Genomic DNA, 63,656 nt, shown 5'->3' with positions numbered 1-63,656 from the left:
AGGGACCCACGGTGTGGTGTGGGGACTCACGGAGTGCTGTGGGGACACTCAGAGGGGTGTGGGGACACTCAGAAGGGTGTGGGGACACTCAGTGGGGTGTGCGGACACACAGTGCCATAGGGACCCATGGAGGGCTGTGGGGACACATGGGGTGGTGTGGGGATGCTCAGAGGGGTATGGGAACGCATAGACCGTCCACAAAGACCCACAGAGCACTGTGGGGTCACATGGAGCAGTGTGGGGACACATGGGGCAGTGTGTGGACACACACAGGACCATATGGACACACAGAAGGGTGTGAGGACCCACAGAGCGTTATGAGGACACACAGCAGTGTAGGGAGACACAGAGCACCATAAGGACCCACAGACCATCCATAGGGACCTACAGAGCACCATAGGGACCCACAGACTGTCCACAGGGAAACACGGTCCATAGGAACCCACAGACCATCCACAGGGATTACAGAGTGCTGTACCCACAGAACCATCCACAGGGAAACACTATCCACAGGGACCCCCAGATCATCCATAGGGACCCACAGAGCCCTGTAAGAACCCACAGACCATCCATAAGGAACCACTGTCCATAGGGACACACAGAGTGCCATAGGGACCACACACCACCCATAGGGACCCTCAGGGCACTATAGGGATTCAGACCATTCACAGGAACCCACAGATCATCCACAGAGGAGCCAAGTTGGCTATAGGGACCCATAGGCCATCCACAGGGACTGACAGACACTCCATAGGGGCACACAGGCCACTACAGGAACCCACAGACCATCCACAGGGTAGCAGTATCAACTATAGTGACCCATGGACACTGCAAAGGGACCCACAAACTGTCCACAGGAACCCAGAGAGCATCCATAAGTGAGTAGAGTCTGCTACAGGGACCCACAGACCATTCACAGTAGTCTGAGGGGAGCTGGAGTCCCCTAAATGGACTCCCAGGTCCTCAGTAGGGGCTGGGTGGAGCCCAGGATCACTTTTATGGACTCCCAGGTTCTCCACAGGCCTGGGAGGAGCCCAGGCTGCTGCTCAAGGCAATGTGGAATGAGAAGCCAAGCCCCCACTTGGGGGTGTGTGTGAAATCTACCTGCCCCAGCTCCTGAGGCATCTCCAGCATAGTGGAAATGCTGGAAATGCCTCAGGTCAGGACTGCTTCCCCTCAGATTCCTGTCCTGGCACCCAGCCTACCCCAGGGAGCCACAGCTGGAGCAGAGCCTAGGCTCCACAGGGAGGAGGAATGACTTCTTCCAGTCCCCAGATGGATGAGCCCTCCCAGAATTCAGTGGCACCTTGCAGAAGACATCACAATCAAGTTAGTGGCCTGCAACAGGCAGTGGGATCTTGTACTTAGGGCTTGTACTTATGTTATTTAGTGTAACCTGGAATTTGTAATACCTGTGGGAAAGGTAAACTACATGTGGGTAAAGGGGGGAATGCATTGATGCTGACCATCTGCCTGGCCCTGCATGTAGGTGGAAGTGCAGCAAGAAGTCCTCACGTGAACTTTCTTTACAAACAGAGCTGTTTCCTTGTGATAATTTCTGTATTAGCTCACAGGACTAGAAAGGGAGAGAGGTCTGTCAATTTTGTCCTCAGCCAGAGTGCTTGGAACCTGGAGGATGTAACATTTATTTGCTATCTGTATTAATCATGGAGTCACAGAATGTTTTGGGTTGGATATTAAAGATGATCTCATTTCACCCTCTGCCATAGAAAGGGACACCTTCCACTATCACAGGTTGCTCCAAGCCTGTCCAACCTGACCTGGAGCCCTTCCAGGGATGAGACAGCCACAGCTTCTCTGGGCAACCTGGGCCAGGGACTCACCACCCTCACAGTAAAGAATTCCTTCCCAATATCCCATCTAACCCTGCCCTCTGGCAGTGAGAAGCCTTTCCCCCTGTTCTCTTCCCCTACTTATTCTGTCTTATAAAAGCTGTTGTCTTACAAAGGCATTTGTTGCATTCCTGTCCCTGAGCAGAGAAGGCAGGAGCTGCATAGCCAGTTATCAGGGTCTGTAGGGAGGCCACAAACTTCCACAGGGTCTGAGAGGACACCAGATCCTCCTACAGATGTCTGTGAGGAAGCCCACCTTCACCATAGGGGCTCAGGCACAGGTTGAGCTCCTCCACGGGGACCAGGGAGGAGGAAAAAGTCCTCTGGACCACTTGGAAAGCAATGGAGCAAGGGAAGATGCTGGGGATAAAAAGCTATTTTGGTGCCCGTGGACACAGACTTGCTTCCCAGGAACTCCATGTCTGGACACTTCCCTTCAGGGCTAGATTTATTTTGATCTAGGTCTATGCAAACAGTTCATATTTTCATAGGAACCTAGTCATTTAGGTTAGAAAAGATCTCAAAGACCATCAAGTCCAACCATTTCCCAGCACTGCCAAGCCCACCACTAATGTCCCCAAGTTCCACATCCACACAGCTTTTAAATCCCTCCAGGAATGGGGACTCCACCACTGCCCTGGGCAGCCTGTGCCAGGGCTGGACAATCAAGGGTTGTGAAGAAATTTTTCTGAATATCCACCTAAACCTCTCCTGTCGCAACTTGAGGCCATTCACTCTCATCCTGTCCCTTCTTTCCTGAGAGCAGAGCCCGACACAGCCCAGCTCCCCCCTCCTCAGGGAGTTGCAGAGCAAGAAGGTACCCCTGAGCTTCCTTTTCTCCAGGCTGAGCCCCCCCAGCTCCCTCAGCTGCCTCTCATCAGACTTGTGCTCCTGAGTCTCAGCACCCCAGTCTTGGGATTATTTCTTTGCCTTTAATGAATGTGCAAGCCAAGTTTAAGCCTCACTGGGGACACCTGAATGTAGAAAGCCTTACAGCAACTATTGTGCTCAGTCAGTGGAAGTACCCAAATACAGAAACGGTGAAATATATTGTAGAGCAGACATTCTTCCAGGGGAAACAGCCTTACATGGTCTGCTGTTCATGCCTAATCTCAAGTACTTGTCACACCAGTCTTTTTTGGGGTGTTTTCTCCCACAACTGTATTGGCAGGAAGGATTGAAATAAAGAGTGAGTAAGGATAAACTTTGAAGGTGTCTCACCCCAGCCCCAAAAGAAGTGAACAAGACAACCTTTAAAAACAACCCACATATCCAGCATACAAGACTCAGAATTTATTTTTTAAAATATGTATTTAAAGAATTAAGACTACAGCAGGCTCCTTCAGAATAATACTTGTATCCTTTGTCTTTCAGAAATAAAATAGGATAACTGGTTCTTTGGCATGTGCACGTTGCAGGAGGACAGGTATCAGAGCTCACTGTATTTTTCCCCACAAAAGAAAAAACAGTAAAAGTCCCAAGGACTGGTGGGCCGGAGCACACACTGAAGCCATGCAGATGCAACTGGAAAAACATCATACAAACAGCAAATCTGTTGCTCCAGGTTAGTCACTTGACACTAGGTTTAGACAGGTAAATTTTGTGTTTATCCCCATGTCCTGTGTCCCTGTGTCCAGTGCCATAGGGCACTGAGGAACAGTCAAGCAGCACTGCACTCAGGGACATCAGAGAGATCAGCAGCCCCAAAGCCTGTGAGCTTCTGAATCAAAGCCATAATCATAGACAGATAGATAGCTATACGGTAACAAAAAGGGCAGGAAGTTTGAGGAGATCTGGTCAGGAAAGATGTTTCATGACTCTAGCAGTAGCTAAACTTGTTTCAAGAAGTATACAGTCAGAATGAGTCCAAAGTTTAGAGATTGTCAGAAGTTAATTAAATCATAGAATGGTTTGGTTTGGGAGGGACCTTAAAGACCATCTTGTTCCAACACCCTGCCATGGGCAGGGACACCTTCTTCTAGACCACGTTGCTCCAGGCCCTGTCCAACCTCATCTCCAGAGCCTACCAGGGACAAACTGTACCATGAACCTAAAAACACACAAGCCCCTCATCAGAGAGGTGGTTGGGACAGAAGAACAACTTCCTTCAGATCCTCACCAACAGCATGGGATGTGGGACCTTGCAGCAGGTTTGTGGTGACACAGCCCCTCACTGGGCAGCTGCACTGTGAACTGCTGCACCAGGCAAGATGTAAAACAGCTTCCAGTGCTGGCAGTTAAGCCAGGAGCACACCTCCAGCTAAGTTACATGGTGTAACTCTGGGTGCTCCTCTAAGTAAGATCCCCAAGAGATGTGAGTAAAATTAAACCTAAATGAAAAGTTTAATCCCCACTAATGAAAGACTTCAGAAACAGGCAAAAGTGTAACCTGAGATCTGAGGCAGATGCACATGCCCTGAACACAAGCCAGCATGCCCAAAGCATCATGCAGCGCTCCCCTCGGCCTATATGACTTCTTAGTTGTCTGGACAGTGGCAGGCTCCAGCCTCTCCCAGATGGATGAGCTTTAGAAGAACTTCAAATCAAAAACTTCTTCCGAGAGAAATCACCCCTGTGTCTGGTCCTTTCCTTCCTTTGAGTCTGAAGATAAGATATCCATCCAAGGAGTTTGCTGATCAAAGGCACAGATTTTTAGTAGGCACTTTCTGAATGTACAAATAATTTTCAGTCCTCAAATATTTTCTTGAAAAGCAGAAGCACTTCAGCTCTGTGTGTCTCAGAATAACTGGAACCACCAATTCTACCATCTGGTCAGACCAACAGTGTCTTCTGCCTGGAAAACTTACAGAACAGGATCAACAGTGTTTAAACCACAGCTCCAGCTCAGACAAGCAATGGGAGGGCAGGAGCATCACTTCCAGTTGGTCACCTCAAAATGTCACCCTTTAACCAGTGGCCTTTCTTTCTCCACTGTCCCTCCTCTGGGTAGCTCCATCTCATATTAAATCCGTTTTTACAGAATCCCAGAAAGGATTGGGTTGAAAGGAACCTTAAAGCCCATCTCATTCCAACCCACAGCCATGAGCAGGGATACCTTCCACTGTCTCAGGTTGCTCCAAGCACCATTCAGCCTGGCCTTGGACACTTCCAGGGATGGGGCAGCCACAGTTTCTCTGGGCAGCCTGTGCCAGGGTCTCACCACTGACATAAGAATTTCTTCCTTATAGCTAATCTATCTTTTTTTAGTCTAAAATCATTCCCCCTTGTTGTATTACAATCTGCCTGGGTTAAAAATCCCCCTCTCTCCCATAAGCCCCCTTTCTTCATCAGAAGTGAGTACTTACTGTGACTGCTAGAAATGTACCAAGCTGTAGCCATCGACTGTGGCATAATCAGGCTCCCCTGGAACACAGCACACACAAAAAAACAGGTTTCCTTATGAGAAGTGCTCATTATGACACTTTAAACAGGACAGAAACACCACACACTGGCCATCCATGTTAAAGGGATGGAGAGCAAAGCTGAATGAGGCTCAGAGAGGAGTCCTGTGAAGACAGGCTGAGAAAGCTGAGGGTGTTCCCTTGGAGAAAAGAAGACTCCAGGGGAGACCTTAGAGCTCTTTCCAGTGCCTAAAGAGGCTCCAAGAGAGCTTGAGAGGGGCTTTGGACAAGCGCCTGGAGTGATAGTTCCTCTGTGGAGCCAGAAAACCCATAAAGCAATAACTCACCTGGTGCGCTGGTCGGGGTAGGCAGGGGTCCCCTCCTGCACAGAAGGAAACACAGAGGTGAGGATCTGCATGGATACAGGACTCCCTCTGCTCTGTTTCCGCACTCCCCACCTTCCCTCCCAGAGCCAGTGGGAGGGTGAAAGGTTTGGCAGCCTGGGCTTTATGGAGATCTGGTGCACTGGTCACCCACAGCCTGATTGGCAAACACAGGAATTGAGGCTGATACAGTGCAGGAGAGGAAAAAAACCAAAAAGCTCTATGCTGGGGAAAAATTCACAAGTGAGCCTCAGGATATGCCTTTGTATAGGCCTTTGCACAGAGTGAGACATCAGGAAATCATAATTGGATATGACTCTTCCCCCAGTGTGGCAGCCAAAGTGGCACACATCCTTAGCATGAGTTTTGGCCCTCATTGTCATCTTGCCCCTGACAGAAACATCCGTTAGCCTGTCCTCCTTGCCCAGCTTCTGTCCCAGAGAAGGGAATTTGGCTCTGAGGTTCCTCCCTCTACCCAACACGTGCTTTTAACACTCCTCAGATGGACAGTTCACAACAAGAACCATGCAAGGAAATATTTTCCTCTAATACTCCCAAGTCAATCTTTCAATAGACTAAAAGATAAAAAAATTTGCTTTTCTTGAGGGGAAGGCATCATTTGGAATAGCAATTGCAACTGCACATGTTATGTCCCTTACCTTGATATAGGTACAGGAACTGGACTTCTTGCAGGAGCAGGAGTCACATTTCTCTGTGTGTTGTAGTAGTTTTCATAAACAATAGGAGCTAGGAAAAGTCAACAGTAATAAAGCACAGGCCTTTTATAGACATAAAATACTTGTTATACCAACATTCAGCTGCTAAGTCTTTCCCCTCTCTGGGAAAATGCCTGATCAGAAAAATAAAAAGGGAATATTATCATCAGAGATTGTTGAAATTGGCAGAGACTAATGCCGCATGGCAGTGAACTCAATAAGTGTTGTAGTTTGGGATTGTTATGTAAATTCTCTCCCCTGCCACTAACTGCCCATGCCAGCAGTTAACAAAAGTAGTTAACTGCTGATCACTTGGATGGGGGCAGGTTTGTCTCTTTTTTTGGGGGGGGGACATCTTTTTTTTCTTAGCTCGGCAGAACGGGGGGGGGGAGCAGTGGTGGCCGAGGAGGGAAGCCGCTCTGATGGCTACTGCTGGGGCTTCTGGCTGAGACGCTGGTTTTTACTCCTCGCCGCTGCTGTCTCCCCTGGTTCCTGCATCTGGGATCCGGGCCTCTGTTCCAGTCTGACCACCGCCTGCACTGACCACCGCCTGCACCGTCACAGCCTGCCCGCCCCGGCCAGGGCAGTGACCCGGGAGAGAGAGGTGTGCAGCTGTTTTTGCAGGACACATGGTGGTTCCCCATTTTCAGCTTTCTTTTTTCCTTCATCTGGGACAAGAGACACAGAGTTCATCTGAGAGCTCACCACTCGTCTGTCTCGCTGGAGAGGGACTGGGAAATACTGGGAACTCACTCCGCAGCCAGCCGGACAGTGACATTTGACACTGCTTAAGTATAATTTTCCTCCTGGAGGAAAACCTGCTGGGTTTTGTTGTTGTTTGGTTTTTTTTCTTTCTCTTGTGGTGTTGGGGAAGTGGGTTGCACTAGTCTGTTTACATATATATATATATATATAGCAGTTATCCTTCTTGTATTAAAATTCCTTTTCTTAAATTTTGATAAAGAGTGGTGTGATTATCGTGGAGGAGGCCCCTCCCCTGCTTGTGGGTAAACATTTTGGGGTTTTTCCCCTCAAACCTAGACAACAAGGGATGTTGCAAAACCAATGTTTCTTGCACTCCAACTGATGCTGACCAGAGCAGCAGCAACATGAGGAGTACAGGGCACTCAGCACTACTTTGTGAGACTGTACTAAGCTCTTACCTGGAGCCAAACTTCCAGTTTTGCGCAAATTTACAAAAAAATCCACATCCTTCTCAATGCTGCACATTTCTAAACTCTTGCGGATTTCCTCATATTTCTGCAAAAGGGAAAGAAAATGCATTTCTATTACATTGAGTCAAAAAACAAGAGGGTTTTTTCCAATCGTTTATTACTCATGGGGAGAAATCCCAGTATTCACCCAGGACACAAGATTCTGTGACAGGGGAATCACAGTGATTTGGGTGGGAAGGGACCTTAAAGCACATTTCATTCCAATCCCCTGCCATGGGCAAGGACATCTTGCACTATCCCAGGTTGCTCCAAACCCCATCCAACCTCGCCTTGGACACTTCCAGGGATGGGGCAGGCACGGCTTCTCTGGGCAACCTGTTCCAATGTCTCAGCACTGGGATTCACTCATTTTTTGACAGTGCTCATCTGCTAGAATTTTGGCCAAACCTTCTGCCTGACCACTCACAATGGTGTCTGGTGGACGATAAAGGGCCACAGTCCAGCTCGGATGTAATACAGCTTAGAGCACAGGCAAACAAATTGGGCTCTCATTTCCACACAGAATAATGAAGATTTTCATTTGAGGTACCTCATCATTTTGGACGCAGCCCAGGGAGAGCTGGTTGACATGGAGCCAGAGGGCATTACGGAAATAGTTGATCCGATCACACTCTTGAGTCTCAAAGAACTGAAACAACATAGGCACAAACGACCATAACATCTTTAAAACAAGGGCAAATCTCCTTAATCCTTATTGCTTCTCATCCCCAAGTGCCACGAAAAGACAACTGCAGGGAGAAGCTGGTGTTGGTCTTCTGCAGGAAACAAGGAAACCATGATTCCTCCAGATGGCCCAGAAGATAAATGATCCCTCTGTGCAGCCAGGTGAGTGTTAAGATGAGTGTTAAGATGAATTAAGCTCAGCAGGTCTGCAGGACTGATGTGAAGAAGATCACCCAGCACATTGCCACTTTAGGGGAGACTAAGCCAGATTCCTAAAGGCAGTACATGTTTCCTGGGTACCCCTTGCTCTTGTGGTCCCAGCTCACTTCCCTTCCACGGATCTCATAGTATCACAGAATCATTTAGGTTGGAAAAGCCCCCTAAGATCATCAAGTCCAACCATTCCCCCCAGCACTGCCAAGAACACCACTGACCCATGGCTCCAAGTGCCACATCACATCTACATGCTCTTTTAACATTTCCAGGTATGGAGCAACAAATAAACACTGGGGATGTATGAAACCAGAGGTACACTGACTGGATGGTCTTCTCCCTCTTTCCTGACCAGCCCTTTTCTAAGCAGGTTTCAACACAAGTCTTTTGAAATCTGGTATACCAGAAATCTGAATCTGGTATACCTTCTGAAATCTGGGATACCAAATTTCCGGTATACCAGAAGTCTGCGTTCTGGTTTACCTCAACTTCACAAGCCTTTACACATTTCCATGAAAGATGACCTTTCAACCCAAGTGTGCATATGCAGTTGTCACTAGTAATGACCTTTGTAACACATGGAGAAGAAAACCTTCATGTGATCCATCTGCAAAAGTGAAATTACTGCTTTTTACATCCACCAAAAATTTGCTTAGGTTGTAAAAACCCTTTAAGATCATCAAGTCCAACCATTAATCCAGCACTGCTAAGCCACCACTAACCCATGTCCCAATCACAGGGGCTTCCAGAGACCCCAGACACCAAAAGCATACCATCACTGAGACACTCACACACTTCACACACCACAGACAGCAAAATCCAGTTCAAAGTTTACTGGAAAAGTAAAACTGCAGCCTGATGGGAAAAAACTTGAGAAGGGATCAGCACAGCTGTGAATGGGAAGGCTGTTTGCAAGGCTGCAGCAGACCTCCGACAGAGACCACAGGCCAGCAGTAGGGCAGCTGCCCTGCTCTCTCACCTCCAGCTCTGGAATTCTCCAGCATATCCCTGCTACACCGCTTCTCTATGAGACAGTTTGCTTTAGGCTGATACACCCACTCAGTGGGGTTCCCATGCTACCACATGGTTTATGAGACACACAGTGAAGGGCTCCTGCAGTGTGTTCATGTGGAGATGGCTTCACCTGCAGCCCCAGCAGCCACCACCCTCTGATGCAAAGTCATATAAAGTCTTTCAGTTTCAGAGTCTTTCAGGTCTTGTTGAGGCTCTAGGAAGTACTGGCCTTGAGTCACTCAGTACCCAGAGGTGACCACAGCTGTTCAAGGTGACAGCCACACCAAACGTGCAAGCAGGTAATGGGCATAATGTCACTGCCTTGGCTGTCAATTTTAAAAGGCGGTGGAAAAATAAAAATAATTCAAAAATAGTGGAAGCCTTGAAGCAGCGGAGCCTTGAATCAAGAAGCCAAGCTTTAGGCACACACAGGATTAGAGGCAACAAATTCTACTGCTTCACTGTGAGGGGAATAGACAAAATGCAAATCGGGGCCATCCTGGGCCCTGCAGCCAGGGGTGAACAGCCAGAGGACAGTGCTGCCATGCAAAGGTGTTTGGGGGCATTTACCTCACAAGCTTTGATATGCTCCTTCTGCCACTCTTCCCGGACCTTCTCCAGCGTAGACACACTCTGCTGGTAACTCCTGTCTGCAAGAGAAATCACATCACCAACTGATGGTGTTCTTGTTCATGGCAGGGGATGTGGAACAATATGATCTTTACGGTCCCTTCCAACCAATTTATTCTAAGAATAAATAATCCCATGATTAAAATTAATTAAAAAAACCCCTTTGCTTGAAGGTAATGTATGAAACCTGGGATGCCTGGGACATGAGGGATAAAGCAGAAGGGCATGGCTTTGGTGGGCAGGGGCCCACTGTTGTTATCTTGAGTGCATTTTTCCGAGGAACTGTGCCTAACCCAAGAGCTGGAGCTTGGCCAAGAGCCTTGCCATGACTTCACAACCCCTGCCCCTGGAAACACTTCCCCTTCCCTCCCAATGTGGCAGTTCCACACTCACCAGAGTCCTCCAGAGCTGATTTCGTCTGAGCCAGCTTCAGGAATAGCTGCCAAAAATGGGAGAGAGAAGGAAGGTGGAGAAGTGCCTGGGTGCATCACCAATGGCACTCCAGCACAACTGGTGAACACCACTAGCCTTGCCACCTCACTCCAAACCCCAGAGCTGGGAGAAGAGCCATGGGGCAGGAAAGCTGCAAGAAGAGACATCCCTTTCTCCCCCCTGCCCCACAGCCACCCATCTCCCCGTACCTTCTCCTGCTGCTTCTGTGTCACCAAGTTTGCGCTGCGGTGCACAGCCTGCTCCGCCTCATCCTTATCCCGGCACCGCTGCTCGTACAGGCGCTTGGCCTAGGAGAGACACCAGGACACAGTTCAGCTGGGAGGCTGTGGGGGAAAGAACAGCCCACGAGGGAAGAGGTGGACATAGGCTGTCAGAGGAGCAGGGGCCCTGCAGTTTTGGAAAAGCTTCATGAGACAAGCTGCCCTTCATTGAGGATGAAAGACTCATGGCAATTAAGTCCCCAAGAGTGTCCAGGGAAGGGGCTGGAGCACAAGTCTGACTAGGAGTGGCTGAGGGAGCTGAAGGATCTCAGCTTGAAGAAAAGGAGGCTAATGGGGGATCTTCTCACTCACTACAACTCCCTGACACAGTAGTGGGGAGCCATGTGGGGGTTGGGCTATGCTCCCTGGGAACAGGGTGGCAGGATGAGAAGAAAAAAAGTTGCACCAGAAGAGGTTTAGATTTTTTATAGAAAGGGTTGCCAAGCCCTGGAACAGGCTGCCCAGGGCAGTGCTGCAGTCACCATCCATCAAAGTGTTCAAAAAAGGCACTTGGGAACATGGGCTAGTGGTGGGTTTGGCAGTGCTGGTTAATGATTGGAATCAAGGATCTTAGAGGGCTTTTACAACCTAAACAATTCTATGATCCTAAATCACATGTATCCAAGCCTTCAAGGCTACCCCCGGTCATGTCTTCTCTGTAGTGACCAGTGACAGGACCTAAGGGAATGTCCTGAACTTACATCAGAAAAGGTTTAGATTGAATATTAGAAACAGGTTGTTCCCCTAGAGGATGGTTGGGCACTGAAAAGGCTCCCCATGTCACAGCACCAAGCCTGACAGAGCTCAAGTAGTGTATGGACGATCCTCTGAGGCACAGGCTGTGACTCCTGGGGATAGGCCTGTGCAGGTCTATGGGTTGGGCTTGATGATCCCTGTGGGTCCCTTCCAACTCAGCATATTCTGTGATTCCATGATTCTGTGTTGTTGGTGTGCCCACAGCCTGCACATCATTCACACAGACACAGCCCCCAGTGTCACAGCAGAGGAGGAAAACCCTCTCATTTAAGCCTCCCTCAGGTCTGTGTGTGTGTGTGTGCGCAGCTTTAACCCACATGGCAAGAAACAGCAGCATGTTTGCTTTACCTCCATGGTCTTCTTGTACTGCACATTCCTGTTTTTGTGAATGGCCTCCATTATCAGCTCTATCTGTGAAGACAACAGACCTGGGAGTCAGCACATCACTGACCATCAAAGCTCCACTGTGTGGCTTAGGAAAGGAAGAGTCAGAGACCAGACTGAAATGGGCTTAAGGACCTTCATCCATCCAAAGCATCTTCACAAAACTCATCTTTTATGCTTCTGACTAAGCCTCGACTTGTATATGCCAAGGAGCTCTACACACTAAATCCTGGCAATATATAGTGCTGTGTCTCCTCCACAGGCTCTGGCAAAACTGGCAAGCCCACTTGCCTCTGCTAGGTCCAAATTAGCCCCTTGTTCTAGTGTTTTTCCCTCATTTTCCAGACAAAGGAACCTCAAGAAAAAGTTAAAAGGCTTGGTCATTTTGTCAGAACCCTATGGAGGTCATACAGGACTGTACATAAAGGCCTTAAAAACATTCCCATTTGAAGATCTTATCCTGGGGCTGAGCCCCTGCTGTGGCTGGCCCCAAAAACCACCCAGAGGAGAGGATGTGGTAGTGAGAAGAAGGAAGTCAGAGGTTGCTGCACAGTTCACCAACATGGTTGCAACATGTAGGAAGAAACTCAGGACTTCCCAGAAGCAGCAGTAGCAGGCATTGAAGTGCACAGGAGGGCACAGAGGCTGGGAACAGAGGGAGGCACCACTGGGATCAGCCCATTGCCAGAGAAGCATCAACAGCCTGTATGAAGGCATGTCTTCCCACAGTGCCTGACCTTTTTCCGATGCAGTTTTTGCTTTTCCCTGAAGTCCTCCATCTTCTTTGCTTCCTCCCGAAGGGTTTGTGCCAGTTGGATGTGACCTTGTCCCACATTGTCTATCTCTGCAAAGGAAAAATAAATTAAACATATCTATATCTAAATATAGATATATAGGTGTATTCCTGAAGAGACTGTGTTTCTCAAGTCAACTGACATCAAACTGACCCCACATCACACACTCCCTTTCAGAAACATTAAAAAACCCAGCAGGTTCTTTAAAGCAGCCTCAGAGCAGTGCTAACCTATGCAAGGATCAGTCCTGCTGGGACCTGCTGCCCAGTCTGAGGAAACTCCAGTCAAGAGAAGATACTCAGACAAGCACAGTCACATCTCCCCCTGACATGGGTGAATTCAGGGGCGTTTCAACACATCGCATCCCGACGCAGCTGTGTGAAGGATGCACTACCCCGGGCCAGCAGGCACCAACTTGAGGCACAGAAAGACTAAGGCTAAAAAAGTCTCAGGCCGCTCTTGCTGAAGGTGACAGCCACAACAAAGAATGCCACCCCAGCCAGGTCACCAAGGAAGCAGAGCCCAATGGCAGCTCATGAGTCAACACCAAAAGCTGCTCCAAACCCACAGCTATGAATAGCCAGCAATTATGGGAACTGCCTATGTGTTAGGGAGGTCCAGAGAGGCAGCAGGCAAACCTGGCAGACAGCATAGCAGAGTGCTCACCTTTAAGGTACAGGTGCTGTCTGCCAGTACCCTGGCAGGCTGTGACACAGGGCAAATGAAGGGATGGTGTATAGTGGCCAAAGCATCATCTTTCAGATGTTTCAATTAGAATCACAGAATCACTTAGCTTGGAAAATCCCTCTAATATCCTTAAGTTCAACTATTCCCTCAGCCCTGTCAAGCCCATCACTAACCCATGTCCTCAAGTGCCACATCCACACAGCTTTTAACTCCCTCCAGGGATGGGGACTCTACCACTGCCCTGTGCCAGGGCTTGACAACTCTTTCCATGAAGAATTTTTCCCTAATATCCAATCTAAACCTTCCCTGGCACGGCTTGAGGCTGATTCTTTTTCTCCAGGCTGAGCCTCCCCAGCTTCCTCAGCTGCTACTGGTGCTCCAGTCCCTTCCCCAGCTTCATTCCCTTCTCTGGATAAACTCCAGCCCTTCAGTGTCTTTCTTGTGAGAGGCCCAGAACTGCCCCCAGGATTTGAAGTGTGAATTATTAAGTGTCTCTCTGTGTGTGCATCTGTGTGTGAGAGGACAAGCCTATCCAATAAACTCCAAATGAGCTTCCAATGCACAGCTCCCCATGTACAACACAACCACAACCTCTTAGCTGCAGCCAGACCTGAAAGCCCAAGGAATCCCCAAAAGAACCTCCTGTGTGTCTCCTCTTCCACCCCTGCCCAGGAGCACTTTGTCCCAAACCCCACACACTGGGATGAGCCAGGCCAGGAGTACAGCCTATGCCTGACCCCATCACCACACCTTTAGAGGCTTCTCTACTATTTTCTTCCTAAGCAGTTGCCTCCAGACTTTGGGGTAGTCAAGTGTCCCAACACCAGGAAGAATTACTTACGTTGCTTGAAAACATCCAGAGATCTCTTCAGCGTGCTAGAAAACACAAGGAGGAGCATTAAAAGGAGTGAGAAAGGATGGCCGGGCACAGGTATCAGCAGAGCACCTCTCCCAAAACAGTCCCTCACGCAATACCACTGAAAGAAACTCAAGACAGGTTTATTTACCCTCCTTACAACCTTGTTTTTTTTCCTCTCAGCAGGTATTACACAGTTCCCTTGGTTTGAGCTCTACTTTACACCTATCTGAACATTAGATGCTACAAAAAATTCTAAGTTTCATAATGGATCTATCAGGTACTCTTCTAAAAGCATCATTTTGGACACATGAACACCTTCTGTGTGGTGCATTGGCCAGTGGTTGAAAATGTAGAGAACTTTTGTCCCTGTTAATTTCAGAAACATTTTATGTGACATCTCAATATAAAACTGTAAATAAATAATCAGAGAATGTCAGACTGGGCCTGTATAAAGTATAGAAACAAAGGAGGAGGCAGAATGTGCCAAGGATCACTGGGGAAATGGAGACCCACTCATGGAGCCAACTGCAATGGCCACAGCATGCTGGGCTGTGAAGATTTGCAGGTACTTCCCTCTGGCTACACAACCAGTCAGGAGTGAACCCAAGGTTCATGAGCATCAACTTACTGCTGAACCACCAGCCCACACCTCACCCGAGCATTTACAGTGCTCTGTTTAGTCTGTGGCTTTTGGGAACTTGGTGAAGTCCAACTCAAAGCTAATCAGAACCCAACTGGACACTGTTCATTCAAGAGAATGATTTCAGCTCGTCTTCTGGACATCCCAAACACATTTTAAAACACTGTTTTCTCTCTCACAAACTCCTTCCTTCTCTTTCTCCTTTGTTGCTCCATGGACATTCACAAAAACAGGACATATACGGGACTGTGAACTTACTTCAGCTCTGTCTGCCCACAAGGCTTCTTCTTCGACAAGTTAATGAGCTCTTTCCCATATTTTTCTTCTATAATTGCCCTGTTCAGAAAAGAGAGAAATGAGAGGAAGTTCTCAATTCAGAAACTAAGACTTGTTAGCAGTGGAGACCAAGACCTATTCTGAACACCTCCCTGTCTCCTGACCTGTGCCAACCAGGTTTTCTAATGAAAACACTTGGCTTTGCTGTGTCTGTGGTCCTGGGAAGTGACTCTCCCCATCTCCCGTGGGCTGATGGGTTCAAGGATCACCTCCAAAGGGTATGGAGGACTAAGCTGCCAGTGCCTGACTGCAAGATGCACCCAGGTGACTCCTCTGGGTAGGTTTTTTCTGTTTCCTATGGAACAACCCTTGCAAGAAGCCTCAGTCCATCCACACTAAGTACTTTTGATTCTGATTTGGCTGATTTATAACAAATGTGACAAAAAGGGAATAGGACCCTCAAAGACCACTTAGCCACCAGACATGCACCCCAAAGCTCAGCTTGGATGTTTCAGCACTTCAGGGCTTTTTAGAATGAGGCAACAAGTACTCTCTGGACCTGCCTCTGATCCTTTAGTAGAACACCTGAAGAAGGTGTTACCTTGTGACATGACAGAAATAACACCTTTGAGAGATTGTTTTGTCTCCCTTCCTGAAGGAAAGAGAAGGGGGAAAGAGAGTCCATGTGTTGCAGTGCAAGAACAACCAGCTTCCCGCAGCTGCTTTGAAATAAGCACAGACAGCTAGGGCTGGACTTACTTGGTCAATGTAGGCATCTCCATCTAGGCAACCCTAACTGTCTGGAAAGGAAGAAGTCCTGCTAAAGGCTGCATTAGAAGGTCCAGTGGACAAAATAAATGGCTTTCTAAAATTCCTGTATCTCCTAACACAGGTGCAGACAACTGTGTTTTTGACATCTCAGGTCTGGCAGCAAAGTTCACCTAGCTTAAGTCTTTAAAAACTCCCAAAGCTTGCAGGGAAGTGGGAAAAAGAAATAAATTGATTTTTCCCCTCTATATAACAACATTCCCATGGACTTTGTTTAAGACAGAGCATTCAACAGGTATGTTATCCATGGCTGGAACTGTATAACAGCTGTGCTGTACACGGAGAACTGGGACATGTTCAGAGAGAGGTGCCAGTAGCAAGTCCAGATGCAGCCTCTAATGCCCTTCTAGAAAGCCATATTGGTGGCAACCTACACCTTCTCCAAGAACAGAGAGGACACAGGGTGTGGAGGAGGCTTTTGGCACTCTCTATGTTGCCACAAATGAGTGGGACACAATTTTGAGGGTCCAGTTCCTCAGCTGGAAAGCCCACATTTTGCTGGAATGTGAGAGTGCAGGTGTAGGTGCATTAGACACTTCTAAGTGCAAGTTCTCCTCCTCTTCATTCCCATTGTTTGTTCCAGGCTGCTCTGCACAGGTTGTTTTATTTCCAGCTCTCATTACCAAAATTACATTAATTTAGTAATGTTGTGCAGTGCTTTTTATATTTAGCCATTGTTAACCAGATGAACCACAAAGTCAAAATACACAGCCTGACCATCTCAGTTGTTTTGCAGCCGCAGAACCTTTGCTTAGGTCATCTTCTCTGATTAATAAAGGCAATACCTAATGCTACTACTTTTTAGCATGGAATCTGTGGGCTGTTCATAATGTACACACACAAATTCAGGACAAAGCTGTGCCTCTCCCAGCCCAAGTCTTCACCTGCAAGGTGAACTTCATGAAAGAGCATTTTAGTGTAGTAGACAGTTAAATACAACAGAAATTAAAATGGGAATACCAGGAGTAGAAGTAGTGCCACAGCCTCACTTCCCAGCTCAACTCAACCTCTTTCCAGAGGCAGCTCCCTACCTTTCCTTCAGGAAGTCTTCAAACTCTTTGCAGTTCTTCCTGCCATCATTCAGGTGTTGAATGATGCTGTCATAGCCAACGGTGCTTGTCAAATCCGTGCTCTGAAAACACAAGCACAGGAGTCACGTCCTCACCAGTGCAGTCCATGGCCACTGCCACCTCCAGAGGCATTTGCACAGCCAATGGCTCAGTGGGAGCAAGTGTGCCTCTTTATGAAATTAGGGGTGGGAGAGACTCCTGGATGAGACCCATGGTAGTAATATGGGACAAGATTTTCAGAAAAAGGAAGAGCTCTGTCCTCCAACATCATATGTTCCCATCCGTGTTCCCAAGTGCCACATCCAGATGCCTTTTAAATCTCTCCAGAGAAGGTTTCCAAGAGAGCTGTTTCCAGGCCAGAGGAGCTCCTGACTGCAAAGGAGCTGAGCAGGGTTGTATGCTGTGAAATCAGCCTTAAAAGCATCTGCCTGGACAGGTTTGGCACAGAAAGAATCAAAAGGACCAGCATGACTGAGGGTGTTCAGCCTGGAGAAGAGAATGCTCCAGGGAGACCTGAGAACGCCTTCCAGTGCCCAAAGGGGCTCCAGGAGAGCTGGAGAGGGATCTGGGACAAGGGTCTGGAGGGACAGAACAAGGAGAATGGCTTCCCACACCCAGAGGGCATGGTTAGATGGGATATTGGGATGGAATTCCTGGCTGTGAGGGTGGTGAGGCCCTGGCACAGGTTGTCCAGGGAAGCTCTGGCTGCCTCATCCCTAGAAGTGCCCAAGACCAGGTTGGGCAAGGCTTGGAGCAAACTGGGCTAGTGGAAGGTGTCCCTGCCAAAGGCAGAGGGTTGGAACTGGATGATCTTTAAGGTCCCTTCCAACACAAACCATTCTGTGATTCTGTGACTGCCTGTGAGATGTCCCAAAGGCAGGTCTGGCAGCTGCAGTGGAAGAGGAAGTACAGCACAGCAAGCACAGAGTCATGGGCACAGCCAATTTAAAACCCTAATAAACTTAGACAAAGGCAGGTAGGGGTTGCATCAAGCCCTGCCCAAACGGAGCAGTGCACAAGGACACGGATCTCTCCTCCCATCCTGCAGCACATGGCTGTACTGATCCTTCCTGCTGGGCAGAGCTCTGAGGCTGTGTGCTATTTACAGGACAGCCCATGGAAACTACAACCAGATGACTCCAAGGTGACAAAGCAGCAGCTGATGTTTCCTGAGCCCATAAGATGCACTCCCCCCTTCCTGATCTGCTGCCTGGATTTGCACCATCCTCCCAACAGACTCAATGAGGAGGATTTTGTGTGCTGCTTGCGATGTTTTGGGGCTTGCTTGCACTTGCAGCCAAAAGAGGGGCTAAAATGCTCTAGGGGGGATGTGAAAACATGTCATAATCTTGTGTGAGTCACAGCTGAAAGGCAAGCTGCTGAATTTGAAAATTTCATCTTCTGCCTCACTTTACATGGAAAACCCCTGCAGACACACACCCTATGAAGCAAATTACATTGGAGAAACACAGAATTATAGAATTGTTCAGCTTGTAAAAGACGTCTAAGACCATCACGTCCAACCACTTCTCACCATAGCCAAGGCCACTACTAATCCATGTCTACATGGCATTTAAAGCCCTCCAGGGTTGGGGACTCCACCGCTGACCTGGACAGTCTATTGCAGTGCTTGACCATCCTTCCTAAGAAAAAATTTTCCCTAATATTCAATTTCAACCTCCCTTGATGCATCTTGAGGCCATTTCCTGTCCTATTGGTTGTAATTTGGGAGCAGAGTCTGACACCCCCCAGCTCCCCCTCCTGTCAGGGAGCTGCAGAGCAAGAAGGTCCCCCCGAGCCTCCTTTTCTCCAGGCTGAGCTCCCCCAGCTCCCTCAGCCACTCCTGTTGCTTCAACCCCTTCCCAGCTCCATTCCCTTCCCCGCACACGCTCCAGCCCCTCCATGTCTCTCCTGTCTGAGGAGCCCAGAACTGCCCCAGCACTGGAGGTGCCTGAGCAGTGCCAGCACAGGGACGGGCACTGCCCTGGGGCTGTGACACCCCATGGCTGGCACAGCCCGGGGGCCTTTGGACTCTTGCCCACCTGGGCGCATGTGGGTCAATGTTTAGCCTCTGTCACCAGCACCCTCAGGGCCTTTCCTGCTGGGCACATTCCACTCACTCTGCCCCCAGCCTGCAGCTGCAGGGAGCTGTTGTGACCCAAGGGCAGGACCTGACACTTGGTCTAGTGGAAACTCACACTGTTGGCCTTGGCCAAGATCCCTGTCCAGATCCCTCTGCAGAGCCTGCCTGCCCTCCATCACTCTGTCCCAGCCTTCCCAAATTGAAGGATTTGGGGCACTGCATGATGTTCACAGACCATCTCCTGAAAGATCTATACTTACACTGAGCTCTCAGTGTGTATCCTCAGCCCTACATGCTTAGAGAAACACACCAGAAAACAGATGACTATTTTAGTAGATGGAAACACTGTGCAACCATAACTGGCTGTGCTGTCCTTGCTCATGGCCTGTCTAGCCTCAGAATTGCTCAGGGTCCTGCAGAGGCTGCTGAGACAAAACCAAATGCTTATGCTGTTGTCTGCAGGGAGCAGGGTGAGGAGATGCTGCACAAGGCTGCAGTTCCTCTCCATCCCATAACAGGTGGGTGCAACAGGAGAGACAAAATCTTAATGCAAAAAGGAAAAGGACTCACTGCAAATTCACCCACCTGAGACCATAATCCTGCAAAAAGCAGATTTTTGATTTGTCACTTGCCATTTGAAGTTTCCTTCCCCTACATCAATGCACCTTCCCTGCTTGTCTCAGAGACATCAAAAGCAATGGACTGTCCTGCCTTGATGAAATTACCTCTTCCCAAAAACCCCACTTTGTCCTTTTGAAATGACAACCTGTGGATTTCATAATGCTGCTGATTAGTTCCACCAAGCCAGTACCCATTTAGAGAAGGACAATGAGGGGAAAGGGGAAGTGAAATAGCCCAGCCAGCATCACACCATGAGTCAGCAGCCAGGGAATAAACCCAGGAGTCCAGGGCTGCAGCTCCCCAAGCCACGGGTTGTTTCAGCAATATCATTAAGTACACTGCAGAGAGCACAGGATTGTCTCCTTAGAAGCAAAATGACCAAAATTTTACTCCCAAGCTGCAAGATGTTAGCCCACAGATCAGAACTAAAGGGGGTTTTAGCATTATTGTCATTTCTGTTTTTATCACATAGTTTTATATAACCATGTTAGTCTGATGAGACCCAAAGGTTTGCTCTTGGGTTAACTGAAATATATGCAAGAACAGGCTTGTGGAGAACTAGACACATACTAAGAAAGCAAAAAAAAGTGAAAGAAAAGACCTAACATACTGAAAGAAGAAGAGCAGGTTGCAAAAACAAATGAAAACAAAACCTTGTGCTTGCTCAATGTGCGGTAATCACTACAGGCAAGGCAAGGGTAAACAAATATGAGCTTTGGGGTACTTTTGTTTCTGCACAGCTCTCTCATGGACGTGCACGAAGCACATATTGTGGGAGGGAGCAACATGGGAGTGGGGATATTCAAGATAATGCATGTTCAGCTTCAGGCATGTCTGGACTTCGGTCCCTGGGTGAGCAAGAGCTGCAGCAGGGTGCAGAGAGCAAACCTCTTCATTTAAGGAAGTTTACCATCTTGTGCTGATACCCAAGAGCATGAGGAAACTCCAATGCAGAGAGAATAGTGGCCCCAAGCTTTCCCGAGTCATGGCCATCATGCCATCAGCTCCAGCAGGGACCAGGCTCCAGTGCAGGAATAGACATAATCCATCAAAGAAACCAGAACTGGTGTGGTTGAAAGCTAAATCAGTCCCCAGGTGAGGCTGGAAGTACAGCCCTGCTACCCTAACAGATAGTAGGGTGGGCTGCAGCTTATCATGGAATCACAGAATGGTTTGAGTGGGAAGGGACCTTCCAGCTCATCTCATTCCACCCCCTGCCATGGGCAGGGACACCTTCCACTAACCCAGGTTGCTCCAAGCCCCATCCACCCTGGCCTTGGACACTTCCAGGGACAGGGCAGCCACAGCTTTGCTGGGACACTTGTGCAATGTTTTACTACCCTCACAGCAAAGAAGTTACTACTGTGTCCCACACAGGGACACCACACACAACCAGTCACATTTCAAAGCTGGAAAATCCAATACCAAAACTGGCCTAACTTTTGAGGGTTTGGTTATTTTTAGGCTTTGTCCCACCAACTGATACATCCCTCCCCTGGAGCTCTCTCAAAATCTCTGCTTTCTCATTGGGCCACCCTAACCCCTGCAAAATTGGCCCTTGCCAGAGTACAGTGTACTTTTGGCAGTATTTAGGGATTCTGCAGGCAGAGTGTGATGATGAGCTTAATTTTGGGAAAAAAAAAAAAGACCTGGACATTTTGTTGGACCATCAGATCAGAAGCTGAACCAGCATCATCACTAAGGAACAGGGTATGTCCAGATCTTGCAGAGATGATCCTCTTGATCTCACCTTGTTTGACAAGGCAAGAACCTACTCAAGATAAATGTTGTGCCTCACCCCTCTCTTTGTAGCAAGAGGAAAGGGGATGATGGTTTTAAACTAAAGCAGGGGAGATTCAGATTAGATATAAGGAAAAAAATGTTTAAATTGTTTATGATGAGGGGGTAAAACACTGGCACAGGTGTCCCTTAGAAGCTGTGGCTGCCCCATCCCTGGAAGTGTCCAAGGCCAGGTTGGACAGAGCTTGGAGCAACCTGTGCTAGTGGAAGGTGTCCCTGCCCATGGCAGGGCTTTGGACTCGATGTTCTTTAAAGGTACCTTCTAATCAAAACCATTCTATGATTCTAGGAAATCACTTGTGGCAGCAAAGACTTCTCCTTCCATTTTTGGCTCAAGAGAAGTCATTTAAGAGGAAAATGGCAAGAGGAAGTGTGTGCGGACTCACAGCACTCACCAGCAAACAGAAGCTGGACACACAAACCTCCACACCTCATCTAAATTTGTTATTTCCCATCTCTTGTTCCCCCCTCCTTTCCCAGCCCTCACAGCTGATGAACAGTCACCAGTACATGGTGTGGCGACTGCTTGGGGTGGCACCTGCCTTTTCCATGGGCCAAACGACCTCAGCAGGGCCTCGATTTCTCCACTGAGTCACATCATCACGTTCCCATGCAACCTGAACCCCACGTCCTGCCCCAGGCACATTTCCTTGGTCAGGGGGTGAGGGGCAGGGCAGGTGTTGTGCACACAGGCTTCAGAAAGGAAAAAAACAATCAAAATCCCTGACAGCACCAATGGTTTTGGGCTCAGCAAGAACTGGGGGTTATTCAATAAATAGCTATGTTTGCAATAAAACGGGTCAGGCAGGACTAAGTGCCCCATGCCATGTCCCATCTCCTCCTCGCCTTGGGGATGTTCCTGCCCTGGGTATTTTCTCACACTGAGCCCCCCTCCTCCAGGATCCTCCTCCAAAAACTCCACAGTGCACCTGGTGAGGAACAAACCAGGTAGAAACAGCCACAGTCAGCCCTGCTGCAAGGAGCTCTTCTTCAACCCAGTGTGCCACCCATGTCTACTCAGCATTCCTGGCATCAGTTATTCCCCTCGGACTTGGAGATGCTGCCACCACCCTCCCATCCCTCCTCTCCGCATGTTTGCAAAGCAAAGGGAGCACACCATGGAAAACCTCTTGGTAACAAATAGCTGAGAAGCAGCTGCCAGATGCAAAGTTCACTTTCTTTTACATGCCAGGTTTGATACCTGTGTGGGATTACATATTTGACAGCACTGTGCCAGTTAACATGCTAATGATGCTGGTGCTCTGCAAGCATTGCAAAACACACAGGAGCCCCAAACCCAGTGCCAGCTCCTTCTGGGGCCTGTGCTTCTCTCATCCTGCAAGATGGGAGATGCTTCCAGGCACTGTCTGGGGAACCCCAAGAACCATTCACAGATGGGGATTTTCAGCCCCAAAAGACACAATTCACTTCCTGGTTGCCAGTACCTGGAACAAAGGTCCACTACAGCAAGAGGAACTGGGCAGCCACAGAGCTGACACTTTGCAGAAGATATGTGGCTTTTCTGCACTTCTCCTTTCACAAAAGCACAATTCAGACTCAGAAGAATAAATTGTGGTTTTCCCCAAAGTGTGACTTTTCCTCTGTGGCTCAGCAGCCGACAGCAGCACACGGAGCACTAGCACTCCTAGTCTGGGATTAGCTCCACATCAAATGACCAGTTTTGGCTGCAGTGTCTCTAAGTTAGTTCACTGATGGCCAGTTAATGTTACTAAACCCTCAGGCTGGCACTGGTTTCCTCCAGCGTGGCAGTGGCCGCCTGCTGGGATTATTTTGGCTGCAGGGAGCAGGTTGCAAAGCCACAACTCCCAGGACACACATTGGTGGGCAGTGCCTGCTGGGGTCCCAGAATCACAGAATGGTTTGGGTTGAAAGGGACCTTAAAGCCCATTTTGCTCCAACACCCCCTGCCATGGGCAGGGACACGTTCTACTAGCCCAGGTTGCTCCAAGCCTCGTTCAGCCTGGACTCGAACATTTCCAGGGATGGGGCAGCCACAGCTCCTCTGAGCAGCCACTGCCTGTGTTTTAACACCCCAGGATGCTCACAGCCTTCAGCAAAGTCACCGCACGAGCACAATCGGTTTGGGAGTCCACTCCAACCAGAGAGGGGTGACCCCCCATTTCCAGCTGAGCCCCCCGGCTGCGGCTGGCTCTGACCCCGGTTCCCCGTCCCGCCGTGGTCCTGCTCACCCAGAAGTGGTCCCTGAACCGCGCCTCCCTCATCCTGCCGCTGTCACCGCCGCTGTGCCCGCTCCCCGTGCCGCCCGGCCCGGCCCGTCGCTCCCGGCCCGCCCCGCCGAGTCCCCACCCACCCCGGGAACACCCTCCGGGGCCGGGGAGCGGCTGCCGAAGGTGGTTTCTATCGCCGTGGGAGGGGAGATGCTCCGCGGGAGAAGCGCAGCCGGGTCCGTGCGGCTTCCCGCAGGAAAAAGCGGAGCGGAGTGGGAGCACCGCGCAACCTGCACTGCCCTGCCCGCCTGCCTTGGGGTTGGATGAGTATTTTGTGAAGGTTTCATGGAATTACAGAGTTGGTTTAGGTGGGAAAAGCCCTCCAAAGATTCTCAGGTCCAGCTGTACCCCAGCACTGGCAGCCAAGGCCATCACTAACCCATGTCCCCAAGTGTCACATCCACACGGTGTTTAAATCCCTCCAGGGATGGGGACTCCACCGCTCCCCTCGGCACACTATGTCAGGGCTGGACAACCTCAGAGAGAAGAAATTTCCTCTAATATCCATCTAAATCTCCCCTGGAGCAGCCTGAGGCCGTTCCTTTCCTCCTGTCCCCGTTTCCTGGAGCAGAACCCGACCCCCCCCGGCTCCCCCTCCTGTCAGGGAGTTGCAGAAAGTGAGAAGGTCCCTCCTGAGCCTCCTTTTCTCCAGGCTGAGTCCCCCCAGCTGCTCCTCATAAAACACAACCCTCTTTGACAACACAAATCCCATGTTACCCACAGTTTATTAGAGGCTTCTGGCTGAGACAAAGCACTGGGTGAGCAACCTCTGAGCAGTTCTTTGAAAATAAGAAAGCAGCTGCGATAGGACACTGTGTGCTGGAATGCCTGAAACACACCCACTGGCCTGACCTGCTGTCTCTGCGTGAGCACAGGGACAGCTAAAACAGTCCACTAATGTAAAAAAGAGCATTTTTCATTTACTGAAAGGAATCTGATCAGTTGTAACCTGAGGAAGATTTAGGCAGACTGACCCTGCACATGCTCCTGACAAAAGACAGCACAAACCCTCATCATTAGTCCACATCACCAAGCACCTTTAGGGGCTCCAAAAGACCTGGAGAGCAACTTTGGACAAGGGCCTGGAGGGACAGGACAAGGGGGAAAGGCTTCAAACTGACAGAGGGCAGGTAGGAATTCTTGGCTGTGAGGGTGTGGAAACCCTGGCACACGGAGAAGCTGTGGCTGCCCCATCCTTAGAAGTGTTCAAGGCCAGGTTGAACTGGCTTAGAGAAACTTGGGCTGGCGATTGGAAAGTGTCCCTGCCCACGGGAAGGGTATGAGTGTAGATGATCTTTAAGGTCCCTTTCAAACCAAATCATTCTGAGATTCTGTTACTCACTCACCATTTCCTAGCTTCCCAGCCCCACCCCGTGGCCAGAGCAGCCAATGGCACTGCTCGAGACCTGGGACTCACCCTCCGAAACCTGCCCTGCCAGCCTTCACTCTGACCCCACCAGTGCATTTACCACACGGTGCTTTCTCGAGGAAAAGTTCTCACCTTCCTGCATCAACAGCATCAACAGGGCAGAAGCCAGAACTTTGGAATATCTATCTCTTATGTTACTGGAAACGAACACATATCTTTGCAATTTTGAACTAAGACACCCACAAGCTTGGTGCTTTCCAGCTACAGCTGCACATAAGTGAAAGATGGTGCAGCAGCACCAGTTAGTAACTGGGGATTAGTTAGGGTGCAGGAACAGTCACAGGCTGTAAACACTGTCCTGGAAGAGACAAATGGTGTTGGGCAGGTCAGAGTACAAAGGTTCCATACTATCCTCTCAAGCCTGTGGAGCTCCTGAGCAACCTCTTCTGAAGCTGTGCATAGAACAGAGCAAGTAAAGTAGTGTAAGACCAAAGGATCTCCAGAGGGAATCCCTCCTCCTGGAGCACAGCACTAACTTCCCAGAAAGGTGTCTGACACTCTTAGACTGAAAATGTGTTTATTTTTCCCCACTACTGCAAAGCCTGGAACTGTGTGAGAGTTTCCAGCTGCTTCTAGCCTCACAGATGTGACCTGGAAGGCAGGATGCTCCTGTGCACAGTCCTGCTCTCAGGTAACTGCAGTGTGCAGGCTCAACGAGGAAGGGCCAAGCTCCAGTGTACCAGACTGAATACACCACACTGAGTGTAGAGGCTTTTAATGCTCTCCCAATCTGAATCCATCTGACACTGGGATCCTGTGCTTCACACAGCTGTCAGGAAATGAGGCACAAATGCTCCTCCCTCCAGCCACTGATGACTGCAGGCAGTTTGCTGTCAGATCAGTGAGGGGCAGAGGACAGGGCATTCCTGGTGGGTGAGAGGCTGGAGGTGCCCCAGCTGTGTGTGCAGGGCTGATCCCACAGCATGGGCAGCAGGGTGGGGCGGGGGGGTGGGGGGGGCGGGGATTCTGCCCCTCGGCCCCCTCAGGTGAGACCCCACCTGCAGAGCTGGTGGAAAAGGCATTTTAATCGTGGTATTAGGTTGATTCCACAAGACAGAATGGAAGGCATCAAGATGCAAATGCCATAACAATCTGGAGTGTGTTACCACTGCATTGATCTAATACTGTGATGCAGTAATAGTAATTTCAAGGATATCTTGCAAAAATGCCCTCTGGGTTACAATGAAAAGGTAAGGGGGAGGAGAGGGGGAAGAAAGGAAAAGTTCAAGCCTGCTCAGCTGCTAACTTGGGAGCAGCTTTTTATTCGACACTCCAAGCTCCAACCTCTGCTGTTAACCAAGGGCAGTGTCCAAGGTTTTCTTGGAGAATCCAGGGCTGAGTTGCCCTCTCCAGTTATTCATTTATATACAAATTGAGTGTCCATTTTTAAGGCATCCCTGGGCCCTGCAGCCCATCTAAAACAAACATATGGTTGTGGTGGAGAAACTGGGCTTGGGACAAGACAGTCAAGGCCAATGGAAAGCCCCCACTCCTGGTTCACTTCTGAGCAGCAGTAGATTTGGTGATTGCAGAAGGGTTAATGAAAGTCACTGTTGGCACCCAGCTCTTGTCTCAGGAGTGTATCAGCAGTGAGTTGGCTCAAGTCAGCACTGATCTACAGAGAGGCAGAAACATTTCAACAACACCAGGCTTGATATTACCATCCCCCCTTTGGAAAAACCTGGCTGTATGCTTTGGAAGGGTAGTTCCCAGATTGATGCTTGTATCCATAATAAACCTAATCACTGAACACATTATCCATACATTTGTCACTTTGCTCTGGAGAGCTAGTACCACACTCCATAGAATCACACAATTCTTTGGGCTGGAACAGACCTTAAAGATCATCTGCTTCCAACCCTTCATTGCAAGAACAGCTGGGAAGAATGCAGCTTGCACAAAGTATGCAAAACATGTTCTCTTGGCTCTACAAAGCTGGCCATGAAGATGTTCTGCAGCAGTGGAGTATCCACAGCAGGATAACATGGTCTTGGGACATCCCTTGAGCTGCTCTAATGCAGACATACCTGATGAGATCAAAGAGCTCATAGAAAACCAGGCTGCTGATGGAGTAGGCAGCAAGTGTGGTCGAATATTGCAGGAGCGTCACTTGGATTCACAGCTGACATTGATACTACCTGGTGAAGTCATAGAAACAGGGAATCACAGAATTATTAAGGTTGGAAAACCCTCTAAGATCACTGAGTCCAACCGTTAACCCAGTACCACCACATTCACCACTAAACCATATCTCCAAATGCCACATCCACTCATCTTCTGTACACTTCCAGGGATAGTGATTCCACCAGTGCTCTGGACAGGCTGTTCCAATGCTTGAGAACCCTTTCTGTGAAGAAATTTTCCCTAATATCCAATCTAAACCTCCCCTGTCACAGCCTGAGACTATTTCCTCTTATCCTGTCATTTGTTACCTGGGAGAAGAGACTGACCCCACCTCACTACCTCTTCCTTTCAGGCAGTTTTGGAGAGCAACCAGGTCCCCCTGAGACTCCAAGCTGTGCTCTGCCAGCTCCTTCAGCTGCTCCTCCTCAGACTTGTGCTCCAGACCCTTCCCAAGCTCCACTATCCTTGTCTGGACACACTCCAGTACCTCAATATCTTACTTGTCATGGGAGACCCAAAACTGTCCCCAGAATTCAAGGTGTAGCCTCACCTGTGCCCAGCAAAGGAGGACAGTCCCTTCCCTGGTCCTACTGGCCACACTATGTCTGAGACAAGCCAATGCCATCAACCTTCTTGGCCACCTGGGCACATTGTTTTCCTTCTGGTAGGACGCTTGGATGGATTCTCTCTCTCATCACCTACTGATGTTGCCCACTATTGCCCACAAAGCATTTCATTCTGATCTAGGGGGGCTAATAGGATGTTAGGTACCTCTGCCAAATTATTCACACTCCTTACTATATCAGAGCCTGCATGATCCAGCGTGGGAAATTAATGGCCTTGCACTTGCCATTAATTTCACAACATCCATTTTATTTTATTTTATTTTATTTTATTTTTTATTTCTGTCATACTTTTGTGTCCTTAGTACTGTGCAGATCAAGAAGAGGGGCTGAGTTAAAGTGTTTAGGAAGGTGGGGTTCTTTCATTTCATTTCAACTTCCACAGAAGGAAGAGACATGCAGCCACTAGTGAAGTGCAGAGGTGTTGTTTAAGACAGGAGAACCAATTGTTTAGAGAAAGAAATAGGAGTTAGGAACACAGAGGAGAGATATGAAAGGACAGTCTATGAGTCACAGTGTTTGGCTTCTAAGAAGTCACTTAAAAGTAAATATAAGCTCTGGCTAAAAATGCTAGAAAAACTTTAGTTCCTCATCAGCTTTGAAGATCAAGGCTCAGCTTTGTTCCATTTCTTATTTTGTCCACTCTGATTTCAGATTTGAGCCTCCACTCAGTGAAAAAGTGTTAAACCAGCCTTACCATGTGCTGAGCTGTACAGAAAGAGTTGCAGCAGATGGGATCATACAGGTAATACACACAGGAAAATGTACAAAAGATGGTAGATATAATTATAAATCAAATGTTTAGAAACCATGAAAATGGTGAAAATTAGAACAATGTCATTTTTGCCCCCTTAAATTTAAATCACCCAAAAGAGCATGTTTAAAATAGCTTAAAGGTTGTGAAGTTTCTCACTGTCTCTGTACCATGGAGGATGCTGCAAGCTCTGAAGAGATGTTGCCACCTTGTGGAACAAGAAAAGACTGTTCATTTAGGGATAAAAAATTTTTAAAATTTACAAGCTTTCCCTCCTTTTACTTGCTGCCTAATGAAAGAACAGTCCTGTGAGCTGGGAGGAAGGGGCCAATGGGCTGAGGATGTGCTGAGAAGGAGCCAGAACTGGAATGTCCATTCCTGCACTGGTCATGCTCAAAAAGATTTACATTGTCCTTGATTTTGTTCTTTTAATTTCCCATTCCCTGCAGCCATTCAATTTTTTTTCTTCTTTCTCAGGGACTGATCATCATTATCTTCCAAATAAAACTTAATTTTCATAAAAGGCCATGGATTATTGTCCTGTAAGAAGCGAAAGGAAAGGTCCCCTGTGGTCTTGCAGTCCTTGCACAAGCAAAGCTCCCATTGACTCAGGGCAGACTTTTGTCTGGTAACTGAACCCGCACTTCTCCATGAGGTTCATCAAAGAAACCTTCAAGACCTGTGGGTACATGCCCAGCTTGTGTGGGCCAGTGCTTTGAAGAACACACATTACTTTTATGCTCAGGAAATCAAAACTGGGCACAGGGAAACGATCACTTTAACTTTCAAAAAGAGCAAGTGCCTGACCTGGAATTTGCAGTTTTTAATTTCAGCATGGATGGAGAGATTTGGCTGTGCTGGGCAGGAGGATGCAAACCTGTATGACCAGGGACAGCTGCCCTGACACACACGGCCTCGCTGTCTGAGGGGCCAAATCCAGACCCCTCACACATCTGCCCTCTTTCTTAAGAGTGGCACAGTGGGGAATTTAAGGGAGGTTCTCAGGAAAGGGTCACACACAGAGGGATTATTCCACCTTTTTCTATTAAGTTTTACCTTTCCTGAGCTACTCCATCTCCCCAGGGCAATGGGCCACTTGACTTTGTATCTTCCCACAGATCCTAAACACCCATAAATTATTACTACCAGGGATTCTGGAAGTTTTTTCTTTTTTTTAATCAAAATTTGTTTCTTAAAAAATGGGAGTTTTCATTTAAAACCTGTTCCAATTAAAAAATGGGAGTTAGAGTTTTCAACAAATACTCAAATGCTAGGATTTTTCAGCATTTCATTATTTCTCTTTTCTTCTCTTTTCTCCTGCCCTTGCTATTATTTGCAGTGGCAAAAAAAAGTAAAATAGAATATAAAATAAATTTTTAAATTTACAAAAAAAATTTAAAAATTCAATTAAACCCCAAGACTTAACAAAATTAGAAGAGGGATACAAGTGTGTAGAGAGGGGTAAAAAAAGAAATATCAATAAAAGCACACACTTTTAACACTTCTCCTAAAATAAATGAAAAAAAAATTGAAGTTTGTTTTTTTTTTTTAAATGAAAACTCTTCACTGTTTCTGTTTCTGGTCAGCACTACTTATAAGTATTGTCCCTGAATCCTTCAGCCTCTGGCAATGTCAGCATCTGACCAGCGGTGGGTAAACAGCAGCTCCCATCCTACAATGTGAGTAACAAACTTCCATTTATGAAATCTGTTAACCCCACTGTGTACTCGGGCATGAACGCTACCTTCTTTTTTGTCTCCAAGTCTGGATTTCCCTCCAAAGAGTCCTGGAGAGCCCTACGAGCTCCAGCACTTCCCGCGTACGTGCGTGTACAGGCAAACACAAACACACACAGAGGCTTCGGAGCCTCCCACCTCCCCAAAGGGACATGGTTTAGCAAGTCATAAATCCAAACCCATCCCAAGAAAGAAGGTCTGGGCAGCATGGCATTTCTGCTTCCCGCTGCCTATGCCTTCGAGGCTTTGGTGCTAAAGGAACGAGGGGAGAATTGGTGTCTCAGGCTTATTATTGAAGACAACCCAAATTAAACTCTTGGACACTTAGGTTTGGGCTTTCCAGGCAAGTTAAAGGCACTGGGGGTTCCTGAGCCAGCTGATAAAAACACAGTGCCATGATAAACTCCTCTTTGGTGGCACTGGGGGATATTCAGCCCTGAAACTAGAGGATTTCTGCCTGTGCCCATCCTTAACCCAGCACAGCCCCAAAATCCTCCTTCCCACCTGAGACATTGCCAAACCTCTGGGTATTTCCCATCCTAGCAAGCAAATGGGATGGCAGCTCCAAATGACTACCCCGCTACTGTATTTGCCCACGTTGAATCACCTTGAAGTGTGTTGTAGTTTGGAATTATTATGTAAATTCTCTCCCCTGCCACTAACTGCCCATGCCAGTAGTTAACAAAAAGAAGTAGTTAACTGCTGATCGCTTGGATGGGGGCAGGTTGTCTCTTTTGTTTTTAGGGACATTTTTTCCATTTCTTAGCTGGTCTGAATGCAGGAGCGGTGGGTGTGCTGCCGAGGAGGGAAGCCTTTTCTCCTGCTCCTGCTGCTGGCTACTGCTGTGGCTTCTTGCTGAGCTGCTGCTTTTCTCCTCGCCACGGCCGTTTCTCCTGGTTCCTGCATCTGGGGTCCTGGCCTCTGCTCCAGTCTCACCGCCATCTGCAGCTTCATGGCCTGCCTGCCCCAGCTGGGGCAGCGATCTGGGAGAGAGAAGTTTGCAGCTGCTTTCCAGGACACACAGTGGTTCATCGCTTTCCAGTTTTCCTTCTTCATTTGGAACGCAGGAGACACAGAGAGAGAGACAGAATTCAACTGGGAACTCACCCTGCAGCCAGCCAGGCTGTGACACTGATACTGCTCATAAGTATAACTCTTCTCTTGGAGGAAACTTTCCAGTGTGGGGGTAGTTGTTTTGGGGGGTTGGTGGTTTTTTTTTTCTGTGGCGTTGGGGAAGTGGTTTTGCTCTGGTCTGTTTATAGTTATATCTATACCTACATATATATATATATATATATATATATATATATATATATATATATATATATATATATTTCTCAGATAAGAACAGTTATCCTTCTTGTATCCATTGTATGATTAAAGTTCCTTTAATGTGATAAAGAGTGGCGTGATTATTGTGGAGGAAACCCTGTCCTCCGCTTCTGGGTAAACATTTTGGTTTTTGCCCCTCAAACCGGGACATTTGTTCACAGAGACCACCACGTATCCAAGAGGCCTTTGCGCACAGGGGCCTCTGCATGTTTATTTTAAGTATTTGGTATTTCCCCCCGCCCCACCCCATCGTAAAAGGTGCCACGTCCTGACAGTACCTGGTACCTTACAATCTTTGTAATATGCCTATAAATAACTTATAAAATCACAGCAATATAAAAAGAAACCCTAAATAAAGGAAATAGATCCTATTCTAACTCAACTGATCTTGCTTGTAATAAGAGCATGTTATTTTATTTCTCACAGTAGACAAAATACTATGCAACAATTTAAAAGGTTTATCTAACTGCTCCTAAAGTGACCAATGGTGCCTCAAAGATTTGCCATAGCTGCACTGCCTTTCTCTGTAGGGAAAAAAAACTCCCCAAGCAACACTTTTCCTTATTTGTTATATATTTTAAATTATTGAGCTGTTTCCTTTGGCAAACATCATAGAACCTAGTTAGAGTGAAAACTATAGTATTGCACAGAAATAATTCCTTTTCCCCACAGAACTGCATGGAGATTGTTAGTTTTCCTGACTCACCTTCAGAAATTCACTAGTGGGCTTAGTTTTCTATTGGACTGTGTAGAATTACTAAAATCAAATGTGAAACTGCCACTGCTTTTATAGCTCCATTCGTCTTCTCTACAGGGGAATGCTTGTCATTGTTGTTCTTATAAAAGGAAGGGCATAGACTTCACGTTGTTTGATCTAACCTATGCTGTCAACACAGAATGCATTTAACAGTGGGTGGGACTGAAAAAATAAATGACTGCATTAGAGCTTTATTTGTCCTTATACTTGAGAAGGAGTATATCATCACTTAATGTAGGTGATTATTAGGTGATAGATAGGTGCTGTCTCAAATGTCTCAATTAGACTTCTGTTTTAGTACTGAAGATTTCATTAATAAAGTCAGAGAATAAACGTTTCATTCTGTGCATTAAAGTTAAATAACATGGTGTAGCGTGTAAACAAGTCAAAAATATGTTTCTCCATTGTTTTCTGCCTCTCAATACATTCTGCTAACATTGCTATGTCAGCTTTAGTGGAAAAGCTTTCTCAAGGAAATACTTCCTGCCAGAAAATCCTGCTTTTGTGATCAGTTTCCCACATCTGGACCTGACTACGTGCCAAAAAACATGTGTAGAGATTGAGAAAGCATTATAAAAACCTGAAGATGAATTCAGAAGTTGGAGGAACAAGAGACAAGGAGAAACTAGGAAGCCTCGCCTAGTCTTCTTCGGATCTCTCCTCTCAGCTCGTCTTACCTTTCTTCCAACACCACCAGCCGTCACCTGCCTCGAAGGAGAGACTGCTTGCCAGCTTGAATAGTCTGTGACTGTCTGTGGAGGTATATCCTTTCTCTGAATTTTTCTCTTACAGGCTAAAATAAAGCACCCTCTTTTGCAGCTACTCCAGAAGCCAGCCGGTCCGGTCGTGAGGGGAAATAACTGCATTTTGCATTTCAAAGACTCACCATCCTCTTGCAGCCAAGAGATAACATCGTGGCAGAAACAGAGAGAGCATCTGCATCTCCCCCCCCCCCCTTCCTCTCAGTTACATGGATAAGGCACTCAAGTAGTTTTTTTTTTCATGGTGGTATCTTTTCTCTGCTTCTATAAATAATCTTAAGCATTTTTCCTAACTTTTCTTATTTTTCCTCTTTTCCTTTCTCATCTCTCTCGCAATCAATTAATAAAAATCAGTTCTTGGTATTTACAGATAACTTGTTTGAGTTTTAATTTTGCTCAAGAGAATGATTCGAACTTGTAGTTCAATCTGCATAAAAAATTAAGCAGATCTGAACGTCACACATGGTATGTGTGAAATTTGCACAGAAATACACAAATCCTACCATACCAATGGCTCATGAATTCTTACAGCATTTTGTATGCCAGTCAGTTCCCCTTAGGAGAAATCATGTCCAGGAACATTTTACTACGCAGTGTGTGCCTAGCAGAAAATTCTTCTGAAGACAGTTGCCTAAAGCTTTGCTAAAGGGCAAAAAGGAAGAGAAAAAGGTGCCTGCATTTTCTTAATCATAACAAGAAAGCAACATCTACCTAAATAAGAAGAAGTCTGGTGTGCTACACCGCATGCTCTCACGGTAGGATGGAAGAGCCATAAATAATCCTTTCCCAAATAATAGAAAGCTTAGCTTCCAGCCAATATGTCAGCAAACAGCAGTTACACAAAACCAGCAGAGAAGCGCTTGTTTTAACTTTTGCTGATGGCATGATGGATATTCCAGTCATGACTTCATAAACAATCATTCTTTCTGTGCCAGCAAAATACTAGCAGTTGGAGAATCAACTCCAGGGAGAATACTGGCATTATCTGACACACTCACTGAGTAATGTTCAAAGATGGAGATCCTGAATGATCACATCTAGAGATCCTGAAACCTGACAAAGGTCACAGAAAGAAGACTTTAAAGAAAATTAGCCTTGGAACAGTTAAGTGTTGGCAGGAAATGAAGGTACTTGTCAACAGTCAACTTTGCCCTGCAGTTTGTTGTTTGTTACCAAGACCCATAACCTCCAGCTCTCAAATACTCAAAGGCAGGCAGCTGTTTATTTAAAAACCTTTCAAAGAATAGGCAACTACTGCTGCACAGACTGAGCTTGTGACTGACACACTTAGAGATGGCATGGAGCCACTGTCCCAGTTTGCAGTAATAAGGAGGTTAACACCAGAGTTTTGCAGCTCAGGTAACTACTTTTTTCACATTTTAATACACTTGGTGCTCTTATGTGGCTACTTTGACTGCCTTCCTCACTTGCAAAATATTCACAGAACACGCAAGGAATTTTTATTCAAAAAAATAAGCTGAGCACCTAATAGCACTCATCTTCAAAAGAGACATTTTAAAGCACAGTACCCAATGCTGTAAAATCTTTTCCAAGAAAAACAAAACAAACTATATTTTATAAACTATTCTCTATGGAATACGCAAACAATCTCTGAAATACCTTTTTCAATCCTGCTTCTTGAAGGTATTTGCTGTCTAATTAAGCCTTGTCTTCACTCCAAAGCTAACAGAAATGAACAACAAAGTTGAGATCCACTACAGATGAACATTGTGATGTGGTAGTATAACAGGTATCGGATGTTTTGTTACTGTTCTAGGATCCAGGCACTCTCGGAAAGGGCTCTAGGAGGATATGTTACCATGGGTAGTAGCAGCAAGAGTGGAAGAAATACAAAGTACAGCGAAGTTTGTTACTTTAAGCACCTGTCCATAAGTACTGTCATTAGTACTTTGTTGGTATACCACTGTGACTAATACTAGGATTTGGGTATCCTGCAGTTGAGCCACAAGATCAAGTAACTTACCCTTTGTAGTTCTGAAGCTGTATCATTTTCCTCCAATACAGACAGTTAAGGAAGTGTGGAGGTTGGAATATTAGTGACTCTATGCTGAGTTTAAAAATGTAAATCTAATTCAGTGCCTTTTTCATATTTTGTATTATGGTCATTCAAATAATATAACAGAGTGGGTGTGGGTTTTGGAGAGGGTATCCATGAGGATTCTAGGAGGATTTCTGTCATACTAGTCATGCTACTATGATTGTTGTCTGCTTTTAGGTTTTTTTGTTTGTTTGTTAACTGTGTAAACCTCCGTGAATAAAATGTGGGGAAAAAGGTCAAGGAGCTTTGAAGCCTTTATATGTAGCTGTCTGTTGGTTCATTGGCTCCTCCTTTGTGAGAAGGTGGATTTCCTTCTAGCTGTTTTTGATAATTAAAAATCCAGATGAGGGACGAGAGGAGGGATAAGTGGATCAATTTCAGTAAATTTATACAATACTTGGTATGTGTATTGCCACATTTTCCTATTGCAAAGGAGCTTATTTGGCTACTATTACTTATGCTAAGTGCATTCTGATTCTCTATTCTTTCTCTTCATATTTTGTACAGATATGCAGGACATTTAAGAAAATTCTGTTTCTAATTAGTCACTGATTGACATCCCTGTGTCGTAAGGCTGATTTGGTTAAGCTGTGTCTAATTATGAATCTTTATAAATTACTGCTCATTTCTAATTAGTACAATGACTAGTTTAACTCTTTATTTTCCAAAATATTTTCAGCTCATGTATTTTCAGCCAGAAACTTTTTTCCCTGCCTAAATTGAAAGTAGAAAAATTAGGATTTTTTCTTCTTTTCTGGAGAAAGTGGCTTCTCTTACATTACATTAGAAAAATATTCAAATAAATGAGAGAACTGTGTAACGAATGGTATTGAAATATTTGAAATTTACAGACATTGCTGTTCAAGACATTCAGTATATCAATCAGTGTTTTCTGTGCTGAGATACCAATATTATTCCCATGAGATATGCTGAGTAGAGTTGATATTTGAGTTGCTTGCCATCTCACAAGCCTTTTTATTTCTGGCGACAATTCCATTTCTTAGTGATGAAAATCTGTGGAGGGAGGAAGCATAGAAGATAAACTGTCATCAGTGTTGTATAATGACATTTTGGTGGCCCATTTTCAGTTTCTGGTTTGGTTTGGTTTTGATTTTGTTTGTTTCTTTTGGGTTCCCCCCAACCCCCCCCCAGCAACTATCCTGTCAAGCAGTAGTTGATGAGGTTATTTATAATCATACTGATGAGAATTGTTATTTGATTAAAGTCTAATCTCTCATTCCCTTTGAAACTGGAAGTAGTACATTGTAGGCAAGTCTTGTTATATATTGATACACTGTGTTTTCAGCTTGATAATTATTATGAAAGTACTACTAGCTCAGTATGAATACTTACTGCACATCTTTTCTATGAGATGGAATTAGAAACTATTTAACTTATCTCCCATAAATACTCCTAATTACATGAAAATAAAAATCAGGGCACATTGAAATTAATATTTTATTTAAGGTAGAAATATTCTAAACTGCTTCTTTCTATTGTGTAGGACTTCAGCTTACATTTTACTTATTCCCTTCATAGTGGGCAAGAAATTCCTTCTAGTTTTGGCTTATAAGGAAATAGCTCTCAACCTCATGAGGGAACGCAAGCTTCTACCCCGTGACAAGGGAGTGTCCCCGGAGAAGGAATTATTAAATAAGGTCAATGAAAAATGTGATACTATACTTTTCAAAATCTTGAGCTGGTAATACCTTTTATTCTCTCATTGATTTTGAGTGTGAATTTCAATATACAAGTTGTGAGTCATCCTTCTTTCCAGAGTTTCTTTCTCTCATCTTTGCTATTCCAGTTCCTGGTGAAAGAGGGAGGTCACATGTTCATCTGCTACAGCTGTACATTTCCAAATTACATTTCTATTCCATCACAAACTTCATTCTCCTGTGGTCAATTTATACTGCACTGTTGAGTAAACTTTACCAGAACAGGGATTTTCATACCTTGTTTCATAAATATTTATGCCTCTGGAGAAAAAGTTAACCATAGCCAGTGACATACAGTGAGCTGCATCCCACAGCTGGGCAAGCTGCAAAACAGCTTAATACAAATGACAATAACCACAAATATAGACAAGAAAGAGTATTCACATTCAATATTTATGCAAAATACATTATGAAAAAATGAAATGTGCATGTTTCACTAAAATACAAACCATATATGGCCCATAGAATGCTGATTTTAATGTCCTCATTACTGTTAAATGATTTGCTTCTTGTGTACCATTTAGTAAAAATAGTCAATGTCAATATACTGGAATTTAAATTACTATTTTTTTAATTAAGTGTGCTCACAAAGTCTGTTCTGTAAGAAGACTGCTGGGGATATGATTACTAGAAAAACATCAGGATGACAAGAGTCTTTCCCCAGCAGTATCTCCACAGTACTGCACTCCCATTTTCATTTAAAAGTGAAACCTGTGCATAGGATTTAGCAACTTTTCCCCATTTTAGCTTCAGTTTCTCTGTTATGTAAGAGAAGTGGAAGACAGTTCTGACACAGCACAGACCTATAACAGATACTTCAACAGCTATTTATTGGTTACAGAGCACAAGTGCTCTGATTCCAATAGATGGTGAAAATCTGTGCTGGGAAAAAAAAAATCATGGAAGAGAAAAATCAAGCACTGGACTGCAATGCAAATATTCTTACAAACAAAGATGTTTCTTTACTTACCCAGCCTTGCAGCCAACTGCTACAATTGCCCACATGTCCATTTTTTTTACATCTCAAGCCTCTTGGTAAACAGGGCTTTGTTTTGTGCTCACATCTAGTTCTACTTTGTCAATCCCAAAACATTTTAGAGGAGAAATACATGTTATAATTTCCACTTTAATAAGAATCCTGGATGGCCTTGGGTTGAAAGGGCCCTTTAAAGGCCACACAGTCCAACCTCCTTGCAGTGAGCAGGGACATCTTCAACTACTGTCCTGTATCAAAACTAGCGTGGCCAGCAGGCCCAGGGCAGTGACCCTTCCCCTGGACTCTGCCTTGGGGAGGCCACACCTTGAGTGTTGTGTTCAGTTCTGGGCCCCTCAGTTGAGGAAAGAGATTGAGGGGCTGGAGCGGGGCCAGAGAAGAGCAACGAGGCTGGAGAAGGGACTGGAGCATAAGCCCCATGGGGAGAGGCTGAGGGAGCTGGGGGTGTTTAGCCTGGAGAAGAGGAGGCTCAGAGGTGACCTCATCACTGTCTATAACCACCTGAAGGGAAGTTCTGGCCAGGTGGGGGCTGGTCTCTTCTCCCAGGCACTCAGCAATAGGACAAGGGGGCACGGGCTTAAGCTCTGCCAGGGGAAATTTAAGTCGGATATCAGAAAAAAATTCTTTCCAGGAGAGTAATCTGGGCTGCACAGAGAGGTGGTGGATTCACCATCCCTAGAGATTTTTAAACGCAGATTGGACGTGGCGCTGAGTGCCATGATCTGGTAAATGGACTAGAGTTGGACCAAGGGTTGGACTCGATGATCTCCAAGGTCTTTTCCAACCCAATCGATTCTACGATTCTATGATACATCAGACTGCTCAGAGCCCCATCCAGCATTTTCAGGGATGGGAACTTGTTTTTTATTTTATTTTGCCTGCAGGGGTGAGGGCAGCCCTGAAGTGCTGCTGGGGCTGAGGGGCAGCCACCCATGTGCCAGCAGAGTCACAAAACCCAGACACCTCCTGCACTGCCTGTGGGTGACTTTGTTCCTGTAATTAGGATTAAGTGAGGCTGCTCTCACATCCTGAGGCAAGCACAAATTCCTGCACAGACCAATAAGACACTTTGCTCCTTACTAGTTCTACTGCCAGAATATCCTAATGATGGAATCAGATCTTTACTCTTCAGCTCCTAGTGAGGGGAGATGCACTGATTTACTGGGTAAGATATGAATACACTCCCTCAAAAGATTTATTTAAAACTTTGACCTACATTTTCTGTGGCTCTCTCTGAACAAAAGAACTAAGAACACTTTTCCTGCATAAGAACTTCTATTTTAGCAGAGTACAGCTCAGTTTGAGGGAGGCCAGCAATGGATTGCTCCCTGCTTTTCTCCCCTCACTGAGGGGTTCACATTCACTTCAGAAGTTTAAAAAACAAATTTTAAAAAAATGTTATTACCTGTTTTTAACTACTATTCCTTGAATAAACTGAAGAAATCTCACAAAATTAACATGCCCTGGGTCTAACCCGCAATGCAATTGGTAATCTGAGACCAGCATGAAGACCGAACATTACGTACTCAAAAAAAGTCAAAGATTTTTTTTTCTATAGTATATACAAATTATATATTTTAATGAAATAATATACATTGCCCTGAGTTAAATCCTACTAATGCAAAGATACATCTTCTAATGGCCCTAGAAACAAGTAAGTTGAACACACTGCCTGGGTTTTTTTGGCAGGCTGCTGCTTACGGAGCACACAGTGGCACAGCAGCCCCCACAGCAGCCCAGGGCCAGCCAGGCTATTCAATTTGCTGTTATGAGGCAAAACAAGAAGGCAGGCAATTGTGCTGCACAAAATTATCTGGGAAGAGTGTGGTGGGGCATAAATCCCTAAGGAAGTCTGTGTTCTAATGCTCAAGAAATAACTTGCTACTTTCATAGTCACAGTTATTTTATTCATTGTACTTATCAGAATGATGCAATAAAAGTACCTTCAAAGGAGATGCACTCCTGAAGTAATTAAAGCATGTTCATGATCCATAGGTTTGTTGAAAAGTCCTTTACATTTATCTCTTTCCAGTAATGTCAGCTTGCATTGAGGTGAAATCAAAAATCCATCACGAAAACTTACTTTGAAGAACTTGGTTCTAATCTTTAAGCCTCAGGGTTTGTTTCTTTGTTTGTTTATTCAGTCTCCAGGGAAGTTTTACAAAGTATTTCTGTTCTCATGGCCTCAATTTTCACCTCTTCAGTCTCAGCAGGTCACTGCAGCTTCACTACGAGTTTCTCAGTTCACTGTATTGTATGAAAATATGGTCACAAAGAGAATTTCCCATCACAAACAAATCAGCTGTAGAAGGGAGGGAAGATTGTGCTTTGGATTTCATCAGGTAGAACTTCTGAAGTGCCCCCCAGCTGGGATTACATCCAACCAACTGCACAACTGCTGGCACCTCTGTGCCTGAACCATGGCTGGATAATCTCTGTATCACCTTTGGGACTCCAGTACCCTTCCCCCTTTCAATACTATGTTAAATCATATTTTCTGATACTTACCATCTGTATGTATATTCTACATTTGAAGAACTGATCCAGCTGTGCTTGTGAGGCTGCACGTATAGAAATGGCCACATCCTGACTTCTATCACACGTTTGAACTTATAGTCACAACAACATATTAAAAAAGTAAAAAAACCTCTACTGCTAATCCAGATTAAAAAACAAACAAACAAACAAACAAACAACTCTTATTGAAGGGACTTTCAATGCTACTGACATGCCTGCTTGAGCCAATACTTTAAAAATTCCTCGTGCTGAACAGATTTGACTGACATTTTATCGTAACGCCTTCTGTCAAGGAAGCATCCAATGGGAGCCAACAGAGCCTGCCACATTTTTACTGCTGTTTTCAATGTCCACACAAGAAATTGCCCATTAAATTTATAGACCAGTTTTATGCTAACTGTACTCATTACAGTCTGTGAAGAAACTAGGTAATTGGGTTGTTGTACTTCTATCTTTAGAAATAAATTAGAATTCCTGTTTAGTTAGAATAATGTAAAGTGTCTGACTGTGCCTTTTCAAAGCACCCATTAATAAATGCTCGCTGCTACTTGACTTCCCACTGCATTAAACAGGCCATTTCTGTACACAAGACAAAGCAGCTAATCAGCTGGAAGTTGAACATAAATATGCAGGGAGCAGGCACACCAACCACAGTGTTAAAATACATTTGCCTTATGCCAAGATTCATTTGTAAATTCATCAAGTGTTATACTTACTAAGCCATGTTGATGTGTTTTCAAGATGGTTAACTGCTCGAAAACAATATTTACAATACAGTTAAATGGATTTATTCAGCAATACTTCAAGGCACAAACTCAACAAGTGGGTGCACAGAAGCATTTGTGTTGCTGCAGCACCCAGGGAAAGCTCTGGTGAAAGGTGTCACTGCCACAGAGGCAGGGCTGGAACTACATAAACTTTAAGATCCCTTCCACCCAAATTATTCCATAGTTCTGCGTTCTAAGCCTCAGATCCTTTTACAGCAAAGGGCTCTGATTTGAATTCTCAAGACTTCTAAAGTTATGCAGTCTCTATGTGACTGTTCAGAGATCCAGGACAGCCAGTACAGCAAAGCCAAACTGAACAGCAGAAAATGCCAGAAAGGAGTGCAGAGACTGAGTGTTTCTGTATTTGTGAAGATACACTAACCCTCTGCAGGGAATCACTTCCCTGCATTTGGGAAGCCTTCAGGTTCATAAGCCTGAAACCCTTCCCAAAGAGGAACAAATAAGACTACTCCAATATATCCCAGAAGCTAATAAATAATCATACTATTATCTTCTAATTCCATACCTTTTTGGGATAGCTAATCAGAGTTATAAATTAAATACTATCTTCTTAGGGATAATAAACTTTTAGCTACCAAAAAGTACCAGTCAAACTTACCATGCTGTAAAAGAAGTTACCATGTAAAATGCAAAAGGTGTCATGCTATAAAATGCGCTGAACAGGGATGCAATTACCCAATCCATACACTGTTCAAAGTTTCACTTTCCATACAATACAGATTCAGTGAGTCAGGAGAAAAAAAACAAACACAAAAACACACTCAAAAAGCCCCAAATCAAAACTATGAGCTCCTACTTGGAAAGCTCATATATACAAATAGAAGAACAGATGTTTTAGTTTGTTTTGTGAAAGGTGGTAATCGAGGATCAGTCATCCGTGCATCAAACAAGTGCTCTGTGTTGACTCAACAGTGCTGTGACAGCTCCACAGCTCCTCCTGGGAATGCCTTCCAAGCTGAATCCTGGAAGAAAAATCATCTGAGGAATGCTTTGTTTGAGATGTGATTAACAAAACCTCTTGGCAGTAGCTCTGCTACCTTTTGGAATTCCAGAAAGAATTACAGGTAAAAGAAATTCACAGACAAAAAAACAGGCACGGACAGGATGCAATGCAAAGTATTGAGTGGACACTGAATTATGACTTTGCCTTTTACTTTGAACTTGGCTACCCACGAAGTTCAGCACTACTTAACCAAATACATCTTGCTACAGCTGCTGCCCCAGAACAGCAATACTACCCTAAGATTGGACATTCTGCTGTTGAGTCAGAAAAGATACTGACTGGGAATATAATCATCAAATCTGAAGTGGTACTTGATGGGAATTACATCTTTAATTAAAAAAGTAAAAGCGATATTGACATTAGGAAATAACTGCAAGAGTTCTGTGACAGGTACAAGTTCTGCATCAAATTAAAGCAATCAATAGTTCTAGAACTGGAACAAAGCAATAGATCTTCACAAAAGTAAAAACAGAATACACAGTAGGAAAGAAGTGGGAGACTTTAAAACATCTCTTAAGTAGTTTTTGGGAAGAACTGATGCTCCTGACACCTGGTTGCTACAGCAGGACATACTTTGTAGAGATGAGATGATGGAAGAGCTGAAAAAGGGCTGTTACAAAGAACCGTTGGTGGCTTAGGTAGAAAAAAATAGCAATTCCAGTATCCACAAAAACTTCAAGTTACTAGTTATTCAACCTGTTACCCAGGAGATTCCCTTAGTAAATTGTTCATTTTGCATATTATTTCCACAGAATAAGTAATATTTTAATATTAGGGTGCTTTACCTTAGAAGTAAAAAATTTAAGGTTAGAGATTCAAACATTTAAATTAGTCACTTTTTTTTATGCTGTTAATTTGGCTAAAAAGGTGGCATTTTATACATAGGATCATAGAATGGTTTGGTTGGGAGGGATGTTAAAGCTTATCTTGTTCCAACCCCCTGCCACTATCCCAGGTTGCTCAGAGCCCCATCCAGCCTGGCCTTGGACACTTCCAGGGATGGGGCAGCCACAGCTTCTCTGGGAAACCTGTGCCAGGGCCTCACCACCCTCACAGGGAAGAATTTCTTCCTAATATCTAATTTAATCCTGCCCTCTTGTCAGTTTGAAGACATCACCTCTGGTCCTGTCACTCCTTGCCCTTGTAAATAGTCCCTCTCCAGCTCTCCCTGTAGCCCCTTTAGGTAGTGGAAGGCTGTCAAAATATTCAGTTGAAATGTATCCAACTCCAGCTTATCAGAAACACTTCAAGGCCAAATAAAAGTCCCCTGAATTCATCATTCACTGCTCCAAAACAAGGTTCCAAACAAGAACATTTTTTCCAAGAATGACTTTGTCTCTTATCAACTTGTACCCCAAGAAACATCTCCAAATCATAGGGAAAATGCACATTGACTATACCTTAGCAAAAAATCCTGGACATCAGCTGTGTCTTGGGTTGAGCCCACTACAAGCTGCTATGATAGAAATACTAGTGTCATGTGTGTCAACAGAATATCCAAAACTGAAAGGGTGTTTGCTCAAACTCTGTTAAGATTGTCTGAAAATGAAGACATGAAGCAGTAACCAGGCAGTTAACAAGAGACATCAGGTGGGAAAGAAGAATCAGCTTAAAAATCAAGTATAAAAAGCACTAACATTTCTACCAGTGAGAACAGAGCAGTGAAGACCTGCTCTGACACCAGGAAGGTGTTCCCTGGCAGCTCAAGCTCTGCTGAAGCCCAGGGGAGCCCCCTCCCCTGCAGGCCTGGCAGTGGGCTGGGGGCACAGGTTGCTCCTGGGCTGTGCCCTCCTGGTAGAGGGACAGAGGTGAGCCTGTACCTGCAAACTCAGTGGAGGCGGTTGCTGTAGGAGGGTGTTTAGGTATCTGAAGGTTTTGTGAGGGTCTAGCAGTCATTAATTAACCTGTTATATTGCTGCTATTAATCCTGCATGTACAGTTCATGGCCTAACAGTTAATTACAAGCCATCAATAAATCACCAACTACTTCAATCCTAACTTGATTTAAGCCATGAGTTGTATTCCCGGCCAAGAAGCACATGCACTCTCTCTAGTGTTTTCTGCTTCACAGATATGTGGCATCCAGCTAAACTATCTCAGGTTTTTATCTTTCCTTTTTATTCTCTTTTTCCTTTTTCTTCTCATGAGGGCACCCAAGATATTCAGGAAATCAACCCATAAGCTAACATAGGCCACATTTACTTCACTACTCACTTTGGTTCCAATCAAACTACTACAATAACTGCATTCCCCAAAACAAGGGCTCCAAACCTGGGCCAAAATAGGTCATGTCTTTGAGAAGTGGATATTAAGTTCTTGGGTTAGACAAATGAAAATTTAAGGGGTTTAACATACATGCTAGCTTTCTTAAATGTGGCTTCTTTAACAGGATGCTGTATTGAATTTATTCCACCAGATCAAATTTTTGCTTCAGGAAATTCCAGTTAAACACCATGTGAAAGTTTGGGGTGTTTCTCCCCCAGCAACTGACAAAGTTCAGTGTTAGCTCTTCGTTTTTCTAGAAAACATTAAAAGAACGTAATTCATATTTCCCTTTTAAGCAGAGTAAAAAAAATACATTTAATTTTGTATGGTTCACTCACTTCTCTACTTCTGCTGCTGACATTTTTATAAATTAGAGGTAATGAAGGAGCCTTTCCCATGTTTTAACTTCACAAATTCTAAGAGCCTTTTGAAATCTTAGGGTTTCATCCCTGTATCCTAAACAGACTTGCTAAAAACTGTACACTGATAGATCTTGTAATCAAAGGCACAGCCCAAGCAGGCTCACTGATCTGTGACTCAGACCCTGAAATAAAATACTAATATTCATTCTTCTAAACTTACTTTAGTTATGGGCTTCTATCTTTTCATTAGTCAAAATTATTTTCTTTTTCATTATTCTATAATCAGGAGACAAACATTCTGTATTATGCATAAAGATTTTTAAAATTAACTAAGCTTACAAAGACGTATCACCTTAGCAACTACTTTTTAGAAGTTACTTACTCTGCAAAAGCTGACTCTTAACATGCACTTAAGAGTTTAAAACAATTTCTAGGCTAGCAACTGGCAACCACACTCTTCTTCATTACAATTTTAGAAAGCCATAAAGACTTACATCTGAAAAAGAGAATTAAAATGAAGCAGAGCCTTTATGTGACAGAAACATCTTTTCATAGTAAAATAAGTGTTTTCAAAGTTATTCATTCAAGTGACTAGTGGAAAACACAGTAATCTGGAATTTCAAAAAGAAATACTGTAGAAAAACAATATAATTGCACTTAAAAATTTTCATAAAAGGCAGTTATTCAAATGCATTTAGACAGGGAAATAACGCCTTACCTGCCACTTCCACATCCAGCCAACTCTGCTTCAGCACCATATTTATTACTCCTCACCTCGACTACTCCCCAACCCTTTTCCAAACAGAATACTTAACTTTTTTCTCCCCACAAGTGCTAGGAGCAAAACTACTCCTCTTTCTCCCTGTTCAGAAGGTACTTTTCCCTGTTACCAAACCACTTTGCGAGTTACATATTCCATCCGTGAAATATGGAATTAAGAACTGGAAATCCTTCCTTTTCTCCATAACTCCACCGAACACTTCAAATGAGCATAACAGGAGCAATTCTTCAATTAACATCTACTCAGCACATTCCACCTCCTCATTCCCTCAACACATCTGAGTCACAACCAGCAGCTCAAGAGACTGGAAATTAACCTACTAAAGCAAAATGTATAAAGTTATATTAATTTGGCACAGAACTTCACAGAAACCTGTATCTGGGAAAGTGGAGAGATTCCCCCAGAAATAAGGGAATTTTATTTAAGCCAGAGAAGATCTGTAGAGAGAGCCAGTGTCTGGTACTGAGTCCACTGATGTATTACAAAAATAAAAAGACACAGAAGCTTTCTATTTTAACAAGTCCTTGTTTAAGATTTAGTCTTTAGAGGACTATAAATATTATCAGACCACTTAGAGCCTCTCCCCCCATTTTCCAGGAGGGTTGCTTTTCTTTTCTAGGGAAAACAAAAACTGAACTTACTGCCCTTGAATAATTATGAACTGGGCTTGTAAGCAAAAGCTGGACAAAATATTCCTGCCCTCTTTATCATCATGTTTTGTACTTTTATTTCTCACTCAGAGTGAAAGCCTGCCAGCTAAAATAACTCCCACATCAGGACCTTACAGATAGGAAGGTTTGTGCCTACCTTGCCTGCTGGCTTTGTGCCACATACAAGTCCTGTCAAACCCCACCTGCTGGAAAACCTTAAGCAAGACAGGGAAAAAAGCTTTCAAAAGGCTTCAAACCCCCCTTTTGTTCCATCAGTATTGGTACACCACCCAGATACTACGACAAAACTGACTGGGCTGTGTATTTGATTATATATTCTTCATCCTTTTCTACCAATCTCTATCTGTGCTGAAATCAGGTGACATCTCTGGGCAGATAATTTTTCTAAACACCTCAGTGAAAGGGCTGTAATTAATATTAATTAATGTAGTGCAGTTACAGACAAGAAAAATCATAGCTCTGTGTCACAGCTAAGTGGAAAACTATACTTCTTATTTTTCAGCCTCTGATAGAAGAAAAGCATAAAGTAATGTATAAATGTTGTCTTGAACTACGATTTATCTAAAGTATCACTTTTAATTATTCAAATTGCAAACAATACTGACAGTAACTTTTTACCCCCACTTTCCAAGCCACAAAAGCCATAATGATTCACATACTTGTATTTGCTGGTATTTTCTCTGATAGGATGTCTTACAAATACACATCATCAGTCTTTACTTTTACAACACACCACTCCTCATTATGATTTACAACCCTTGAGGAATCATTAAATAAATAAGGCAGGGTAGGAGACCCCCCAAGACTTGCAAATCATCCCTGGAGCAGTCTGTGATAGAGAAAGAGATATTACTTTTGAAAATAGTATTTTAATCAGAAGCTGACAGAGCACATATTCACTTAGAAAACAGCTCAAATATTTCTCTAGAAACAAAAAATGAACACCACTTTACACAGAGGATGCTGTGGCATAGGCAGTACAAAGCCTATGTGTGTACATTATTATCATTTCAGAATGTCATCACTAAAGCAGCACAAGTGAAGACTGTCTGCAATGAGCAGTTTTAGAGAAGTTTCAAGACAATTATTATCTCTGGTGAACAACTATTTTTTTCCTCTCGAAATAAGTCCTTCGATGTTTGCCAGATCTCCCAGTGACACAGTTACAGAACCTCTCGGAGCTGGTTTTGCCTAAGGACATAAAAAGAAAAAAAAATAAATACATATAGGGCTCATTCTAAGTTAAAATGTTTTGTTAAAAGCTTTTAAAGCATAAGTTATTCAAAAAGTACCTTCTAACAGGAAACAATTGAGCTTCACATTACCTGTGATCCATGATATTTCCAGCCAATCATGTAGTAGACCTGAAATGTGGCAGGTACTGAGCCATCACTATTTCCATACATTTCTGTTGGGGCAGGAGAGAAAAGGGACACAGAACATCAGGTTTAGGAAACATTCAGTTCTCAGAACATTAGAACTAAGTGTGACATATTCATCATACTGACTCCTGGTGAAAGATTCGGAACAATAAAAATATCTCCTACTGCTGCATCAACATAGTTCAAATCCTGTCATTGTAATTAAGGTTAAAAATAGCTTATGATAATTCTATTTTGTTCTATTCCAAAGTGTTTGGGGTTACAGGGGAGGGGGGGTGTTTCATTGGGGTTTTTTTTACACAAAGGTCAGAGAAAAATATGTAGGAAAAATGTTGTTCAAGTCATTTCAGGTGAAGTCCTCCCCTCCCAACCACTGACCTCGGTATATTGCAGCAGCTGCCAACATTGTCTCCCTGTGTAGCAGAGGCTTTCTATTCCAAGAGCAATTACTCTCCCCCATACCTAAAAATATGGTTTAGCTTTAAGGAAAAGAAGATACAGCATATGCCATGAGTGAAATGTCATGCACTAGGGACAGATTCTTACTAAAACAGAATAAGTACAGAATACTCTGCAAGTCACTGTAACAGAGAACACAACACAAAGAATAAGTGGGTTTCTTACCTGTAAGAATCCAAAACTTTCAATTCCAATGCTTTGCAGTTTACAATTTGCATTGCTAGGAATGATTTCACATAATTCCTTTTTCAGTGTGACTCTCGAAACATTCAGGTTTTCTAGTATAACTTATTTTAAGAATGAGTATGAAGTGTTTATTCAGACACATCACTGTATTTACATTTTTACACATAAGCCTTAAAATTACTATCCCAAGAGATTTTTAATAAGAACTAAACCCACCACAACTGTGCTCTCTTGAATCACTTAGTGCATCTGATAATGTTCCTGATAAGTTTCATTTTCATTAGGGAATTACTGCAAACAGCAGCTGATCCAGGAAAGAAATGCCCTGCATTGCTCTGTAAGTAACAACTGACTGTGTAGGAGCGAGTGCTTTCCAGTCCATGACAAGTGCAATAGAATATTAACAAAATTGTTACTCAATTGTCTGTTAATCCTCAGCAGACTCCAATCTGAGGATCTGTTTATTCTCATTCCAAAGCCCTGAGAATTAGAAAGGCTCCCAGGAAGAGACAGGCCGCTGTCTCCCTTTCAGGGCTTTTCTGCCTGACACTGAAGAGGCTCACCCAGAACAGGAATTCAAGGGAAGCAGAAAATTCATAGCAGGACATGAAGCAGCACATCCTTGACTTCTGCTTCCCAACACAGACCTGATGAGAGGCATCATCTCCTGACTCACTGGAGAGCAGGAAAATAGTAATGCTTTCACTGTTAATCATTTATTATGTATTTATATTGCTTTAGGAAAGAAATTTTTTGTGATGGGGTGGTAAGGCACTGGCACAGGTTTCCCAGAGAGGTGGTATATGCCCCATATGTGAAAACATTCAAGTCCAGGTTAGACAACACTCTGAGCAACCTGATCTAGGTCAAGATGTCCCTGCTCACTGCAGGGGGGTTGCACTAGATGGCCTTTAAAGATCCCTTCCAACCGAAATATGGAGTTAAGAAACACAACAGTGCAACTCTTCTGTATCTGCACCACTGACAAAGAAAACATTTATGTGTCCACAAAGAATGTACTTGCCTTGCAAGTCTTCCATCACCTCAAACAACCCTGGGTAGTTGACTTGGATTTCATCAGTATCCTAAAAAAATTAAGGTCAGTTTTAGGGCCTATCGAGCTAAATCAGTAGCATTATGTCAACCCTCAGAACTGCTAAAGGACTATCCCCTGCCCATGGCAGGTGGGTTGGAGCTGAATGATCTTTAAAGGTCCCTTTCAACATAAGCCATTCTATGATTCTATTCATCTGCCTCTTCTGCTCAGTGTATTTCTCAGAAAAATGCACTATCTTAGCATTTGTTAAAAACTTTTGCTTTGCAGCCCAAATACAACTAAATTTTAATTGAAATGCCGTTATTTTCTTCTTGATTTCTGAAGAAACAGCAAGTGTCTAACCACTTCTCAAGCAGGTCTAACATTCTCTGAGACTTCTTCAAGAAGAACATACTAATTCTACTGGGCCATGAGCCAAAGAGACATTTCAGCTGGTTTCATTAATCACCATGAAGCCAAGAAGAGCAGCAGTCCAAGCCACTTTAGAATCTTATTCAGTGAGGTGCACAACATGAAGAAGGAAGCAGTTCCTAATACACTGGTAAACAGTGATTTTTACATTGCAGCAGCTCTGATGTTCTGGGTTGTTCCGTCCGATTGTTCTAATTACCACAGTGAGGGTGTTAAAGCCAGCCCTGGCCAGCAGGTGTCCCAGATCGGCGACGGCGGTGAAGGGGGACACGTGTGGGGAAAAGCCTCCCTCCCTGTCGAGCTCGGCCAGCTGCAGAGAGCAGCGCAGCTCGTACAGCGTGTCCCCCCCGAACATGGCCCCGATGAACACGCCATCCGGCTTCAGAACGTGGTGAATCTGCAACGCACAAAGAAGAGCTTTATGGGCTTTGACATTAGGTTTATGTCATTAGGTTCTTAAGTTCTCACTTTTTAATCAACTCAAAAGCAGTTGTTTTAATAAGATTTTTGACTGTATTGGACAGGGCAAGCTGTGCCCCAGCTCCTGCTAATACTGGTAAACAAATGATCTGTCTGAAGAGACACTCATATTTCCTTAAGAAAGAGCAAATCCCCAGAAATTACACTTAAAGGCAGGAAACTGTGGAAATTGAGGGTAAAACTCCTTTCAGCAGTATACTCATAAAACAATATCCTCAATTAATTTACTTCTGAAAATAGGGTAGATGAAGATAGTAAAAGTAAGCAGAATCTTCCTCAGATGAGAGCAATAAAAGCGCTTTTTAATGGCTTGATTTAAATGGAGGCCTCAGTGTTCAGCAGTGATCTTTCCACTTCTCAGAGTCAATATAGTAATGCAGTTTTTATTATGTCTCCCCCTACTTATTTTTAACCAGCCAGAACAGTAACATCACAACCCCAAGCTGTTTTTCTGCCTCCCAAGTTCTTGCCCCCTTCCTAGTGAAAAGGCCAATAAAGTCATGCTTTCTTTTTTCCTTAAGAATTGCCAATGATCCCTGGTTTAGATATCCAGAAGAGCCCTATTAGATAATCAGGCTAAAACGACAGGAAAAGCTTACAGCAGTTTTGAAACAGAAATATTTTCAATTGTTTTTAAATTGAGTATTAATCAAGCTATCTCTTTTATGCTAGTAAAAAAGCCTTTAATTGACAGGTACAAAAATCAAGCAGTTAAAGGCAGTTTCCATTAGTTAAAGCCAGTGGTACCAACACAGGAAAGGAGCATCCATGAGGAAAGTCGGCCAAGAAACCCAATTCCCTCCCCTGTGTGGGACATTATAATCTATCAGTTGTATTTACTGTGAGGCTAAAAATACTTGACACTCTCTAGAACTCCAGTGAAAATTACATACTTCTTTCCAAGGATTTTTTTGAGGTACTAAAGCCATTCCAGTTTATTTTTATTATTTCCATAACAGTGGGGTACTCCTATTACTACCAACAGCTGATGGAATAGTACTGTAATGACTGATCAATCTGAAATAAATTAAAAACCAACAAACTCATGAAAACATTGCTTGGTCTTGCTCCAAAGTTTTGATTTGACTCAAGTTTATACCTCCAGGAACGGGATGAAGTAATCCAAAATAAGATTTGTTTTTTCAGTAACAATTTTGGTTTTCTGCCCTTAACAACTATTTGCTTCATTTCAAAATCAAAAAGCCTTTCTCTGTGTTACCTCAGGTATCATAAGTTATCTCAATCACAGCTGTTGAGAATTCAAAACATTATCCAAACATGTTGTTTCACTTACCTACTCCAAATTGATCTGAGGCAGTAAATTAGTACCAGCATCAACTGATGCTCCTCAAAATGGCAAAAATACTGCAAAAAATACTTGAGTGAAACATCAGCTATTTCTGTGCCTCTTACTTAAAGATCTGGAAATGTAGAGTGCTCTCAATTGAAGTGATGGCAAGTGCTGACTGTGAGTATTTATAAACAGTTTCTTACCTCTTTAAAAGCTTTAGGAAGGTCATTCACCCAATGCAAACTGAAATAACAGAAGCATAAATAATAATAATATAATAATACATTTAATAAAATTTGGGGAATGCACCTGTTTCATTAACTAGGAAGTTTCAAAAGCCAAAGCCAGAAACAAGTTTCTCAAGCTGAAGAAGTTCTGAAAAGCCTTCCTAAGAGTAATATGATACAAAACCAAAAGTTGGTAGAAATATGTTGTTTTTCCTTTTAGGTTTTTTAGTTAAATTCAGAAGGTGCCAGTCCTGGAGACCAGTTTGTGAAAATGCAGGAAAAGAGAGAAACTACAAGTGTTTTGAAGGAAAACAAACTAACTGACCAGGAAGAAGCACCATTTTTTCCTAATACATGCTCATACCAACTATGCAAGTATACCTTTTATTGCTCTTTAATGGACTATTAATATTTTTGTTTCATTTTCTTAAAGCTACTTTGAAAAGAATATTATTTAACATGTTTAACAAAACAAAACAAATAAATAGATGATTAATGCATACCTTAAGCTGCTAACAACCAGATCAAATGTGTCTTCTTTGAAAGGAAGGAATTCCTCATCAACAACTCTGACCGTGGGGATTTCAGTTTCTACAGCATTTTTCTAACATTGGATTAGAAGAAAAACAACATCAGGAACTCAGTTCTTCTGCTTTCCTGTGTTACAGAACTGAAGCACATTCAATGGCATTAACAAAGCTACTTACCAAAGCATTCTCTGCCACGTCGACTTGGGTAAGTTTTTCAACTGTTTCCTGAAAAGTAATTTTAAAAGTCTATTAGATATTTAAGTTGTTTTCTAAGCGGACATAAGTAAACTTTTGGAACACTCACACCTCCTCATATTAAGTTAAAAAGAGTCTTTTCAATTCTTGCTAAAACCTTTATATAAAGCAGAAAACACTTTTCCGCACCCAACATGGCACTTTCTCCCAGGGAGAGCAGCTGAGGCAGACGTGGTAACAGAAAACACACTCTGTATTTCTAAACACAAGTTTAGTTAAATACAAACCAGGGATTAACAGCCCAGGAAGCACCTTTACCTAGTGTGGGTTCATGAAGGGGAAACTGTTCATGGCTTAAAAGTTTTCATAGTTATACTTAAGAACTGTCCAATAGATTGATCAAAAAACATCCATATTCCTACTCAAAACTAAAAGTTAACTGTCATGCAACAGAGAGCTTTCCCTTGCACTACCATTTGTCAAGTTTTCAGTGCCAATAAATATGGAACAGCCATGACAACACACGGCTTTGGATTATAATGGGAATTGGGGAAGATTTAACTCATCAACACCCACAAGACTGATTTAAGTTATAATAAAGCCTTATTTGAGAACAGAGGGATATAAATGCACTCATTTTAAGAACAAAGAGCCAGTACCTTGGTTAAATGCTGAGCTATGTAACCTCTTCCAGAGCCAACATCCAAAGCCAGAGGAAACGTTCTAAAGGATGAGATTATCAACAGGAAACATAACCAAGACTTAAGAACGTTTGAAGTTTTAGACTGCATTAAGTTTCACCTGCAGATTTCCACACGCCTTATGGAACGGCTCATGGCCCATCCTCGTGTGCACCGCGGGAAAGGCGCTGCCCATCCAGCGCTTCTCCCCGGCGGTGCCGGGCCCGGGGAATGTGCGGGACTCGGCCGGGGCTCACCTGGTGATGTCAAACAACCTGTCCGCGATCCTGCCGCCGACCTGGGGAGAGAGCTTGCGGTCAGAGCTGCAGGACTAATAAGGCTGGAAAAGACCTCTGAGATCATCGAGCCCAGCCTGTGACCGAACACCATCGGGTCAGCCAGACCGTGGCACTGAGCGCCACGTCCAGTCTTTGCTTAAACACCTCCAGGGACGGTGACTCCACCGCCTCCCTGGGCAGCCCCTTGCAGTGTCCAATTCGTCTTTCTGTGAAGAAATTCCTCCTAATGTCCAACTTAAACCTCCCCTGGCGCAGCCTAAGTATATAAACTCTCGTCCTGTTGTTAGTTATCTGGGAAAAGAGTCCAACTCCCGCCTGACCAAAACCTCCTACCAGGTAGTTGTAGGAGTGGTAAGGTCACCCCTGAGCCTCCCCTTCTCCAGGTCAAACACCTGCAGCTCCCTCAGCCGCTCCTCACAGGACTTGCGCTCTAAGTCCTCCACCAGCTCCGCTGCCCTTCTCCGGACGCCCTCCAGCCCTGCCAAGTCCCTCCCGAACCGAGCAGGCCTAGAACGAGACACGACACCGCAGGTGCCCCGCACCTCCTCCCGCAGGTAATCGCACTTCGCGGGCTCGGCCTGCAGCGCCGCCCAGTTCTGCTTCCGCTTCAGCCGCCGGTCGAAGGGGCTGAGCGCGCCGGGCGAGGCACCGGCGGGAGGACAAGGAGAAGCGGCTCCGGCCAGCAGGGACAGCGCCCAGAGCCGGACCCGCCGCGCCGCCCTCACTGACGGCACGGCCCGGGGCCCGCCGCGCTCCCATAGCGCCGCCGGAAGAGGCGGGAGTGGCGGCGGCGGCGGCGTGGTGGTGGGAGCGGAGCGGCTCGGCTTGGCACGGCACAGCAGAGCACGGTGGGTGCGAGGGAGGCTCCTCGGGGGCTCCTACCGGGACTATGTCTGCCGCTGGGGTCGGGGAGGGAGCGGGAGCTGCAGTGGGGTCGGCGCACCCGGTGCTACCGCTGGGCCGAGCTCGGCAAAGGTTTGTGCGTGGGTCTGGTAGGAAGGCACGGAGGGCTCTGTCTGGGGCTCTTTGTGGTGTGTCCGCTGTCGCCGAATCACAGAATGGTTTGGGTTGGAAGAGACTTCAAAAATCATAGAATAGAATCGATTGGGGTGAAAGGGATCTCTGAGATTATCGAGTCCAAGCCTTGGTCCAACTCCAGTCCCTTTACCAGATCATGGCACTCAGTGCCATGTCCAATCTCAGTTTCAAAACCTCCAGGGATGGGGAATCCACCACCTCTCTGGGCAGCCCATTCCAATGCCTGAGCACTCTCTCTGGAAACAATTTTTTTCTGATCTCCAACTTCAATTTCCCCCGGCAGAGCTTGAGCCCATCGTGCCCCCTTGTCCTATTGCTGAGTGCCTGGGAGGAGACCAACCCCCACCTGGCCAGAACTTCCCTTCAGGTAGTTCTAGACAGTGCTGAGGTCACCTCTGAGCCTCCTCTTCTCCAGGCTAAACACCCCCAGCTCCCTCAGCCTCTCCCCATAGGGCTTGTGCTCCAGTCCCTTCTCCAGTCTCGTTGCTCTTCTCTGGACCCAGTTCATCCAGTTCCAACCCCCTGCCATGGGCAGGGACACCTCTCACTAGCCCAGACTGCTCACAGCCCAATCCAGCATGGCCTTGAACACTTCCAGGGATGAGGCAGCCTCAGCTTCTCTGGGCAACCTATGCCAGGGCTTCACCACTGTCACAGGGAAGAATTTCTTCCTAATATCTAATCCAAACCTCCTCGTTGTCCGTTTGAATCCCTTCCCCCTTGTCCTGTCACTCCAGGCCCTTGTAAATAGTCCCTCTCCATCTTTCTTGTGGGCTCCTTTCAGGCACTGGAAGGCCACAATTGGGTGACCTGAAGCTTTCTCTTCTCCAGGCTGAACAATCTCATGTTCTCTCAGCCCTTCCCCACAGCAGAGATTGCTGTGTGAGGAAAGGCTGAGAGAGCTGGGTTTGTTCAGCCTGGAGAAAAAAAGGTTCAGGGGAGACCTTATCCCATTGTTCAGTATTTAAATTTAAAGAAGGTGGAGACTCCCTTTTTATAGGGAGCCACATGCAAAAGACAAGGGGTAATGAGTACAAGTTACTCCTGGGGAGATTCTGATTAGATACAATGCAAAAAATTTTCCTCAATGAGGGCAACCAGCTTTGGAATAATCTCCTCAGGGGAGTGGTGGATTCCCCAGCAATGGACCATTGTGAGATTTTGCTGGAACATCTTGTCTAGGCTGAGCTTTTGCCAAGAAAGGTTGGACCAAATGATCCTTAAGGGTCCTTCCAACCTGGTGGTCTGTGATGCCATGAAATTGCATTTGTGCCTTTGGAAAGAACTTTTTAGGTATAGGTTAAAAATCCAACTTTACTTAATCCTTTAGGGTTTTTTTCAGTTACTTATCTAAATCTATGTTAATTAAGGTTTTCTTAATCAGAAATATTTGGATTTTTTCCCATATTCTAGATGGCCAAGTCTTCAACAAGATCAAAAATGTCATCCCAAGAGGAAATCCAGAGTGATGGGCAGTTCAGCCACGTCGCGAGGGATCCCAGGTTTTGGGAGATGCCTGAGAAAGAGGAGAAATCAAGATTGACAAGCAATTCCGAGCCATGTTCCATGACAAGAAGTTTAAGATGAAATACACTGTGGATAAAAGAGGCTGCCCTGTTAACTTTTCCACCACAGAGAACCTCAAGTTTTATGCCCTGTCAGAATCTGACTCTGATCCTTCAGAAAGAGAAGAACACGCTGAAAAGCAGAAAAAGAAAAAAAAGAAAAAATAGGTAAAGGAGAAGCAGATTCTGCAGAGGTACCTGCTGGTGATCTCCCAGGGGAGGAGAAGAAAATAAACAAAAAAGGAGTGGAGCAAACATGTGAAGCGGAGACAGAACTAAGTGACCTTAAAAAGGAAGGGAAAAAAAGCAAATCTAAATTCAGCTTGAAAGAGGACTCAAAGAAAACTGCAGGGGAAGTTGATCCCTGTCAGGGAAACAAGGGCCTTTTACCGGAAGGGGGAAACAAGCAAGGAGATGCATCAGGAGGAAGACTGACTTCAAATCAAAACAAGCAGAAGTCTTCACAACCAAGTGGTATTGAATCAACTAAAGCTCCCAGGAGGGACCTTTCCCTAGGAGGGAAAATAAAAGACTCAGGTTTGTTGTTCAGATAACAAGTAGCATTCATCTGTGTTTACCTGGATGTTGGTGCTCTCCATGGAAGATTATCTGCAAGATCAGTTATAAAAAAGCTGCCTGACTCAGGTTCAGTGTTGCTGAAGGATTGGAGTTGGTCAGCTCTGTATAGAATCATTGCTCATTTTTCAGTGAGATTGTGAACATCCCTGTCCTTTTAATTGCTGAAGGTGAAATTGTTGGTTGGAAAAGTAAGATATTTAATAGCATATAAACTATTGTATGTATCAAACCAAACAGCAAATGTGTGGCGTGATACCATGAAGGCCTCAGCACATCAGTGTGTTGACTGAAAGCGTAAAGGTGCCAGGATTGAGCCATTGATATTAGAGAGGGGATCAGAGAGAAGAGATGACTTGAAGAAAAACTCCCTTTAGGTTGCTTATACATGTTTGCAGCCTACATTACTGAAATCTGGTTTTTGCATGTTAATTTTATACATATAATTAGAATATGAGAATATTTCATTAGGTTAGGATTGATAATACCATTCTGGGTCTAAAAAGCATTTGCATTAGATTAGACCAGACTAGACAAGCTGAAGAACCAATACTGACGTTTTATGTTATTTGCACTTCCCTGGTGTTATTTGTTCTTGCATCATTGCACCTTTCAGGGGTCTTGTAAATATAAATGAAGAAAAGCCAAAGTTTTCCTTCTTGTAAAGGATCATGTGCAATTCCACCATAAATATAGGTATCTAATGTTTATTTCTCTGTGCACAGACACCTGTGATCAAAGTGTAAAAAATAAAAGCCAATTAGAGGAAGAAACTTCTGCAAGTAGAGGGTGCAGAATCGGGAGAAGAGAAGCAGAAGATGAGGAAACAGGCGAGGAAGAGAAGCCAGAAGATGATGGAGAAACAGACGAAGACGACAGTGATTCAGAAGATGATGAAGACAGTGATAGTGGGCCTGATCTAGCCAGAGGCATAGGGAACATTGAGACCAGCTCAGAGGATGATGAGGATTTAAACGACCTGTTTCCAAAGGAGCCTGAGATCGAACATTCCTGGTGTGAGCTGGACAAGGATGCCCCTCGTGGAGAGGAGGTAACAGCACTTTGCACATGGGAAGTTGCTACATTACAAACTCAGAAATGTTATGAGTTCATCATAGCCCTTTGTCAGTGAAACAGTTTGGGGAAGTATTTTTTGTAAAGGTTTTTCAGCCTTTTACTTATGAAATGCAAGTGGTGATGAAAGTGTCTGAGTTTGAGTTTTCACTGGTGTCTCCCTTTCCCTCTAAGCACACTTACCTGTAGATAAGCTGTCTGCAAGTGGAAAAAACAAACAAAATCGAGCTTTTCATAAATTCCAGAATTTAAATAATACTGCTTTTGTTCACTGCTGATTTTTTTCACTTTTTAAAAGTCTAGTTATTTAACTCACACTGTAAGAAATTATGACTTTATTAGACAGTGAAGAACGACTTTACAATTAGTGTATAAATAATGACAGTGCTCCAGTGCTGTCACAATACCTTGATGCTGGTTGCTGTTGTGACTAACAAGGTAAGATGATAACAAAATCCTAAGTGATGTCATTGTCACTCGAGTCCTGAATTGTGATTGGTGCAGTCTCTTTTGTGGTGCTTCACTATTTATGTCTTTTTCATCTGCTCTGGTAGTTGCTGCTTCTGATCTTTGCTAGTTTAAGTGATAAAAGGTCTTGAGGAAAATGCTTCTTTTATTTTTTTCAGTAAAGGTTATTGCTGACTTTGATTTTTACCACAGAGTTCTGCCATAGAATTGTGTATTCCCCATAAAAGTCAGGAATTAAACCCATGTCCTTTTTTTTTCTCAGATTGCAAGTAGATTGGCAGTTTGTAATATGGACTGGGATAGGCTGAAGGCAAAGGATTTGCTGGCTCTATTTAGTTCCTTCACACCCAAAGGAGGAACAGTATTTTCTGTTAAGGTAAGGCATGGTTTCAAAAAGACTTTTACTGTTTAAAAAAAAAAGAAAGATCCAAAAGAAGAACAACGCCAGACAGTTCTATGGAGAACCAAAAGAGAGATGAACGTGTTAAATGAGAAACTGTGTTGCAATTTAACTTGCTGTGTTAGAATTAAATGTGCTGCTTTTCAGTAATGGGTATGTATTTGGTAGAGTTCAAGGCCAAAGCATTCTCATGTTTATAAGTTTGGTTCTAAGTGCTATTTTTCTGAGACTAATAGTGAAGTTCTCAAAGTCTGGGAGGGGGAGGTTACATTTCCTTTTTTAGTTTAATTTTCAGTGGTCCTTATGGTAGGTAACCCCACCTTAAATCTGGCTGTTTCTAAATGTATTCCAACCCCTCTTAACCACTGCACAACACTTACTGTTTTTCACCACTTTTAAGTTATTAATAATCTGGTTGTTTTCCAGTCAATTAAGTTACACTTTTCCATAATTAGTGTCTGCCTTCAGCTTTCTGAGAAACGTTGGTCAAGATACCCCTTTCTGAAAAGGGCCACGGTGGAATGAACAAAGTCAGGGTTCCTGTTGTTCTTCATCTGTCTCAAAATAATTTTAGTGGGCAGTTTGGTTATTCTACTGTCTCTTCCAAACATTAAAATTAGGATGGTGTTAAAGCTTATGGTATTAATTCCTTAACTGATTTTAAATAAAAAACAAAGTCTACAAGCCTGGTGAGATATTTTTTCCTAGTTGGTGTACATTACAGCACTACAGTTAAAAATCCAGTTTTGTGTTGTTGTATTTGTAGATTTATTCTTCAGAGTTTGGAAAAGAGAGATTGAAAGAGGAAGAACAAAAAGGACCTGTGGAACTGTTTGAGCTTTCAGAGAATACCACAGAAAGATACAACATGTTTAATTCTCAGGGAAAATCCCAATTACTCCTGTTTCCAGAAGCTTGTATGTGGAAATCTCCTGTGGACACCTTAATTTTTTAGGTTTTTCCAGTGATGTTTTACAACTGGCCCTGGTACATTTTCAGTGCCTTTGATAAATGCTTAATGATGAAACTTGAGGAGGTTTGCTTGTTCATAAGCAAACTCAAAATTCTTATAATGCAGCTCATTGGAATAATCAGTGGAATGAATGTGAGCTTAGCACAGCATTTCTGCTCTGCAAATTGATGCAGTAAACTCCCTTTGGTGCTCACTGTCAAAATTCTGATCTGTGAATCCACAGGGACCTTAATTTAGGCCAAGAATTCCCAGACTGAGGTTTCCTGAGTGCTCTGAGCAGCAGTCCTGGCTTACCAGGCTGAGCTCCTCAGTCCTACCATTCTCCAGGCATGTCTCATGTCACTTTTTTTTTCTCCCCAGCTTTTGTTACAGGTTTTGCTTTTATATTTTTCCTGAATTTCCAGGTTTTTGGCAGCCTGACTGAGGAGGCCATATTTGTCCAGGACATCCTGCTGGACTGCCCTGCATTTAGAAAATCTGGTTGCTTTTAAAATAGAAGGCAGATCCCTTTGAAGAAATGTGCACCAGGGGAGTGTGTGATGGACTTAGAGCACAGTCTGCAGTCACCTTCCCTGTGTGCATCGAGGTGCATCCTGAAGCAGAGTCATATATAAATTGCACACTTAATAAAACTGAATATTTTATATTATAGACATCGGTGGAACCTCATGCTGCTCAACAGTTAATCTCATAAGATTGAGAGAGTGTTTGATTGGTACCTGGTTTTAATGAGTTTAATTAAATAGTTTGCAAATGAAAAATTGTAAAAGCCAGCTGACCTGACTGTGCTGTTTTCCTCCCTTTTGCAGGATTTATAGGGAAAAACTGCAGGAATATCAGTTTAAGCGCCTGAAATACTTCTATGCAGTTGTAGAATGTGATTCTCTTGAGACAGCCAATAAAATTTGAGGAATGTGATGGACTGGAATTTGAAAGTAGCTGTTCTTTCCTAGACCTGGGGTAACTGCACTGGTGATGTTTTCATGTGTTGAGCTGGGGAGGGAGAATTAAAGGCAGTTTTCAATAATTCTGAGTAAATTACATGGACTTTATTCTGTAACCAAAGTGAGATATGAAGATAAATTGGGCATGTGGTGAGTTGTTAGGTTTCCCTTTGGTTCTTTATTCTCCTTTTTAGCCATTTTTTATTGGAATATGGGAAGTTTGAGAGGTTCTCTGCATGAAGAGATTATTTTCAGACAGCCAGAAAAAATGTTCTGGTTGCATCTTCAACCTTTTGGTAAGTAAAGTGGTAGGATTTATAAAAAACATAGTAACTTTTCCTGCATCTGCATGTTATAGGAGTAACTTGTCATGGTCTGTTTGCCAGTATTTACAATTTTTCTTTATGTTATGATGATTGTGTGATCTGGTGAATTTGATTCTTTCATTTCTGTAGTGTATGTTGTCAGACTCTGTTAGAAAAATAGCTTTCTCTGTATGAAAGGACTAATCCATTTCAAGGATTTAAACATTTCACTATTGTATTTATGGTGATTCTCTAAGCTCTTTTGTGAGGCTGCCAGGCAAGTCTGTACTTAATGAATTTCAAATGTGTGGGTTGGGCACCCTTTCCAAACACACTGCTTGCAGGCTAGATAAAGGCTCAGATGGGCAGGTAGTGATAGGACAAAGGGAAATGATTTTAAAATACAAGAGGAGAGACTTAGATTAGGTGTTATGAAGAAATTCTTGTCTGTGAGGATGATAAGGTCCTGGCACAGGTTGCCCAGAGAAGCTGTGGCTGCCCCATCCCTGGAAGTGTCCAAGGCCAGGTTGGACAGGGCTGGGACCAACCTGGTCTAATGGAAGGTATCCCTGCCCATGGCAAGGATTTGACTAAAGGATCTTTAAGTCTGTTCCAAACTAAATCATTTTAGGATTCTATGGTTCTATGACTTAAGAGTTAAGACTTGGAGCAAAAGTACAGCCACACTTGATCTCAAATGGTGGGTTTAATTACTAGAACTGATGTAGCCAAAATGCCCATGGAGTGGTTAGAAAGAAACAACTGTGGGTCATTAGGTGGTGGGTTGAGCTGTGGGATGCCTGACTTTGGGGCTGCTGGGTAAAGAGGACAGGAAGGGTTGGCCTGGACTCATGCTGCTATAGGGAGCTGCAGCAGGAACCTTGTCCTGAAAATTGGCCTATGCTGCTTCATTTTGTGAAATATCTATTTGGCACAAAGACTGGCACACATGTAGGCTTGGTGGCATAGCCAGAGGCTGTGGGCAAGCAAGGCAAAATGTCATTTTTCACCATTTTCTTGATACCTGTCCTGTGCTCACACAAGACAGAACAGCACCAGGGCTGTGAGCACCAGATGACAGTGCTGTGGGAGGAAGATGGGTGGTGGAGCAGAGAAAGGAAGAGGGTTCTGCTTGTGGCTTCATCATCAGCTCCCTCTGACCTCAGGCAAATTACTTAACTTCATTGCTTCCATTTCCCTTGCTGACACATGGGGATAATACCATCATAGGACGGTTGTGAGCATTAATTAGCATATGTAGAGCACTTTGAAGATGAAAAGCTTTTAATGACTGCTGGGGATTATTAAAGCTGTTCATGTTCAGTAAGTGTTATTAAAAAGAAACCAAATCTGAATTCTCTGCACTGAACCTCATCAGTTCCTGGGGCTCGAATACTGGTGGAAGGACTTATATACCACACCATGTAATTCCTCAGTAAATTGCCCACGGGCTGAGTTTATCGCTGGACACTGCCATACCGAGAGCCAGTCAGAGGAACCGAGTGCTGTGACTCAACTCCACCTTCCCAAAGGGGAAAAAAGGCAGTGGCATGACTGTAACTGGCTTCATTTTTGATCTGAGTGGCAAATGCTTTCCAACGCTCCTGAGCTCATTGAGAAGATTAGGGATTAACTGTGGGTTATTTAAGTAGAAGCATCTGCTCCTCTTGGAGACAACCAAGATGCTCTTGGATGCTGCCTGAGTGAGGTGTAAGAACTGGTTCTGGGTTGCACAGATGAGGATGGTGTATTGTGGGCAAGTTTCTTGGAGCATGAGTGAAAGCCTGTGAGAGGCCAAGAAAAAAAAAAGGCAGAGGGATTTCATATAAATATGTGGTGAAATACTGAAACATAGACAAATATATTTTAATTGAATGGGCAAGAAGAAAAAAAATCATTTCAATCTTCCTACGCTTGCCTTTACAGATGAAATGGAATACCTGAAAGGCTGTCTTTGGCTTTTGGTCTCTTGCTTTTACTTGGAAATGCTGCTGTGCCAAGGAGTGATGTTCATGCTGTAAGGGCTGGTGCTGGGGAACATGCAGGTCTGAGTGCTGTGGATTTGCAGTGACAGCAATGCGTAACTCAGCTCTGCCTCAGTTTCCTCCTCTGCCTGATGAATTTACAACATATGTCAGCCCTGCACTGCCTTTTTAGTGTGTCCAAGTGCTTCCACACAGGCTGTGGGTGATGCCAAGAATAGCTTCTCTCTTCTATGTCTTTAATCATGAAGGACGAGATGTTGATGTCCCATAGTGACTCAAGGTAGCACCAGGTTTTAATTCCACTAAGATTTTAGCCAGCAACTTTCCATGCAGGGTATCAGTGAAAATGATTTGCTGATAATTTGGCTGATTGTTTGGTATGAATTTTCTTAATTTGAGGTGCAATTGAGATATTATTATTGCTACTATTATTATCATTATCTTTATTATCATTGATATTATTACTAACACTGACTTTGATATTACTGTGGTTATGAGAACACTTTGATAAGTCCCCTAACTAACAAAATAATTTATCACAAAAGAGAGGCATGACAGTGCTTGCATAGGGGCTTTACAGACCTATTTAATGAAATTTGTTCATTTTACACAGTTGCCTTAATTTACCTTTGTAGATAACAGTAATAAA

At 44.4% G+C, this 63,656-nt stretch overlaps 3 protein-coding genes across 5 annotated transcripts; 1 reads left to right on the top strand and 2 right to left on the bottom strand.

Annotated features, from left to right (window-relative positions):
- Positions 1 to 3,131: 3,131 nt before the first annotated feature.
- On the bottom strand, positions 3,132 to 23,851 carry PSTPIP2 (proline-serine-threonine phosphatase interacting protein 2). 3 transcript variants are annotated; one of them, XM_071580358.1, is made up of 15 exons: positions 23,770 to 23,851; positions 17,017 to 17,117; positions 15,140 to 15,217; positions 14,224 to 14,258; positions 12,639 to 12,745; positions 11,866 to 11,928; positions 10,690 to 10,788; positions 10,442 to 10,487; positions 9,989 to 10,068; positions 8,058 to 8,156; positions 7,457 to 7,553; positions 6,237 to 6,324; positions 5,542 to 5,576; positions 5,159 to 5,216; positions 3,132 to 4,655 (listed from the first exon to the last, which is right to left on the bottom strand). In XM_071580358.1, the coding sequence occupies exons 1-14, from the start codon at positions 23,800 to 23,802 to the stop codon at positions 5,167 to 5,169; spliced, it is 1,011 nt and encodes a 336-aa protein (XP_071436459.1). In that variant the 5' UTR covers positions 23,803 to 23,851; the 3' UTR covers positions 3,132 to 4,655; positions 5,159 to 5,166. The 3 variants fall into 3 exon arrangements, with proteins under 3 accessions (XP_071436459.1, XP_071436460.1, XP_071436461.1); XM_071580359.1 differs by having other exon boundaries at positions 3,132 to 4,647; XM_071580360.1 differs by having other exon boundaries at positions 3,132 to 4,485.
- Positions 23,852 to 47,034: 23,183 nt separating this feature from the next.
- Positions 47,035 to 54,120, bottom strand: LOC139684868 (arginine-hydroxylase NDUFAF5, mitochondrial-like). The gene is made up of 10 exons (XM_071581242.1): positions 54,098 to 54,120; positions 53,360 to 53,423; positions 52,683 to 52,730; positions 52,479 to 52,579; positions 51,952 to 51,991; positions 50,177 to 50,374; positions 49,534 to 49,594; positions 48,243 to 48,326; positions 47,808 to 47,890; positions 47,035 to 47,673 (listed from the first exon to the last, which is right to left on the bottom strand). Exons 6-10 carry the CDS (start codon positions 50,330 to 50,332, stop codon positions 47,587 to 47,589), a joined length of 471 nt encoding a protein of 156 aa, XP_071437343.1. The 5' UTR covers positions 50,333 to 50,374; positions 51,952 to 51,991; positions 52,479 to 52,579; positions 52,683 to 52,730; positions 53,360 to 53,423; positions 54,098 to 54,120; the 3' UTR covers positions 47,035 to 47,586.
- Positions 54,121 to 54,298: 178 nt separating this feature from the next.
- LOC139684867 (ESF1 homolog) lies at positions 54,299 to 60,715 on the top strand. Its single transcript, XM_071581241.1, is given in 7 exon segments — positions 54,299 to 54,527; positions 56,131 to 56,248; positions 56,251 to 56,447; positions 56,450 to 56,819; positions 57,584 to 57,909; positions 58,663 to 58,776; positions 60,178 to 60,715. Coding segments are annotated over 6 exon segments (1,212 nt in total). The 5' UTR covers positions 54,299 to 54,527; the 3' UTR covers positions 60,265 to 60,715.
- Positions 60,716 to 63,656: the final 2,941 nt, after the last annotated feature.

Source organism: Pithys albifrons, chromosome Z (assembly GCF_047495875.1).
Source record: "Pithys albifrons albifrons isolate INPA30051 chromosome Z, PitAlb_v1, whole genome shotgun sequence".
In the NCBI taxonomy this organism is placed as follows: domain Eukaryota; kingdom Metazoa; phylum Chordata; class Aves; order Passeriformes; family Thamnophilidae; genus Pithys; species Pithys albifrons.
The sequence above is the reverse complement of the archived record's forward strand: the minus strand, read 5'-3'. Positions and strand labels throughout refer to the sequence as shown.

Excerpts from the sequence above, each read along its gene's own strand:
- PSTPIP2 (XM_071580358.1), bottom strand. The coding sequence starts at position 23,802 with ATGAGGGAGGCGCGGTTCAGGGACCACTTCTGG. Across the intron at positions 17,118-23,769 it reads GGTTCAGGGACCACTTCTGG|AGCACGGATTTGACAAGCAC; the intron begins GTGAGCAGGACC and ends TTGTGTTTTCAG. Across the intron at positions 10,069-10,441 it reads ATCAGCTCTGGAGGACTCTG|ACAGGAGTTACCAGCAGAGT; the intron begins GTGAGTGTGGAA and ends TTTCTCTTGCAG.
- LOC139684868 (XM_071581242.1), bottom strand. The coding sequence starts at position 50,332 with ATGTTCGGGGGGGACACGCTGTACGAGCTGCGCTGCTCTCTGCAGCTG. Across the intron at positions 48,327-49,533 it reads GGTGATGGAAGACTTGCAAG|GTATGGGGGAGAGTAATTGC; the intron begins GCAAGTACATTC and ends CCATATTTTTAG. Across the intron at positions 47,891-48,242 it reads AGCTGCTGCAATATACCGAG|AAATGTATGGAAATAGTGAT; the intron begins GTCAGTGGTTGG and ends CTGCCCCAACAG.